Source organism: Pelophylax lessonae, assembly GCF_965119305.1.
Source record: "Pelophylax lessonae genome assembly, chromosome: 6".
Lineage (NCBI taxonomy): Eukaryota > Metazoa > Chordata > Amphibia > Anura > Ranidae > Pelophylax > Pelophylax lessonae.
Window position 1 is genome coordinate 11,832,227 of NC_138773.1, and position 72,089 is coordinate 11,904,315.

Below are 72,089 nucleotides of genomic sequence, written 5' to 3' on the forward strand. Positions count from 1 at the left end.
TTACTAATTCAAGGCTCTTCAAATACATTCTACTTAGTGATCATAGAATAAAGTTATCCTTGGCTTTTATATACCCAGTTTTGCAAAAACAACTGCTAACAGATCTCTAGCAAGGTGATAAAACTCAGGATGTCCTGTTTTTGGAAACTCATGCGTCTGACCTAAGGCTAACCTTGTTTTTAAGGCCCCATATTCATATGAAATTTATGAAACTACTGTATATCTATATATAACTATAACTATATCTATTTCTTCATAATAGTTCTGACAGTTTGTACTTTTCTATTTTTTATCCAGATAATTGTGTTTGGTAGAAGATCTATTGATGGCACAAACCGTTGGAATATTCTCCAGGTCTGGTGAATCTGACTATGGCTGGTTAAGGGACCGGCTACAAGAATACTGTGAGGTCCTTCCATTCTGCATCACTAATAACAATCGTAATGACCAGATACATCACATTAGCCAATGCCAACGTGGCATATTGTATCACACCAAAAATCGAGGCCGAATTAATATCACCGATGTTACTGATTCACTCTATGATAGTGAAATATGTCTGTTGTCTGACGGACTTGGTAAGTAAAAAAGCCATTTTCAACCTCAACTGTCCAGGCACATTTGTGATCCCTTAAACCCAAACACTAATATCCATAGTTGCCAACATTTGAAAAACATTTCCAGGGACACTTTGCAGCACAGCTATCAATTACTTACCACACCCACTTCCATGAAGCTCCACCCACTCCGCATAATCTCCACCTACTTATCATCAGATTATAGGGTCTACTCAAAGAGAGAATTACAGGAATTTGAAAAGGTAATATTTAAACCTAAGGCCAAAGTAGCAGAGTTGGAATAATTCTCCCATTCAGCTGCACTGCAAAGTTTAAAATTCTCATCACAATTCCCTGCAATTCTAAAGTGTCAAATGTGCTCAGGTGTGACCATACAAAAAATGTAATATGTAACTATAAATAAGGTGCAAGGTGTAAATAAGTGCGATAAAACCTAATTATTCTATATGGTATAATTAGGTTTTAATGGCGCCAGGCGTCACCATTGCGTAATTGTGCATGCGCTCACACGGCCAAGCTTGTACGAGCTTTCACAAGCCCAGCAGGCGTCAGAACGGTGCAGGCTCAGTTACGATGTCGGCCCGAAAACCATTTCTTTTACGGGCACCGCTTGCAGGGACAATGTAAATTACCCGGGACAGGCTCCTATTTGCCAGGACTGTCCCTGCAAAAATGGGACAGTTGGCAAGTATGAATATCTCATACAAGGTTTACAATGTTGGGGCGACTGTGGCATTTTGGGGGAATTTTTCTTATCAACTCTGCCCAAAAAAAATGCTTTGTACAACCAAAGCCTTGCAATTGTTAGATACAGTACCCACGGAAGCTGCAGTATTGCGGCATACATGGTGTGCAGCAGCAACTTCCAACTTCCCAACCCAAGGGCAGTCACACACTTTTAAAAACCACTTGCAGCAATCTCAAAATACAAAACGTACCCCTTTGATATTGAGTGCCCCTTTGATATTGAGTACCCCTTTGATATTAATATTACCATTTTCTTCATGTCCTTTTCTTTTATATTTGTCTTGTATGGCGTTTCTTATGGCAATTACCACCTGTTTTTTGGCCATTCACTGGCCATTTTTGATTATCATATGCAAATGTTTATAACTTGCTCAACAAAACAGAGTTCCTGCACTAAGGCCCCGTTCACACTGGGGCGATCCGACTTGGGGGGGGGGGGGCGACCTCCGAGGTCGCGGTGCGAGCAGCGCGCCGCGACCTCGGAGCGGCCGGCATGGACTTCATAACATTGAAGTCTATAATGGTCGCTCCGGGTCGCCCCAAAGAAGCTCCGGACCCTTTTTCTAAGTCGGAGCGACTTGTGTCGCTCCTATTAGAACGGGTCCGCAGCTTCCCTATGGAAGGCGACCTACGGCGACCTGTGAGGCGACCAGGTCGCCTCACAGGTCGCACCAGTGTGAACGGGGACTCAGGTGTAATAAATAACCCAAGAGCTGCAACTATGAATCACCCGAATACCAAAAGTGCTATAAAAACATATGCATACAACAAATAGTGCAAAATATAATAAAGCAAAAGTATATAAATAGTACTGTGAGTGTACACAATATGCAAAAAAACACTGAATAAATAGTTCATAAATGTAATTAGTTCAATATAAATCTAACTAGTCCATGTGCCAAAGGCCAGAGACGTAACTAGAACCTTCAGGGCCCTGGTGCAAGAAACCATGAAGGGCCCCCTTAACCCCTGGCCGGGGCCCTTCCCTTCAAGCCTGGGGCTCTTCCCACATACAGAGGAACCAATCTCCTCTATTTTCCTCCTGCAGCTATAGAAGGAAAAAGTAGGACTGTAATTTCTCTACATGCTGCCCCCGCCCCTTCTCCTATACAGGTGTACAGGGGAGCCACACAGGCCCCTTAGAGCACGGGGCCCAGTTGCAATTGCAACCCCTGCAACCTCTTATGTTACACCCCTGCCAAAGGCAAATATAACCTAAAATATGGTGAAGGTAATAATGGTTCTTCTTGAAGGAGAAATGTATTCCACCGGATATTAAGCCACGTGAGGATATTAGGAAGTGCACCATACACACATGCCCACCACCGCAGTAAAGCCTCTTACCCGATGGACATGATCCCCAATTACAGAGATCAAATGCACATAAGAAGCCTCAGACCTCTCCTGAAATATCCATATCGGGTAAGTATGATCCACTGAGTCCAGACATGTAATGTTCTCCAATGTAATCACCACAACTCCATAGAAAATTCAGACAGCCATCATAAAGGCAAAGGAATATAGGACGCATATCGGGTAAATACCGCTAGTTTATTAGTAAAACCACAAAAAGGTACTCGCATAGCTTAGCATAATGATAGTCAGGCAGTCAGGTGATGTGTAGCCTCACCGAGAGCCGCCATCGGTGGGCATGATGACGTCACAAGTTTGTGACCCCGCCCAACACATTTCCTGTCACCGCGTGTCGTCAGGGGAACAGGAGCATATGTTTTTGTCTTCTTTATCTTTTTGTATGATTTGTACTGTGATAAACCCTTCAATAAATATTATTAAGAAAGAAAAAAAAAAAAAACACTTTGCAAATGGTTAGAAAATGTGGGGTACATTTTTAAAGTGTTTGAGAGCATTGAATATGTAACTTCAGTGGAGAAAAACCCTAATTGAAAAAGTAGTTTTCAATATTTTTAAGTCTAAATATTTTAAAAATAATACCTGGCAATACTGCCATAAACGTCTTTTGGCAGTCACTTCCTGTTATGGGGTAACAATTGTCTTCCAAATCTGTTTTTGCATTGTTATTCTGCCACATGCTTTTCTGGTGGAGATCATTAATGGCTGTGCCAACATACATTGCCCAGACATGGCCCAAAATGTATCCAGTTAGGAAGCGGGCCCAGAGAAATGATGTGTTAGAGTTTATGTGGACATGAAGTGGCTGAAAGAGGATGGAGAAGATCAAAAGATGAAAAAAGAGGAAAGAAAGGTGAAAGCAGTATTAAATTAAAAAAAATAAATAAATAAATACATACATTATATATATATGTATACAGTGAGAACTAGCTTAACCACTTGCCTACTGTGCACTTAAACACCCTTCCCATCCAGGCCAATTTTCAGCTTTCAGCGCTGTCACACTTTCACTGACAATTGCGCGGTCATGCTGCACTGTACCCATATGAAATTTTTATCATTTTTTTCACACAAATAGAGCTTTCTTTTGGTGGTATTTAATCATCTCTGGGTTTTTTATTTTTTACAAAAAAAAAGAATAAAGACAGAAAATTTTGAAAAAAAAAAAAAAAGTTTTTCTTATTTTCTGCGAGTAAATTTTGAAAATAAATTTTTCTCCTTCACTGATGTGCGCTGATGAGGCGGCACTGATGGGCACTGATAGGCTGCACTGATGGGCACTGATGAGGTGGCACTTATGGGCACTGAATGAGGTGGCACTTATGGGCACTGATGAGGAGGTACTAATATGCCGCAATGATGAGCACTGATGGCGGGCACTGTGGGCACTGTTGGGGGCAATTTGTGTATGTTTTTTACCTTTAGTAATCAGGGCACTGGTGATCAGTGCCCTGATTACATGTCTCTGTGTCCCCAGCGCTGTGAGGCTCCCCCTCCTTCCTCACACTGCAGGCTCTGTGTGAGGAAGGAGCGCCGGCGATGCGAGATGATCTCATATGTTTACATATGAGATCATCTCTCATTGGATGGTCCGATCACGTGGTGAATGGCCGCTGTGATTGGCCATTCACCACGATCTGTGATCGGCTGTGTCCAAGGGACACGGCCGACACAGATTCTCCCCGATGCGAGCTCGCGGGAGCGCGCGGGGGGCGTGTCACTGGGAGGCCGTTTAAAAACGGCCTCCCGAAAATTCGAGTCCGCGCTGCAGCCGTATATAGGCTGTAGCGCGGATGGGAACAAGTTAAAATGTAGAGCGTTTAAGGACAACGCCACTCGCTTGCCTTCTTTTTAAGGGCTTTTCTTGCCCATTTTTAATAAAAGAAAGTTCAGCAATTACAAACATAGGCTTCCCTCACAGGGGTTTACAGCATTTCTTCTCCTTCAACATAAACAATATTCATCCCTCTTGGCTTGTACTTGCAGCACTGCTGCTCTGGCCTTACACTCCAGGCCTGTGTCTGTCTCCTACAGACTGTTCACCGACCATCTTGGTGCACACAGATAACAGCCACTTGCTGCACTGGCTTCACCCCGGCAGACAGGAGGTCTGGCCCAGAAGCCCTCCTGACTCCTGGGCCAGACCTCCTGTCTGCCAGGGTGGAGCCCAGAACCATGGTCAGGACACTACTAAAAGCTCAGCACACACCTGACCAATTCGTATGCTAGCTGTTCTGAATACTTGGACCCAGGATTGGAAATTTCATCCCACCCGGATCACTTTGAATTCTCCAGGCTCCAGATCCCAAAACGAACCTTAGAAAACCATAAGTAAACTGAAAAGACGGTTTCCTTTGCATGTCACAAGCTCCCTGGAGCCCCTCATCCCACCTGGTTGAGAATTCCAGGTCAACATAGCTTTCTAGACCCTGGCAGGGCAATGCTCTGCCACTATATATATATATATATATATATATATATATTGTATATAAATACACAAATACAATACAAATATACAAAAATGTAAGGGGTGTACTCACTTTTGTGAGATACTGTATATATATATATATATATATATATATATATATATACAGTAAAACCTTGCTTTGAGAGCGCTTTGCAAGACAAGCAAATTTTTTAAATTAATTTTGACTTGATATACAAGCGATGTCTTTATATACAAGTAGCATCATGTCACAACTGGGTAGAAAAGAGAAGAGAGGCGCCTCTAAGTGTAGCAATATTGTTACATTTAATGAAGATTCAATATTTAGCAACTCACATGGTTGATGATTAAAACAGTCACATCTAAGTATGCCGGCATCCGGGGTAAAGCTGTCCACATAGACCATCCTCCGCACCGACATCTTCATCACACCCTTCCAAGCTGCGCTCCACGAGCGATTCAAAGCCTCGCTTTCAGATCACTCTACTGCAGAGTAGTCTTCCCAATCACAATTGCAGACTGACATCAGTGAGAGCCGGTGGTTCAGAAGATGGTCTATGAGGACACCTTTACCCCGGATGCCTGCATACTTAGATGTGCCTCTTAATCATCAACCATGTGAGTTGCAAAATGTTGTACCTTTATTAAATGTCCCCATACTGCTACACTTAGAGGCACCTCTCTTCTCTTTTATACTCTGTAGCTCCTGATGGATTTTGCTTCTAATCCCCTTTTGGAGGCTGCCATTTGTGGATGGACATTTTATGATGACACATATCACAGTGATGGCGAACCTTGGCACCCCAGATGTTTTGGAACTACATTTCCCTTGATGATCATGCACTCTGCAGTGCAGCAGAGCATCATGGGAAATATAGTTCCAAAACATCTGGGGTGCCAAGGTTCGCCATCACTGACCTATCACATTGCTTTAATCTTTGTAAATAGACTATAAACTGAAAGACTTATGAATAAATGGTTGTGGAACAGATCATCCAAGTTTCCATTATTCCTTATGGGGAAATTCGCTTTGATATACGAGTGCTTTGGATTACAAGCATGTTTCCGGAAAGAATTATGCTCGCAATCCAAGGTTTTACTGTATATATGCACAATATAAAGCATTTTTTGTTATGATACACCATGGCACACTTTAATTACCTCTTAAAATAGTTTCTTTACCATGACCACAACCACCTGGTTGAGTTTGCCCCTCAGGCAAAAGGTTCTCCTACTTCTGGCTACCACAATGGTCACATGGCCCAGGAAATATACTGATTGGGTCTGGCCACACGGACCAACCGCTCTCCATTGTGATCATAAGCCACAAATGCATATGCCACCTACATCATGGCAGAAACATCAAGGCCCTTTCATGCTGTATATGTATTGTGGGTATTATGGAAGTAGATAAATTATGGATCTGATCCCTTTCCTTTGTATCACAGGGCAAAGTCACGTCCTAGTAGTCATTGATGATCTGGACGACAGCAGTGAGGAGGTTAAGCAAAGAATCCTGAGCAGTCAGCCCACCCTTCGGACCAAGGCTCACGACATTTTCCTGTTCACCAAACATGAGAAGTTAAACCAGCAAATACTAAGAGAAAAAACACAGCGTATAATTGATGTGATCCAAAGGGGTACGTGCAAGGCTCCAAAACACACTGAAAAGTCTAACATCAACCATGAAACTAAACAAGGTACCCCTAATTCACAAACATACTAGTTTATGCAGAGTATGGCCACATTTGCAAAAGTTACACTTCAATAAATATTAGCAGGTCTTAACCACTTAAGCCCCGGAAGATTTTACCCCCTTCCTGACCAGGGGGTATTTTGCGATTCGGCACTGCGTGAATTTAACAGACAATTGCGCGGTCGTGCGATGCTGTACCTAAACGAATTTGACGTCCTTTTTTTCCCACAAACAGAGCTTTCTTTTGGTGGTATTTAATCACCTGTGCGATTTTTTGATCATACGCTATAAACAAAAAAAGAGTGTAAATTGTGCAAAAATAACAATATTTTTCACATTTTTTTATATGAAATTCCCCCCCAAAAAAATGTAAAAATCTAAATTTTTTAACATTTTTGGCCAATTTGTTTCATGCTACACATGTTTGGTAAAAAAAAATCGCAAAAAGCGTATTTTGATTGTTTTGCGCAAAAGTTATTGCGTTTACTAACAAAGGGAAAGTTTTTTGTCATTTTTGTTGTTTTTTTTTTAACGCGTAATGGCGGAGATCTGCAATTTTTTTTGCGGTACTGCGACATTGCGGCGGACAGATCGGACCCTTGACTGACATTTTTGACACTTTTGGGGTTACCAGTGACATTTCTACAGTAATCAGTGCTATACATATGCACTGTTACTGTAAAATTACATTGGCAGTGAAGGGGTTAACTTTTTTTGAGAGGGAGGGGCTATGTGTGTCTCTAGGGGCATGATTCTAACTGTGATTGGCTGTTGCTTGAGATGTATGAACAATGATCAACGGTTCTACATAGTAGAACCGTATGATCATCATTCATACACCGGGGAGAATGACAAGCCGCTTGTTTACATTAGCCGCCTGCCTTTCTCCCTCTCCACGGACGATCGCGAGTGACCGGCGGACGATCGGGTCCGCCGGTCACACACGCGGGGGGTCCGTGACCACTCGGGAGCGGGAGTGTGCCTCTGGGGGCGCGCACTCGCTCCCTAGACCCTCACAGGCTAGCGATGTAGTACTACGTCACTCTGCCTGTGAGGGGCTGACCGCCGCAGTAAATAGTCGGCAAGTGGTTAAGGAAGATGTAAAGGCAGACAGTGCATTCTATGCATTAGGATAAAAAACGTTCTGTGTGTAGCAGCCTCCCTAGCACTCCTAATACTTACCTGAGCCCAATTTCTGTCCAGCTATGTCCACAAGTTCCTCAGCCATCTGGGACTCTCCCTCCAGATTGGCTGAAACACAGCAGTGGCGCCATTGGCTTCTGTGGCTGTCAATCAAATCAGTTAGCCAATCAGGGGAGAGAGGGGATGAGGCTAAATGGCAGCTCTCTGTCTGAATGGACACACAAAGCTGCAGCTCGGCTTCAGTGCCCCCATAGCAAGCTGCTTGCCGTGGGGGCACTCGACAGGAGGGAGGGGCTAGGAGCAGAGTAGAGGGACCTGAGAAGAGGAATATCTGGGCTGCTCTGTGATAAACCCTTGCACAGAACAGGTAAGTATTTTGGTATTTTTTTTTTACGAGACTTTACAGCCACTTTAACCAGTTCCTACCTGGCCTATAGTCAAATGACGGCCAGGTGGGACCTTTGTGGTTCTGGGTGGACGTCATATGATGTCCTCCCAGCACGTACCACGCTGCTTGGCGATCTGTCATCGGTTATGTCCGCCAATGACTGACCAATATACCGGCCCTCTGCCAGTACTATGTGATCACTGTGACCAATCACATTACTAAAGGCTTTACAGTTACTGCCAGTTGTGTTGCCGCCATTGTCTTTTGATTCCCCTAATTGATTATCTCATTCCTATATTGATTAACAAAAGAAAGATTTAATCTTGAGTTCATTCATGTTCCTGTTTGTATCTCTGATAAAAGAGTGTAGTTTTGACCCGAAATGGGTTGGTTGTTTTTTCTATCTGTGAACCATTGCAGTGATTTTTACCATTTTGTCAGTTTGATGTTTGTGTTGGATGATTTGTTGGGCACTCACTGGGGGGTTAGCCTTGTTGTGGTATGAGCTTCATAATCAAAATTGTTGGAGTGATATGCCCTTTGGTTGGGTACTCCTTCTGTTTGCGATGGCTTTAGTAAAAATTATTTGGCAGGGGTTTAACCCTTCCCTACACTCTCCAAAACTGGAAAAAATATCTTCACTTTGAATACATAATTAAGTGCTATTACAGCTCTTTGAATCAGGACCTCCCTCTCTTGGTTTATATTGTTCCACTGTGGTCAAATTTCACAGCAAACCTTGTGGTATCATTTCTGGTAGGTGTATGTTAATGCTGCTCTGATAAGAAATATACATACAGTATATATAGAGAGAAAGATGAGAGATGTGAGGGGGGGCGAGAGAGAGGAGGGGGAGGGGATAAGAGGGAAAGAGGGGAGAGAGATTGAGAGGGGGAGAGAGAAAGAGGGGGAGAGAGAGGGTGGGAGGGGGAGAGAGATAGAGAGGGGGGAGTGGGGGGAGAGAGAGAAGGGGGAGAGAGAGAAGGGGGGAGATAGAGAGAAAGATGGGGGGGAGAGATAGCGAGGGGGAGGGGGGAGAGAGTGAGGGGGTGGAAGAGGGGGGAGAGAGAGAGGGGGAGGGGAGAGATAGAGAGGGGGATAAGGGGGAGAGATAGAGAGGAGAAAGAGAGAGGGGGGGAGAGAAAGAGGGGGAGATAGAGAGAGGGTGGGAGGGGGGAAGAGATAGAGAGGGGGAGAGGGGGGAGATAGAGAGAGAGAGATGGGGGAAAGAGAGAGGGGGTGGAAGAGAGGGGGGAGAGAGAGAGGGGTGGGGAGATATAGCGAGGGGGAGAGATAAAGAGGAGAAAGAGAGAGGTGGAGAGAAAAAGAGGGGGAGAAGGGGGAGATATAGACAGGGGGAGAAGGGGGAGAGATGTAGAGGAGAAAGAGAGGGGGGGGAGAGAAAGGGGGAGAAAGAGAGATGGTGGGAGGGGAAGAGGGGGAGGGAGATAGAGAGGGGGAGAGGGAGAGAAGGGGAAAGAGAGGGGGCAGAGGAGAGGGGGAAGAGAGAGCAGGGGAAAGAGAGGGGGGAGAGAGAGAAGGGGGAGAGGGGGATATAGAGTTAGAGATGGGGGAGAGAGATAGAGGGGGGTGAGCGGGGAGAGAGAGGGGGGGTAGAAGAGAGGGGGGAGAGAGAGATGGGGGGAGAGAGGGGGTAGGGGAGAGATAGAGAGGGGGATAAGGGGGAGAGATAGAGAGGAGAAAGAGAGAGGGGGAGAGAGAGAGAGAGAGAGAGAGAGAGAGAGAGGGGGAAGGGAGAGAGATAGACGGGGAGAGAGGGGGAGGAAGAGAGGGTGGGAGGGGGAAAGAGATAGAGAGGGGGGAGAGGGGGAAAGAGAGAGAAGGGGAGAGATAGAGTGAGAGATGGGGGAGAGAGAGAGGGGGTGGAAGAGAGGGGGGAGAGAGAGATGGAGGAGAGAGAGAGGGGAGGGGAGAGATAGCGAGGGTGGAGAGATAAAGAGGAGAAAGAGAGAGGGGGGAGAGGGGGAGAGAGGGAGAGAGCGAGAAAGAGGGGGATAGAAAGGGGGTGAAAGAGAGATGGTGGGAGGGGAAGAGGGGGAGAGAGATATAGAGGGGGGCGAGGGAGAGAGGGGGGAGAGAGAGGGGGCGGAGGAGAGGGGGAAGAGCGAGGGGGGAGAGAGAGCAGGGGAAAGAGATGGGGGAGAGGGGAAGAAAGAGAGAGAGAGAATTATAATTGTAACCTGTAGTAAAGGCACAGTGACCTAGTTATGGTCTTAGGCTGGTTCCTCTTTGATCGCAATAAATAAATTGTTCAGCAGGTAATCTGTGTTTGGGTATACAATTTATGAGTTTTAAATACAAATCATATGCTTAAGCCCTGAAAAAAAGAGAAGCTTTTTTCCCCAAAATGTGTTGCCTGTATTTGATATACTTAATCAATAGCCAATTTTGCTAGGCAATCCTAACTCCATACCCAAGATGCAATGCCAGTGACACCATTCCTAAAAAATGCTTTGTGTGGCACAACCTTATAAACACAAAATCAGTCATCTAATAGTTGCCCACTCGGTATCAGTGTGCACTTCACTACGGTATAGGACTGAAGATCCTTAGAACTGAACATTATTTCAGGACAAGTTGTGTATATCACATATCAAACATAAATCTTTAATGATTCTGTGTTTTGTCTTTACAGATAAAGAAGAGTCCAGGGAAATTGTGAGTATTTGTGCCTGGTTTTTACTGCTGGGCACAGTAGACTTTTGCCTAGGGGCTGCTCAGGCTTGCAGTATCCACCCAAAAGGGGAAGTTCTGCCCCCTCCCCCCTCCTCTGCTACATTTGATGCCTTTGGAGGGGCGGTGGGTGCCTGGTTTTGACAGATACCCGCTCCCACTTCCGGCTCAGTTCACCTTGGCAAAATTACCCAGAAGTTTCTCCTCCCCTCCTTTCCCCTACAGCCAGCCCATTGACAAGTGCAGTACGATTTTCCCATGCACAGTAGGAAACCGCTGTGAAGTTTCCTTTGACCAAGATGGTGGCGCCAGCACCCGAGAGCCGGTTCAAGAATCGGCTCGGGAGAGGACACTGCTGGATGCCTGGATAGCTAAGTGCCCTAATAGTAAAAGTCAGCAGCTACAGTATTTGTGGCTGCTGACTTTTTATTTGGGGGGAGGGGGTGGCGAAACTCCTTTTTAACTAGTGAGAATAGGTTTTGCCTAAATTGCACTTGGATAACACTTGGATTGGAGTGGATCTAGCCATTTTATTATGCATATAGTTGGGAAATCAAAGAATCTCTGTTGAGTATCTTTATGGGGCTTTTATCCCCATGAAATTTACCCTCACCTTTACCTGCCATGAAGGTGGGTGATGGGGTCGGGTTTACAACTTAAATCATCTGCAGTTGTTTTCAGTTGACTATGACCACAAACTTCCAAATTGTTACTTGCAGCAAGATACCTTTATCAATGCAATGAACATGCACTTTGAAAACCATGCCAAACCATTATGACCCAAAGTTTGCAGCAATCAGATGTGAACAAGACTTAAGGATCTATTCCTAAACCACTGAACTTGATATCCAGGCAACTAGTCCCCAGAGCCCCCCTTACATCCTAGTTTTCCCAATAAATCAGGGTTCCAAGAATCCCTCCTTACATTAGAGAACACAGCGTCCCCCATTACATCAATGTCCCCAGAGTCCCACTTACATCAGAGTCCCCATCGTCCCCCCTTACATCAGAATATCTAGTGTTCCCTCGTTCCCTCATCAGTTTTCCCCTTTACATTCCCCTTTACATCAGAGTCAACAGAGTTCTCCCTTAAAGGGTAACTCCACTTTTATGGGGAAAAAAATCAGCAAATAAAGAAAAAACAATATAGCGTAAACAATTGCGACACAAATCATATTGTTGTAGCAGAATTTCCAGCCGTTTTGCTGGATATGGGTCCCCCTGGGTCACCGGGTGCAACAAAAGTACCTTTATGCATGTTTCTCCAAGTGTGAGCACTGAGACAATGACCAGTCCAGTATCTTTGGGTTTTTGTATTTATTTGATAACTTGGATGGGAGAAGAGATGAGTGGGATACTCCTTTGGCTCAACTATGCACAAATTGCTAGGGACAACTGATAAATGCCGCTAGGCGCTGACTTGATGCTGACTGGATGCCGGTCAACGCCGATTAACGCTGGTTAACGCTGGCCTGCTGCCTGTTAACACTGAACTGACTTCTGACTGCTTTCCTGAGTGAAGAAGTCCTCTTTAAGCTCCCTTAAGCACTCCTTGCTGAGGCAACTACATGTTGCTGCTGCACTGCTGAACACTTCAGGGCCCACACACCGGCACCCCCTTTCACTCTTATCTTCAGGGCTTAGACACTGGCACCCCCTTTCTAAGCCTTCTCTACTGGTTAGCTGGTTCCCGGATCCCTTTGACCTTCTGGAGTGGTCCCCTCTCCTAGGCAGACCCCTGGGCGGTTTCAAGTACTCACAACACTGTTTTTCCCCAAAACTCCTGCCCAGCAGCTCCACTCAGTCCACAGCACTCTCAGACTTATAACTCATCCCAGGGTGCATTGCGGCAAACTCTGCCCACTGAGATAGCCATAAGCCCTGGTGTGCTATTGGCTAGGTTTCCTCCACTGTCAAATAAAAGCCCTTATTGGAAACAGTGGGGAGACTCCCCAGGCTCAACAGACAACACCTGGAAACATGTGACAGCCTAACTAAATGATCAGGCCCCCTCATATGCAGGCAGGGCCACCCATATGCTCTTTCCTAGCACCTACCTAGGAGGGTGCTACACCGTAATGTAATTAGAAATTACCTTTCCTTTCCAATCTGCAGCTGTTGTAAGTTTCTGAAAATGCAATGCAATATGGCCGCCTGGAGGAGTTCTGCACACAGAATGTATGCTGACCACACCCCCAGAAACATCATTTCCTGCTTGTGTGATTGGCTCACCAATTTTCCCAGAAGTCTGCATAAGATACAAGTCAGATTTCTGGCATCCCCTGCAACAAAAGTGTCATTTTTGGTGAGATACTCCCAATAGGAACACGTCTATAGGGATTCAGGCCAGTAACTTTCCTCATTAGAGCCCTGCAGATGCCACAGCTGATTGATAATTATGAAACCACTCCCATTAGACCCACTCAGCAGAGAGGCACAGAGGACAAAACTGTGATTTCTTCAGAATAACAAAAGGAAGGAATCTGCAACAAATTTTGTAAAATCCTTGCAATATACAGAGATCACCCAGAGGGGAAAGTTTTATTCTCAACAAAAGTGGAATTATGCTTTAAATCAAAGTCCTCAGCATCCCCCCTATTTAGTATCCCCACCCCCCTTTGAATCAGTTTCCCCACTCCCTCTTACCTCAGTGTCTCTATTTCTCACTCTCAGTCCCATTCTCAGCAAGGTAGGAGCTGGGAGGGGAGCACTAGGAGGCCAGCACTAAGAGGCCATGCAGGTCTGGTCTCTGGAGGAGGAAGCTGCATCCTCTCCCTCTGAGTGTTGGGGCAAGCAAGCCATAGGTTTCTATAAAGCCAGGCAGTCCTAGCAACCAATAACCTTTGCAATGGCAGGCAACGGTGGACGGCTATGGGGTTGTAACTGCACTAGAGACTACAGGGAGGAGCCAGCTTACAGCCAAGATATTTTTTACAGTTTCTCCTGTCCCTGGACATTTATGGATGTATGAAATCTAGGTTTTTTTTACAAACTGTCTGTGAAAATATGGATGGTTGGTAAAGCTTTGAAATTTGATGTACAGTAAAAGGGATGTGAAAGCTTCCTTTCTCTCCTGAGATCACGGGTTTGCCTATAATGATGTCCTAAACGTTGTATCCATTATGAGGTATACTGGATCCCAGCAAACTATTGGCGCTTTTCCACTGCATGGGACCAAACAGTTCGGCTCGCTTTTGTGCTTTTCCACTGCATGGTACCGCATGGTACGGTGTTGGAACGGTTCGGTACGGTACAGTACGGCGGTGCTTTTCCACTACATGGAACCGAGCTGTACAGCTCGCTTAAACAGTACCACCTCGGTTGTGGTTCCAAGAGGGCCGTACCGGTACCATATCCCACAATCCTTTGCATGCAGCCTTGACTGTTTGTCACTACTAGCCACTGATTGGTCAGAGAATCATTGTTATCCCACCCACTTACTACTTTAGTGGAAAAGCAAACCGTACCAAACCGTACCGAACCGTTCCAACACCGTACCATGTGGTACCATGCAGTGGAAAACCAAATAGAGCCAAGCAGGGCCGTGTGGAGCCGAGCCGGTACTTGCAGTGGAAAGTGCCAAAAATGTACTCTGGGATGTAAAGACTGTATATATTATATTTCCTAGTTTCACTGTGTGTACATTCAGGTGGCTTTGTTGTGTTGGACCAACAGGTAGAAATTCTGGTGGTTACGACTCTATCAGCAACTGTAATCCGAGAAACGTTTCGCTCACCAGATGGAAGAAATGTAAGTAGAACATAGTATGTGTTTTCTATGGTAGCCATGAATCAAATTTCAGAATTCAGGTTAATTACCTGCATCGAAAAGAGAGAAAAAGAAAATCATGCATCACATCAGTTATATAATTTCTTCTTTTGTAACACTTAGGCCTATTTTGGCCCTAAAATCAATTTTTTTTTTCCCCAGTAAAAAAAAGCTTGAATATAAAAGTCTCATAAACAAAGTACAGAATAAAAAATGAGCTAATAAAAAGTAAATGCACTATACTGTCTAAAGTGTTGGGACGCCTGCCTTTACACGCACATGAACTTTAATGGCATCCCAGTCTTAGTCTGTAGGGTTTAATCTTGAGTTGGCCTACCCTAGAGCTAGATCAGCTCAAAATCTTCTGGGAGGGCTTTTCACAAGGTTTAGGAGTGTGTCTATGGAAATATTCGACTATTCTTTCAGAAGTGCATTTGTGAGGTCAGGCACTGACGTGAAGGCCTGGCTCACAGTCTCCACTCAAATTCAAAAAAGGGTGTTCTATCGGGTTAAGGTCAGGACTCTGTGCAGGCCAGTCAAGTTCCTCCACTCCAAACTCGCTCATCCATGTCTTTATGGACCTTGCTTTGTGCACTGTTCAATATTATTTGGTGGAGGGGGGAGTATGGTTTTGGGTTGTTTTGCAGGGGTTGAGCTTGGCCCCTTATTTCCAGCTTTTCTCTCTCTGATGTTCCCCAATCATCTCCTGCTCTCACTACCGAAGCCATTTCCAATGGTCCTGACTTACTCTGCCATTTATAAATGTAGATAGGTAGGGAAAAACAATGGAAGGGCTCCCCTAGTGTAAAACCTCCTTTTATTGACACAAATAAAAAGGATAATATTGGATGCACTCACATGGTGCCAGTAAGCAGCACGCTTGTCTCAGTGTAAATTAGGCCAGAGTGATACCATCCATCTATCAAGCCGAGCGGCAACTCCATGATGTGCTTTAGCTTGCTGCCTGGGGCTCTGAACCAGGGACTGCTGTGAGGATCTGGAGGGAGACACCCAGTCACTGGTGTCTATGGCGGTGAGGAACCCGGGGCAGCTATGAACACTGGACCAATGTCCCGAGAAGGTCACGGAACACAAGTCTGTGTACTCCTTCATCAGGCATTCAGGTATGTAGGCATTCATCATTTACACAATTAAAAAGGATACTATTGGATGCACTCACAGGCTTCCATTAAACAACATGCTTGCCTCATTTTAAATGAATGCCTAAACACCTGAATGTCTGATGAAGGAGGACACCCCCTCGGAAACGCGTTGCAGTATCCATAGCAATTTGCAGTACATGGACTTGTGTTCCATGACCCTCTCGGGACATTGGTCCAGTGTTCAAAGCTGCCCCGGGTTCCTCACCGCCATAGACACCAGTGACTGGGTGTCTCCGTCCAGATCCTCACAGCAGTCCCTGGCTCAGAGCCCCAGGGAGCAGGCTGGAGCACATCATGGAGCAGCTGCTCGGTTTGATAGATGGATGGTATCACTGTGGCTTCATTTACACTGAGACAAGCGTGCTGTTTAATGGAACCCTGAGAGTGCATTCAATATTATCCTTTTTAATTGTGTCAATAAAAGGAGGTTTTACACTAGGGTAGCTCTTCCCTTGTTTTTTTCCCTACCTATCTTCTATTACAGATTGCAGCCCAGACCTTGTTGGTAATCATTTGGGAGAGCAGTTGTACCTAGTTCAGGGCCGCTGATAGGGGGGGGGGACCACCAGCCCTCTTGTAGGGGGCCCGAGCACACAGGGGGGCCCACAGAGAGAGAGGGATTAGTGATGGACAACAATTACAGAATTCTTCCTCCAGCACCTGAATCTGATCTGTCCCTCTCCCTGCTATCAGCTTTTATCTGTTGAGAAAGAGACAGTTGTCCCTCACGAATCCCCCTCCCTGTGTGGGCCTCCCAGCACTTATCTCTGCTCAGGAGTTTATTTGTAACTTTGTTTCTCTCTCTCTGTCTCTCTGATCACTGAGCTCCAACTGCCCAGCCTGTATATTTTTCTCATCTTTTTTATTTAACATAGTTTTTTTTTTAGATTTAGCAGGAATTATGCGAGTTATGTTATATTTGTGTCTGATAATATTGATTTTATTGTAATTTTAGCTAAATATATCTTTAATATTTTCTTGGGGAGGCCCTGCCAGGTAGTCTGTACGGGGCCCTGCGATTTATAAGAGCAGCCCTGACCTAGTTAACCGCAAACTTTGAATAGCACAGGATTAGAATCCTTTTTCTGCCTTTATAAATGTATGTTAGCTCATTTACGTCAGGAGGCAATTGCAAGATGATTTTGCATTTAGGTCCCGGACCTAAGACCCTTCAGTTCTAACTCCCCCGTGTAGTGAATTTTCCTTCTGCTGGCCAGGAGATGTAAAACATACAGCACTTAAGCTTAATGCGGATACATCTGATTTATTTCATTTCGGCTCACATATTTATGGGACATTTGAGAGGGAAAAACCAGTTCAAACTAGTGTACAATCCATGGGTCAGTTTAACAATAGAATATATCTACTAAAACAATACATGAAAAGGCTTCTGTTTTCCCTAACATATTGCTGTAAATGTGGGGTGTCGTGTGTCTGAAATTGCGTTTGTGGAAAGGGCCGTTCCGTCTCTGCTCAGCTGTCTGATGTGTTAATATGTAAGTAATTTTCAATGTGTTCAGGTGTAGTCTGTAATCCATATGCAAAAGTTAAGTGTCCAGGATGAATGACTGAGATGTGTTTAATATGTAAACACTTATCAATGTGTCTGTAATCTGTATGCGAAACCTAACTATTAAGTGTCCAGGATGAATGACTGAGATGTGTTTAATATGTAATTGCAAGGGACCACATTCCATTGGAAAGTGGGCACTAGCTGAAATGTATCATGAAATTTAATATTTCATTAAGGCACATTGATACACTCTTTCAATGTACCATGGTAGAAAATGTGTCACCAGATCTGTGCACAAGCCAATAACCTACTGAGAATGTATATTGTGCAGGGGCGGACTGACCATTCAGGGATTAGGGCACTGCCCGAGGGCCCAGGGTCAGTAGGGGGCCCCATGAGAGGCTACACACTGCAGAAAGAAGCCAGGAACTTCCATGCAGGCTATGCTGTGGTAGATATTTAAATGCCCACTATATGTGGCTGAGCTGCAATTTGTAGGTGGGGCTTTGTGTGGCTTAAGTGTGGACACAGGGGGCCCCATGATCTCTGATTGCCCTGGGGCCCCATGAGTTGTCAGTCCACCCCTGATATTGTGTCTGTAGCTCCTCCTTTGTGTTCCTGTCCATCTACCATCTTATCTTCTCTATGGTGTCCGCTTTTCCCCCACTAATATCTATTGCCTAATTTCATGACCTCTGAAGAAGACTTGGAGGTTTTGAAAAGTCTTTATTCTTTCTGTAAAAGAGACAAGTGGGCCAGTTCTACCACCTCCCCCCCCCCCCCCATCACCGCCACCCCATATCATAGGGTTCCCCTGTACACCTTGTATCGTGGTCTCAATAGGCCTTTACCTTGTAGCCCCTGTGCACTGATAATTGGGTCACCTCTAAAGAGTTCTAATTTACGTACGTTATTTTCTTCACACAGCTGCTCCTTGCCAGTCTTTGGTCAGCCGGGACCATCAGGGCTTTCTACAAGAAGCCATCAAAACCCTTTTGGTTTGTAAGTATACAATGACTGGCTTGGTAAAGTGCAACTAAAGGTTTCTGTATGACAGTTTAAATCGGCTCTAAAGGCCAAATGTTTTCTTTTCCAATGACTTTTATTAGAAAAACGTTTTAAGCAAGCAACGTGGTACAAAATAGTACAAGTATATGTTAACCACTTCAGCTCCAGAAGGTTTTACCCCCCCCCCCCCCCCTCTCCACCACCTACTACTTTACCACCACCTCCTGAACAGGTCATTTTTTGGGATACAGCACTGCATTGCTTTAACTGACGCTGTACCAAAATAAAATTGATGTCAATTTTTTCCCACAGATAGAGCTTTTTTTTGGTGGTCTTTGACCAATAAGTGTATATTGATTGGTTTGTGCAAAAGTTGTAGCATCTACAAACTATGAGATAGATTTATGGACTTTTTAATTTTTTTAATTCTTTTTACTAGTAATGGTGGTGATCAGCGATTTTTAACGGGACTGCGACATTGTGGCAGTCAAATCTGACTTTAAGTGACACTTTTTTGGGACCAGTGACACCAATACAGGGATCAGTGCTACAAAAATGCACTGTCATTGTATAAATGACACTGGCAGGGAAGGGATTAACACTAGGGGCAATCAAGGGGTTACGTGTGCTCCTAGGGAGTGCTTTATAACTGTGGGGGAGTGAAAGCACTGGATGAAAAGAGAGATCTGTGTTTCTGCTTATCTGAAACACAAGAACTCTCTTTTCCTCCCTGCCAGAACAGCGGCCTGCTTTGTTTACATTGGCAGACCGCCGTTCTGCCTTTCCTCCAAATGATCGGCGGGAACGCCGGACCCGCTGATTGGCTCCCGCTGTGATTGGACACTCCAGCGGTGTGCCTGCGCGTCCTTGATCGTGTGCACAAAATCACGTACACGTGATAAGTCTCAACATATATGGCACTTCAGAAGCATTATTCTTATCTGATCCATTAACAGGAAAGGGGGAAAAAAAGGGCGGTGGGGTGGGGGAGTGGGGGTCCTGCAAAGTAAATTCTGCACGGATGGACCAAATTTGCCTATGTCAATCCAAAGAACACCACATTTCCAAGTAGGGGCCAGGTTAAAGGCAACCTCGAAGCCCATTCTTAAACATACAGAAAAAAAGAAAAGAGTCCAGGTCAAAACAAAATTGGAAATTATAGAAGTGAAATAAAAGAAAAGGATAAGAAAGAGAGCAGGAAAGAAGATTTACCACCGATCCCCATGCTCCAGACCACCGGATGGCTAAATGTTTTATCCCTAATGAATTCCCTGCAGTTAGGTAAAAAACACACCACTAACTGTCCCCCCTCCTTAAACATCTAACTGCCTCCTCTCACCAATCCAACACTGTCCCACCTACAGCGCCACCCTTCTCTCTCTTCGTGGTCTCACAGGCTAAGAGCAGTGAGAGCCATAAACTCCTGTTTCTGTCAGTCAAACTCTTGTGGGGAGAGAGCAGAGGCGTGGCTTACCGGCACTGTGTTCATCTATTGTTGTACACAGCCTGGCTCCGGAGTGCACCTGCTAAGGGGTCACTTGGAGGAAGAAGGAGAAGAAAGGAGATTGTCAAAGAGGTGGTAAGAGGCCATAATACCATTGCACAGAGCAGGTAAGTATAGCCTTTTTATTATCTTCACTAAAAAAAACCTAGCCTTTAATATCACTTTAATTGAGTCCAAAATCCCCCCCCCCCCTTCCAGGCACTACAGCACACAGTGCGAGTGTTCCATCAACAGAAGCAGTGCTGCCAATCCAAAAAGCAGTGGGCAGGATTAGGTGTGGAGAAGCTACAAGCTTGTGATTAAGCACTAACAATACTAATAGCCACACCTCCTGCAATAGGTTCCCAGAGACACAGGAGTACTGGGTTCACTTGAGACACAGGGGTCACTGGAGGCACAGAGGTTACTGGAGACACAAGAGTAATGGGTTCACTTGAGACACAGGGGTCACTGGAGGCACAGAGGCTACTGGAGACACAGGAGTAATGGGTTCACTTGAGACACAGGGGTTGCTGGAGGCACAGAGGCTACTGGAGACACAGGAGCACTGGGTTCACTTGAGACACAGGGGTCTCTGGAGGCACAAAGGTTTCTGGAAACAAAGGAGGACTGGCTTTCCTTGAGACACAGGGGTCAATGGAGGCACAGAGGTTACTGGAGACACAACAACACTGGGTTCACTTGAGGCACAGGGGTCACTGGAAGCACAGATGCTACTGAAGACACAGGAGCACTGGGTTTACTTGAGACACAGGGGTTACTGGAGGCACAAAGGTTGCTGGAAACACAGGAGGACTGGGTTTGCTTGAGTCATAGAAGTTGCTGGAGCCATGGAGGTTACTGAAGACACCGCAGCACTGAGTTCACTTGAGACACCGGGGTCACTGGAGGCACAGATGTTGCTGGAGACACAGGAGCTCTGGTTTCACTTTAGACACAGGGGTCGCTGGAGGAACAGGGGTTACAGGAAGCACAGGATCACTGGGTTTGCTTGAGACACAGGAGTCACTGGACGCACAGAGGCTACTGGAGACACAGGAGCACTGGGTTCTGTGGAGGCACAGGGGGTCACTGGAAGCACAGAGGTCACTGGAGACACAGGAGCACTGGTTTCACTTGAGACACAGGGGTCGCTGGAGGCACAGGGGTTATAGGAAGCACAGGAGCACTGGGTTTGCTTGAGACACAGGAATCACTGGAGGCACAGAGGCTACTGGAGACACAGGAGCACTGGGTGCTGTGGAGACACAGGAGTCACTGGAGGCACAGAGGCTACTGGAGGCACAGGAGCACTGGGTTCTCTGGAGACACAGAGGGTCACTGGAAGCACAGAGGTCACTGGAGACACAGGAGCACTGGTTTCACTGGAGACATAGGTTTCGGAAGCACTGGGGTCACTGGAGACATTGAGGTCACCAGAGTGCTAGGGGCACTAGAAACACTTGCAAAACTGGAGTCCAGGGGTCCCTGGAAGCACAGGAGGGTAGGGGTCCCTGAAGGCACAGGCACACTGAGGTTACTGGAGACACTGGGGTCATCTCTAAAAGCACAGTTGTGCAGGGGGTCACTGTAGTGCACAGGAAACTGTAGTCGGTGGAAACACAGGGAATGCTGGGAACACAAGGGGGGGCTCAGCTTATGAGTAGCAATGCGTTGCTTGAAGGTGCAGCAATGAAATGCTTTACTGCTTAGCCTTTAAAGATGGCGCCTGGTAACCCAGATGTGACAATGACTGAATTAACCACTTAAGCCCCGGAAGATTTTACCCCCTTCCTGACCAGGGGGTATTTTGCGATTCGGCACTGCGTGACTTTAACGGACAATTGCGCGGTCGTGCGACGCTGTACCTAAACGAATTTGGCGTCCTTTTTTTCCCACAAACAGAGCTTTCTTTTGGTGGTATTTGATCACCTGTGCGATTTTTTGATCACGCGCTATAAACAAAAAAAGAGCGTCAATTTTGCAAAAATAGCAATATTTTTTACATTTTTTTATATGAAATTCCCCCCAAAAAAAATGTAAAAATCAAAATTTTTTAACATTTTTGGCCAATTTGTTTTATGCTACCTATGTTTGGTAAAAAAAATCGCAAAAAGCGTATTTTGATTGGTTTGCGTAAAAGTTATCGCGTTTACTAACAAAGGGAAAGATTTTTGTCATTTTTGTTGTTTTTTTTTTTAACGCGTAATGGCGGCGATCTGCGATTTTTTTTGCGGTACTGCGACATTGGGGCGGACAGATCGGACCCTTGACTGACATTTGTGACACTTTTGGGGGTCCCAGTGACATTTCTACAGTAATCAGTGCTATACATATGCACTGTTACTGTAAAAATACACTGGTAGTGAAGGGGTTAACTTTATTTGGGAGGGAGGGGCTGTGTGTGTCCCTAGGGGCGTGCTTTCTACTGTGATTGGCTGTGGCTTCAGCTGTAAGGACACTGATCAACGGATCTACATACTAGATCCATGTGATCAGTGTCTTTACAGCGAGGAGAATGACAGGTGGCTTGTTTACACAAGCTGCCTGACATTCTCCCTCTCCCCCGCCGATCGCCGAGTGACCGGCGGACATCGGGTCCGCTGGTCACACGCGCGGGGGGGTCCGTGACCACGCGGGAGCGCGCCTCCGGCGGCGCGCGCTCGCTCCCTAGACCCTCACAGGCAAGCGACGTAGACCTACGTTAGTTTGCCTGTGAGGGGCTGACCGCCGACGTAGATAGTCGTGCGGCGGTCGGCAAGTGGTTAAAGAAGATCCAGTGCTGGATCGAGAATGAGTTGAGTGTGACAGACCTAAGATACCTCCATCCTTTTATCCTTTACACTGTTTTTGATATGTCTGTTGTTTTCTAGTCAAAATACTGATACAAATGTAATTCTGTACTAGACTCCCCGGATTACCTCCATGTTGTCCTGGACGGTGACCCTGGCCAGTTTTTACAACACCTACTACAGACCCAGCGTTTCTAATGTAAGTTTAAATTGAATATTTCCTGTTTGTCCTTCTCAGATACTGATCTCTGTGATACCCAAGATAATACGATCGTTGATCAGTCCTTCGTTCAAAAAAGTCTCTTATACTGAACACTTTCACCCTCTTCCTGCCCAGACCAGTTTTCAGCTTTCAGCACTGTCACACTTTGAATGACATTTGCACGGTCACTGTTGCCAAACTAAATTTTTGATATTTTTTTTCACACAAACAAAGCTTTCTTTCAGTCGTATTTAATCTCCACTGGGTTTTTATTTGATAAATAAAATTAAAAAAAAAAAAAAAAACTGAATTTTCTTTGTTTCTGTTATACAATTTTGCAAATAAGTAATCTTTCTTTATAACTTTAGGCCAAAATGTATTTTGCTACATTTGTTTGGTAAAAATAACTAAATGAAAATCGATCAATCCTGATGTACTGATCTCATTTCTTGAGGCCCAAAAATGCCAGGACAGTAAAAATATCCCCCCAAATAACCACTTTTTGGAAAGTGGATTGTCCAAGGTATTTAATAAGAGGCATGGTGAATTTTTTTTGAAGTTGTAATTTTTTTGTCAAATTTTTTTTTGGAAAATAGAGAAGTTTAAAACTATATATTTTTTTAACATTTTTCCTTACATACTGTCACTATGTCAGTACAGTGTCATCATATAACTGGTGTGGTGATGATCAGGGACACTGATTTGTGACAGTATATAATAAAAAAAAAAGAGTATTTTTCTTTTTTTATATATTTTTTTTTTGTCTTTTTTTTTTTACATACTGTGGACCAGAGCAATACAGGGGAGGTGATCAGGATTTTTTTTTTTTTTTTTTTTTTACACACTATGATTGTTTATAACTTCTATGAATCTACAGATTCATCAGCCCTTTCTCTGCAGCACAGAATTCTTTCCCAGAATGAATGAAGAGGAATAGCTCTGTATAGAGCTTCACGTTCATTCATAAACTGAGGCATAGTGAGGCTGAGGCTCCCATTCTATGCATTAGGATAAAAAGCCTTCTGTGTGCAGCAGCCCCCCTCAGCCCCCCTAATACATACCTGCAGGGCTTTTTTTCTCAGAGAATAGGTGCAGGAACTCCTCCCTTCTGAGTCACCCCTTAACTCCGTCCCCTACCCTCCCCCGAGCACCATTCCTTGGTTTCACCTCCTACTCACCTCCCAGTACCACCCCTTTTAGAGAATTAACGATAACAAGAAAGGCAATATAATAGATCTAGAAACAATGGACACCCCAGCGACAATAGATCCACCCCAGCAAAAATGGACTTCCAACATCCAGCATCAATAGACTCTCCAGCAGCCAGCAACATTAGACCCCTCCCTCAACAGTAGATCCCTCCCAGCAATGATTTATTCCCTGCAACATGATACCCCACCAGCAACAACAGACTTCCCCAGCAACAATAGACCCTCTGCGCAAATAGATCCCCTCCAGCAGCAAATAGATCCCTTCCAGCAACACTAGATTCCCCAGTAGCCAGCATCAATAGACCCTCCAGCAGCCAGCAACAAAGACCCCTCCCTCAACAATAAATCCCTCCCAGAAACAACTGACCCACCAGCAGCAAAAGACCCACCCCAGCAACAATAAATCCCTATGAGCAACAGAAGACCTCCCCAGCAACAATAGACCCCCATCCTCTGCAGCAATAGATTCCCTATTAGCCAGCATCAATAGACCCTCCAGCACACCCCAGCACCCCTTGCCATTACATACATTCATTTCTGGAGGTGCCGGAACTGCGTTCCCCCGCGTTCCCGCTGAAAAAAAGCCCTGCATACCTGTGTCCCCTCTCTATCCAGTGATGTCCACGATTCCTTCAGCTCTCCGGGACTCTCTCTCCTTATTGGCTAAGATACAGCCGCAGCGCCATTGGCTCCCGCGGCTGTCAATCAAACTCAGTGAGCCAATCAGGAGAGAGAGAGGGGGGGCGAGGCTGAATGGCAGCTCCATATCTGAATGGACACTTGGAGCTGCAACTCGGCTCGGGTGCCCCTATAGCAAGCTGCTTGCTGAGGGGGCAGTCGAAAGAAGGGAGGGGCCAGGAGCAGGAACAAGGGACCCGAGAAGAGGCGGAATCTGCGCCACTCTGTGCAAAACAAACTGCACAGAGCAGGTAAGTATAACATGTTTGTTATTTATTTATTTTAAAAAAATTTTAAAGAAGACTTTACAATTACTTTAATGTACTCCAAGCAGCCTTTTTTTTTTTTTTATTTAAAATTTTATAACATGACAGGAGAATTTCCATTAATTAACTCCTTATTTTCCTTCTTCATTTAATTATTATTTTTCTGATGATTTTTTTTTTTTTTTTGTTTGTTTGCTTTGTTCATTAGTATTTTTACACTTTGACATATATTTTACACATTGAAAAAAGTAAAAAATTAAAGAAAAAAAAAACAATTTCCTTTGTAAATAACTTTGTAAACGAAACAGTTGCGGTAGATATCGATAATTGGTATCGATGAGTACAAAAAAAATAAAAAATGTATTGCTGCACCCCTATCCTGATATGTATAGTGTGTACTTTTCTCACTCTTAAAAGAGTTTCCCTGTATATTTTATGTTAGTGAAAAATTAAATACTAGACCATAAACCAATTAGCAAAATAAATAAATGAATGAAATTGATAACTTTCATTTAAATTTTATTTCAGTAATTATACGTGTTAAATTAATTTGGATGATTTGTATTACAAATTGTTGTCCTTGATCTTTGTTTCCATAGGCCGGCCTCTCTGCCATTTGGCTTATAGCCAGTTTCATCGGCCCTCGTAACCAATTCAATTTGGTAAGTAAATTCCTAATCAATCGTGTCTGTTGCCATTTGTGTAAAGCCATAATATTATTCACCTTTGTTCTATATGTTATTAAAATAACTGTATTTTATTCCATTTAGAATCGGAAGGTCTTGAAGACGATGGGTTATAGTTTGATGCTTTGCACTTTTTGGAAAGGCTGGCAAATGCGTAATACCACCAAAGTGAGTCAGCTAAGCTTCACAAGCTTCTTATAAATGTATTATAAAGTGAAAGGGTTGGCATCCTGATTTGACAACAGCTGATGGGAGATGGTAGTTACATAGTTAGTCAGCATTGGAGGGCCATCCATTGGCGCCGCCCCCCCCCCCCCCCTATCCATGTGTCCGGCCCCCTAATCTACATGCAGGGCGCCGAACGCATGGATTCCAATAGGGTTTTTTTTTTTTTTAAGCACTTGATTAGAACCAGAGGCAAAAAAGGGTGGGCTCGGGGTGCAGAGCAACAATTTTTTAAACTCAAGAGAGCAATTATATAAAATATCTCAGCGTTTTTTATACAAAATGTAACATTTCACATATTATATGCATGTGTGTACATCACAATGTGTTCCTTTTAGACAAAAAAAATAAAACTTACCACATACAGGGCCGGGACAAGGGGTGGGTAGGAGGGGAGGCTGCCCTGGGAACTGTGGTATCATTTTTTTTTTTTGTTTGTTTTTTTTTGTTTGGTTTTTATTGGTTGAGCCAGATCTACTTGTGTCTTTTTTCAACCTGACTTACCATGTAACTATGTGAGATGGGGATGGGGGAATTTGTGTTGGGAGGAGGACTTTGGAGGGTGGCAGGGAACAATGTTCCAGGAGGGTAAATTAGGGATATGTGCTAGGAATGGTGATTTAGGGAAATTTGTGTTGGGAGAGGGGATGGGAGAAGAGGATTTGTACTAGGAGGGGGGATTTGTGCTTTAAAAGGTTATATGGTAGAGAGGGAATGAGCCAGGAGGGGGAATTTGGGGGGAGGATTCGTGCTAGGAAGATAAATATTGGGGGGGGGATTTTTGCTAGAAGAGGGGGTTTGGGGAAGAATTTGTTTTGGGAGGGGGGGATTTGTGCTATAAAAGGTTATATGGTAGAGATGGAACAAGCCAGGAGGGGAAATTTGGGGGGAGGATTTGTGCTAGGAAGGGAAATATTGGTGGTGGGGGGGGGGATTTTTGCTAGGAGAGGGGGGTTTGGGGGAGAATTTGTGCTGGGAGGGGGGATTTGGAGTGGGGGGAGAGAATTTGTGCCTGAAAGGGAAATTTGATGGGTTGAGGATTTGTGCTAGGAGGGGTGATTTTTGTTTTGTTGGGGGGGGGATTTGTGCTGGGGGGATTTGAGAAGAGAGAGGATTTTAGCTGAATAGTGCTGGCAAGGGGGATTTCAGCATGGGGGCAGATTTGTACTGGAAGGGGAGGGGGCATTTATGCTTAGAGGGTAAATTCAGATTAGTGCTCATTTCTTTTTTTCGGGGGGGGGGGGAGGGTGGTTTCTGACACATAGTGATCATACATCTTGGGGGGGGGCAATTTGGTATGTTTGCCCTGGGCTCTAGATAACCTTGGCACTGATCACATTCATACTGCAGTCATAGCTGTGATCCACTGACTCATGTGCCAAGTGGCTGCAATTCTGCACAGTAACCACAGGGGGTATTTTTTTTTTCATTGAATTCAAGGCGTTCTGTGATTGGACGAGATGGAGAGCAGGGACTATGACATCACAATCTCCACCTCGCCCAATTAGAGAATGCCTTATAGTCATTGAAAGAATACAAGAATTTCTCTGAATGGTGGCAGTGCCAATCGAGTGACCCCTTGTGGTTACTTTGCAGAACTGCAAGAGGAATTACTCTCTGGGCACTCTGGATAGTAGGAGACTTAACTTCACTATGATGTGTTTCTGCATCAATATGTACTGAACTAAAAATAAAAAATTCTGTGCAGCTTTAAGAGATTTGTTTTGAGCATTTTTGTTGGTTTATGGTTTACTTATTCTATTTTTTTTCCTTCTGTAACATTTATATTTTTGGGGATGCAACTGGTACAAAATATACAAAGTATTGTATAAATGTGACGCGACCCAATGAGTTATTGTCTGACGCTGAGCTTTGTGTTATTTTTTTTCTCTTGGAGTCAGCAATAAAAATATAATAAACCCACATCTCTTTTTCTAGACATTGGAGTTGATAGTTCAGATAGTCCTGCGTTCTCCATTCACCCTGGCACTTCTATAACTTCACCACCAATGGACAGATCACGAGAGAAGCCATGATATACTGGGAAATATAAAAAAAAGAAACATTCTCCTTCTATGTTCTCTACAACAACCTTCTCTTCCACTATTGTAACCAAATACTTACTAATAAAGTTTATTGACAAAGTAGTTCTGTTTTAATGCTCTGCAGCACATGTGTCAAACACAAGGCCTGGGGCCGAATCCGGTCCTCCAGGTCATTTCATGTGACCCTTGCAACCAGGGCTTTTTTTCAGCTAGAACGTGGTGGACTCCATTCCCCCACCTCTGGCTCTCACCCTCTGCTTCCCGCTCACCACTATCACTTGTAAACACAAAAGCCTTCTGTCTTTATAAGGACAGCTTTCCTCTTGGCAGCTCTTGGCTCTCACATATACCTGCCGGCCCTACATGCACTCCTTAACTGCACTCTGTACACAGTACACTCCTGAACTCTGCACTCTGTACACAGTACACTCCTTAACTCTGCACTCTGTATAGAGTACACTCCTTAACTCTGCACTCTGTATAGAGTACACTCCTTAACTCTGCACTCTGTACAGAGTACACTCCTTAACTCTGCACTCTGTATAGAGTACACTCCTTAACTCTGCACTCTGTATACAGTACACTCCTTAACTCTGCACTCTGTACAGAGTACACTCCTTAACTCTGCACTCTGTATACAGTACACTCCTTAACTCTGCACTCTGTATAGAGTACACTCCTTAACTCTGCACTCTGTACAGAGTACACTCCTTAACTCTGCACTCTGTATACAGTACACTCCTTAACTCTGCACGCTGTATAGAGTACACTCCTTAACTCTGCACTCTGTATACAGTACACTCCTTAACTCTGCACTCTGTATGTAGCGCACTTCTTAACTCTGCACTCTGTACACAGTACAGGTCTTAACTCTGCACTCTGTATGTAGCACACTCCTGAACCCTGCACTCTGTACAGAGCATACTCATGAACCCTGCACTCTTTATGTAGCATACTCATGAACTCAGATACAACCGGCCCTTTGAGGGCAACCATAATGCCGAAGTTGCCCTCGTTGAAATTGAGTTTGACACCCCTGTTCTACAGTATCTTTATAAACTGACATTTGTCTTTGACATTTACTTTTAGTAGAATTTGCTTTGGATTATCATAGAAGGAAACATTTTAACTTTCCTTTTTATGATAGATGTGTATTTGATGACTTTTTGTTTAATTATGAAATCTATTGTATTTATTTTATAAAATGAATCATTAAAATAGAAAGTATACAATAAATGAGTAGACAATTCAAAATGTTTGTTGCTAAATCTTTTGAGGCGCTTTTGATACACTTTTTGTTTTTATAAATGTGCTACTTCAATAAATATTAAATCAAATAGTAACTCCAGTAAATAATGCAGCAAAGTTGTCTGCTGGTCATTCTTCAGCACTCCAGCAAGGTCATGCTGCACACTCACCTCTACCATCCGCTGGTCATTCTGCAGCACTCCAGCAAGGTCATGCTGCACACTCACCTCTGCCATCTGCTGGTCATTCCTCAGCACTGCAGCAAGGTCATGTTGCACACTCACCTCTGCCATCCGCTGGTCATTCCTCAGCACTGCAGCAAGGTCATGTTGCACACTCACCTCTGCCATCCGCTGGTCATTCCTCAGTACTGCAGCAAGGTCATGCTGCACACTCACCTCTGCCATCTGCTGGTCATTCCTCAGCACTGCAGCAAGGTCATGTTGCACACTCACCTCTGCCATCCGCTGGTCATTCCTCAGCACTGCAGCAAGGTCATGTTGCACACTCACCTCTGCCATCCGCTGGTCATTCCTCAGTACTGCAGCAAGGTCATGCTGCACACTCACCTCTGCCATCCGCTGGTCATTCCTCAGCACTGCAGCAAGGTCATGCTGCACACTCACCTCTGCCATCCGCTGGTCATTCCTCAGCACTGCAGCAAGGTCATGTTGCACACTCACCTCTGCCATCCGCTGGTCATTCCTCAGTACTGCAGCAAGGTCATGCTGCACACTCACCTCTGCCATCCGCTGGTCATTCTTCAGCACTCCAGCAAGGTCATGCTGCACACTCACCTCTACCATCCGCTGGTCATTCTGCAGCACTCCAGCAATGTCATGCTGCACACTCACCTCTACCATCCACTGGTCATTCTGCAGCACTGCAGCAAGGTCATGCTGCACACTCACCTCTGCCATCTGCTGGTCATTCCTCAGCACTGCAGCAAGGTCATGTTGCACACTCACCTCTGCCATCCGCTGGTCATTCCTCAGCACTGCAGCAAGGTCATGTTGCACACTCACCTCTGCCATCCGCTGGTCATTCCTCAGTACTGCAGCAAGGTCATGCTGCACACTCACCTCTGCCATCCGCTGGTCATTCCTCAGCACTGCAGCAAGGTCATGCTGCACACTCACCTCTGCCATCCACTGATCATTCCTCACCACTGCAGCAAGGTCATCCTGCACTCTCACCTCTGCCATCTGCTGGTCATTACTCAGCACTGCAGCAAGGTCATGCTGCACACTCATCTCTGCCATCTGCTGGTCATTACTCAGCACTGCAGCAAGGTCATGTTGCACACTCACCTCTGCCATCCGCTGGTCATTCCTCAGCACTGCAGCAAGGTCATGTTGCACACTCACCTCTACCATCCACTGGTCATTCTGCAGCACTGCAGCAAGGTCATGCTGCACACTCACCTCTGCCATCCGCTGGTCAATCCTCAGTACTGCAGCAAGGTCATGCTGCACACTCACCTCTGCCATCCGCTGGTCATTCCTCAGCACTGCAGCAAGGTCATGCTGCACACTCATCTCTGTCATCCGCTGGTCATTCCTCACCACCGCAGCAAGGTCATGTTGCACACTCACCTCTGCCAACTGCTGGACAATCTTCAGCATTATGGCTTTAGTTACTCTGTAGATTCAGACGGAACCCTGTATATATTACTAGCAAAATTGTGCATAAATACAGGAATGCATGATTTGTGTATATAGCAAGAAAAAATAAAGCTGATCAGCTATACCAAAGTGATACCTCTCTTGTCAGGCAATACTTTATAAAATGCCAATGCTCATAACATACTTTTATGGATATACAGTGTACAGTACCAATATATAGTAGGCCAAGTAGACACAGATGGAGGGGGTTGCAACAGACCCAGGTCTGGTCACTGATCTGCATTATGCAATAGAACTAGTAAAATGCCTTTGCTCAAATCCAAACTCATGATAAGGTGGGGTGAGGCACTGAATATGGATCCTCTGCCAATAGAAATTAAGTCCTTAATAGAGCCAAAAGGCTTGGGCTCAGGAGATCTCCACAAAGTAGGGGCCTCTCAAAAACGGGGGTTATCAAAACTGAGTTGTCTATAGACAAATGCATCAAAAAGAGTGCCAAGTTACAAAAATTAATTATTGGTTCAGTAAATGACCATGGAAAAGTCAAAGAAGATTTTTTTTTTTTTTTTTTTGGGGGGGGGGGGGGGGGGTCCAGGAGGAAGGGGAGATACATTGATCAATTTGAAATTGTGAATGAAAACCAAACAAATGATCCAAGAGTACAAAAATTACAAATATATATATATACTGTATATACAGGTGCATCTCATAAAATTAGAATATCATCAAAAAATTAATTTATTTCAGTAATTCAATTCAAAAAGTAAAATTTTAATTTTGATGATTATGGCTTACAGCTAGTGAAAACCCAAAATTCAGTATCTCAGAAAATCAGAATATTACAGACCAATAACAAAAATGATTTTTATAACAGAAATGTTGCCTTTTTGAAAAGTCTGTCCATGTACAGTATAGTATGCACTCGGGGCTCCTTTTGTATGAATTACTGCATCAATGGGGCGTGGCATGGTGACGATCAGCCTGTGGCATTGCTGAGGTGTTATGGAAGCCCAGGTTGCTTTGATAGCAGCCTTCAGCTCATCTGCATTGTTGGGTCTGGTGTCTCTCATCTTCCTCTTGACAATAAACCACAGATTCTCTATGTGGTTTAGGTCAGGTGAGTTTGCTGGCCAATCAAGCACAGTGATACCATGATCATGTGACCAGGTATTGGTAGTTTTGGCAGTGTGGGCGGTGCCAAGTCCTACTGGAAAATGAAATCAGCATCTCCATAAAGCTGGTCAGCAGAGGAAAGTATGAAGTGTTCCAGAATTTCCTGCTAGAGGGCTGCGCTGACTTGATAAAACACAGTGGACCAACACCAGCAGATGACACAGCTCCCCAAATCATCACTGACTGTGGAAACTTGCCCTCATGCAACTTGGATTCTGTTTCTCTCCACTCCTCCTCCAGGCTCTGGGGCGTTGATTTCCAAATGAAATGCAACATTTTCCACAGTCAGTGAGCATTTGGGGAGCCATGTCATCTGCTGGTGTTGGCCCACTGGGTTTTAACTAAATGTAACTTTTTGATGATATTCTAATTTTATGAGATGCACCTGTATGTATATGTATATGTGTATATATATATATATATATATATATATATATATATATATACACACACACACAGTTTTCCCCTTTGAAAAAGTCGGAAATGTCAAAACGCGTTAGGGCGTGACTATACGGCAACCGGAAGTACAGTGTGGAGACGAACGGACATCCCTGCGGATTACTCCTTCAGCCTGGAGAGGTCGTGAGTACCTGGAATGGTTGCAGGAGTCCTCCAGCCTGATGTGATTGATGTACTTGATTTGATGGGCTTGAATTAAGCATATGCCCATGAGGATAATGGTGTGGTACTGAGGAGAAGGAGGACGTGTATCCTGTTGGGAAAGATGGAATTTGAATGCAGAGGATTTGTCTGACCCGAAATACAGAGCCATTGTAATAAGTGAGCAAGCCCTGTCCATGAGAGTGTGGGGGGGCAGATATCACTGGTGAGTGTCCAATTCCCTTGGGGTGACCACCAGCACTCTGGTGGAGGCTTAGAAGGTGTTCCCTTTCTATAGAACTGCACAAGCGTGACTTTTAGACTTTTTCTCCCTCACCTTGAATTCGTAGTTGATCCGGATATGGACTCTGCTCTGTGATGGCACTTTTGTGATAGACCGTTTCCTCCACATTACACTCTCCTGTGTGCAATTACTTGCTTATGGGCCATTGTATTTTATATTAACTATTCTATAGTTATATTATATGTTTATATGACCATAATGTGATTACGCTACTGATGCCAGTTTCTCTATTATGATTAGTTGGTGTTGCAATATTATTCGTTTTACTTTAAGTAGCAGCAATCCGCCTTAAATTGGGAATTCAAGGGTGGACATCCCAGATAGGTGGTCCGCTTTATCTTTTGAGCGCAGGGGAGTCGAGGGGACCATTACAATTTATTTTTTGTCAGGTATTATATATATATATACATATATATACATATATACACACATATATATACACACATATATATACATATATACACACATATATATACATATATATACACACATATATATATATATATATATATATATATATATATACACACATATATATATATATATATATATATATATATATATATATATATATATATATATATATATATATATATATATACATATATATTGTATATGTAAAGTGTTGCATAAATTGTCAGCATTATTTAAGTACCTGTAATACATAAATAAATAAATAAATAATAATCTGGAAAGTTCTGGATAATTATTCCAGATCAGTCACTCAGGTCATTCACTCAGTATTAAAGTTGGTGGAACAATGTGACAGCTATGGCTATTTATTTAATTACTTTTTTCTTCTATCCTGTTTGAAGATTTATAATTAGGGAGAAGTGTGAAGTGTTATATCCAAAATGCCATAAAAAAAAAAAAAAAAAACATTGTTAATTACAAACCTGTCCCATGAATACCCTTTAGTGTTTAAATAATCATTGAGAAGTCTTGGGTAGGTGTTTAAATGTATTTATTAAATTCTCAGACAGAAAGAAAAAAAAAGATGATTGGATACAAGTTATTTTACATGTTTTCATTTTTATTCACTTTTTATGGTCAGAATTAAAAAAAAAATAAAAATATTCAAAATATATTTTTACATTTAGTTAAATAATCAGTATTGAATATTAATATTTTATATTCTTCTATCCAGCCAGCAGGGGGATCTCTCCTTGGCTCCAGTGTTCCAGTTTCTCTTTGCCGTTTATAAACAGAGTTCAACTGCCTAGTTTTAAATTTGCATACACAAGAGAAAGTGCAATGACTCCTCCCCCTCCCTCTTCTTCTCCATACAAGGTTTCAATAAGACAAATGTAGCCTGGAAGCAGGCAGCATCCTCTTTGCTGTCTCCCTATCTCCCCCATAGTGATTGTATACATATAAGTAAGAAAAATGTAAAAGTTTAAAATGTTAACAAAAATTTTTTATCAAAAGAATATATTAAATTAAAATTGACCCAAAACTCGTATTGCATAACTTGATGTTGTGACTTACTATTAATACTGGTGCTGTCATAGATGACCACCTTCGTAAAAAAATCGTATATGTGCTGGCTGTCATGCTGGTTCTCCAACCTTAGAGGTTTTTTGACCAGAAACAAGTATGCAGCCAGTGAAGGCATGGATTGCATACTTGTTCAGGGTTAGTATTTCCTAAAAGTGATCAGCATTGGCTACCATATATTTCTCTGTCACAAGTTTCCTTTAGGAAGATACGTGATTTCAAAAGTCTAAACCCACCCTCTTTTGTTTTGGATGAAGTAAGCAAGGATTAGAGCCTCTGCTTTTATTTACATCTGTGTTCTGTTGGGAGATTTTTGCTCACTTCCTGTCCTGACAGGGTGTTTCAAGGACAGGAAGTCTGTATCTTTTCCCCAATTTGTCGAAAATGGAAAAATGGCTGGAGTTAGGCACTTAACCAGTGGCGGCTGGTGCTCCATGGGCCGAGGGGGCACCATACCCCCCCGGACCACACCAGGCTGCACACCATACCCCCCCCCCCAGGACAACAGCAGGACCCCGACACGCCCCCCCCCCCCGGCTCACTCACCCTGCCTGGACATCTGGACATGTGCAGCAGCGGCGGCGGCTTCAGCTTCTTCCACCTCAGTCTTCTGCATCTCCTCCCTCCTCCTCCATGCCCAATGGCATGGCTTCTCCTTTTGACCAATCAGGAAACTGGTCTCAGGACCCGCTTCCTGATTGGCTAGGAGGACCAATTAATTTGCTATTGTCACACAACTGGGTGGGCTCAGGGCGCAGTGCTCTGCACCCCAAGCCCACCTTTTTTTGCCTATTAGAGCCTCTGGCTCTAATCACATGGTTAAAAAAAAAAATAAAACCCATTGAACTCCATGCGCCTGGTGCTCCGCATGTGGATTAGGGGGCCGGACGCATGGATGGGGAGGGGGGGTGGGGGCGGCGCACCTGCGCCCCCAATGCACCAACTGCCACTGCACTTAACAAATTTGTGTAATGTTCCTTTAACCAGGTTTCAAAAGAATAGATGGTGGGGCTAACTGGGGTGATACATAGGGTGGAATGGGAATCCTAATTTAGGGGATATAATCCACTGATCTCTATTCATCACAATGTTACTGTGGCAAACACATTTTTTTTCAAGAACCTGGGCTGTTTCTCCTCTGTTTTCCGGCTTATGTTGTCCTTCACTATTTTTTCTTTTGTCCTATTTAGAGGGTAACTCCACTTTCGAGGGGGGGAAGAAAATTGCAAATAAGGAATAAACAATATAGCGTATACAATTGTGACACAAATCATATTGTAATTAAATGTTATTAAAAATTCCCTTTCATTTTAAATCTGCAGCTGTTGTAATTTTCTTCAAATGCAATAAAATATGGCCGCCTGGAGGTGTTCTGTACACAGAATGTATACTGACCACACCCCCAGAAACATCATTTCCTGCACGTGTGATTGGTTCACCAATTTTCCCAGAAGTCTGCACTAAGATACAAGTCAGATTTCTGGCATCCCCTGCAACACAGATTTCATTTTTGGTGAGATACTCCCAATAGGAACACGTCTAAAGGGATGAAGGCCCAGCAGATTTCCTCATTAGAGCCCTGCAGCTGCCACAGCTGATAGATAATTATGAAACCACTCCCATTAGACCCACTCAGCACAGAGGAACAAACAATGATTTCTCCAGAATACCAAAAGGTAGGAATCTGCAACAAAGTTTGTTAAAATCCCTGCAATGTACAGAGATCACCCAGAGGGGAATGTTTTTTTCTCAAAAAAAAAAGTGGAGTTAGGCTTTAAGCTCTGCCTGGTGGATGTGGTTAAACAGGAATTGTTTTCTCTCTATCCGGTCTCTATTCGGGTCTCTTGGCAGGCTCAGACGAAATCTGACGTTTTCTAGGGCCATGTGTATGATCCTCAGGATGTCGGTGGTTCTCCCGAGAGTTTTCACATCGCTGTCCTTCCTGTAATTCTCAATGGCGATCACGGTCTCCGCTCCCATAAGTCGGAATTTTTTCTCTACCTCAGTGAAATCTCCTCGGGTTTTATTGGTAAGAACAACGATGGGGACAACTCCTGAAAACGAAACTTCAATTTGAAATCGAGTCACACACGTAGCACCCTCCTAGAGAGGTTCAGGCAAATTTCGTTGTTGGATCCCCTGTAAACATTGGAGCAGTGTTTGATTTGTTTTGTCTGTTCTGGGTCTTACAGACTCAATAACTTCTCCCTGCATTCCAGAGGTCAACTAGAACCTTCAGCACCTAAGTGCAAGAAATTACGAGGGTCTCCCCTAGACCCTTCCCTCTGATCCTGTGGCCCTTCACTTCCATCGTGGGACCCCTCATTACGCTCTCACAAAGGGACCCTTTCACGTGTTCTGCAGCGGACCCTTTCCTGCCATCTTGCCACTCCCCCCGAAAGTGGCAGAATACCAGGGCCTGGTCACAAGTGCGACCTTTGAGACCCTGGTAGTCCCACCACTGGTGTCAGTCATTTTTTTTTTTATTTCGTTATTTTTTAACATTTTATTCATTTTATTTTCCTTTTTGTTTTTAATTTTTTTTTACAATTTTTTTTTTTACAATTTTTTTTTTTTTATTTTTTTTTATTATTTTTTTTTACAATTTTTAGGGGGATTTGATAAGATATTAGGGGTCTAAACAAACCTCTGATGTTCCACTTTTGAGACAGAAAAAGGAGATTGAGGACACAGCCCATAATCTCCATTTCTGCAGCCTCAGCTGTACGAAATGAATGGGCAGGAATAGCTCCCCCTTCATTCACAAACAGAAGCATTGTAATCACAGATTACTATGCTTCAGTTATGAATGAACATCGTTAGTAATTGTTTTCAATTACTGACTCTGTCCATTCAGGAAAGGAAGGAGAGGAAGGAAAAACCATATTTACTGACCCCTTCCCCGCTCTCCATCCTGGCACTTCCCCCTTAGCAGCCAGTGGGAGAGGGGAGGGGGGGGACCCGGAAGTGCTGCAGGGGGGCCAGGAGAGCACACAGGGGCCCAGGGTCAGAAGGATCTGGATAGGAGGGGTGGCAGGCTGGCATATAGAAGAACCAATCCACTCCATTTTCCTCCTGTTGGCGCTGAATGCCTGCGAGAGGGAGAGGAGAAGTTGGCATTCAGCGGCTGCAGGAGGAAAGTGGAAGGATCGGTTCCTTTATATGCCGTCGCTCCCCCACCACCCCCTTCTATTCAGGGGCACAGGGAGCCGCAGGGGCCCCCTGGAGTATGGGGTCAAACCCCTGTAGGCACGCCTCTGCTGCCTTCTAGTAGGTTCTAGAATGTAATGGTCTGGAGGACTCTTTATTAATATTTATTAATATTTATAAAGTCTTAGCCAATCCCTTGGAGGAATTGCCCAGTAGGTGGCTGAGGAGGAGATAAATAGTCTGAGGCATAGAGCAGCTTGTCCTAGAGTAGGAGATCCCAGCCTGGAAAGGCTCCTGCCCCTTTAGGCAAGTCATCTGAAGCCTGCGGAAAGCTCACCGTGGTCCAAGCTAGGCTAGAGCTGGGGGGCCTATTTTCCTGGAAGCACCCCCTAGGGGTGAACTGTCAGTGCCACAACAGCTGCTGTCTCTAGTTTGCGTCTCCTTACAGGATACACAACCTTCAGCATATCTTATTCAGTGGTTATATTTGAGACTGACCAGACATCTTTATGCAATTTGAATGATCGTGTGAATGCAGAGGGCAATGCATGTGTGCTTTTCCAATCCTGGTCCTTTTATTCATAACAACGTTGTTTATTTTTAATCTGTGAGGTGGTGGTCATATTTTCTTGTATTATTGGTGTTATTTAAAATGTTTTTTCAATAAAGCCTTTCTATCATTACCTGTGTGTCCCCTTGTGACAGTCTTAGAGTTCTGGTCTCCCCCCTCTCTTTGTATTTCATCTTCTCCTCCTGCCCACCCCTTGTCCTGCCCCTGCTTATCACCACAAAACGATACTTGGTTCTGTATTCTCTAAAAGGGGTGGTACTGAGGGGTGGTTAAGGGGAGGAACCAAGGAACGGTGCTCTGAGGTGGGTAGGGGCGGAGTCAGGGGGTGACTCAGAAGGCAGGGGTTTCTGCACCTATTCTCTGCCTGCTACCATTACTCCATTTAGTTGCCACAATGTGGTATTTTCTCATTAAGGTATTTCAGAAAGCTATACTGCAATTTGTCCACTAGATGGACCTAGCGATCATAGGAATTATTCTATTAGAAAAATGATGGCCAGAATTCATGCAGGATTTACAAACGTGTGTGGAATTCGTTGAACAAATGTTTTATAAATAGACCCATTAGTGTAATGGAGGTTAACAAGGAAAAAAAAAATACTGCAGGATAATGAGGCACAATAGACTGAAAATTCTTAACCACTTCTGGACAGGAAAAATTTCCCCCCTTAATGACCAGACCATTTTTTGGGATCTGGCACTGCATTATTTTAACGGACAATTGCGCAGTCGTGCCATGTTGTACCCAAATAAAATTGATGTCCTTTTTTTCTCACAAATAGAGATTTCTTTTGGTGGCATTTAATCACCTGTGCGATTTTAAATTTTTGCACTATAATGAAAAAAAGAGCGACAATTCTGAAAAAAAAAATGTAATTTTCTGCTATATAACATTCCCAATAAAAAAAATAAAAAATTAAAAACCAAATGTTTTCATCCTTTTAGGCCAATTTATATTCTGCTACATATTTTTGGTAAAAAAAAAATCCCAATAAGTGTATTTTGATTGGTTTGTGCAAAAGTTATTGCATCTACAAACTAGGGGAAAGATTTATGTAACTTTTATTTATTTATTTATTTATTTTACTAGTAATGGCGGCGATCAGTGATTTTTAGCGGGACTGCGACATTGCGGCGGACAGATTGGACCCCTAACTGACATTTTTAACACTTTTGGCGGGACCAGTGACATTACTACAGTAATCAGTGGTAAAAATATGCACTGTCACTGTACTAATGACACTAGCAGGGAAGGGGTTAACCCAGGGGTGATCAAAGGTTTAAATGTATGCCTAGGGGGTGCTATCTAACTGTGTGGGGGATGGACTTATGGAATCAACACAGGGACCTGTGTTCCTAAATAGGAGGATCACAGGAGCTCTGTTTTGATTGCTGACAGAACAGTGGTCTGCTGTATTTACAACAGCAGACCACCGTTCTGTCTCCACATGGAGCAATTGCGGGTGTCCAGCGGGAATCACGGCCGCTGGCCCTGCAGATCAGCTTCCCCACTGGTGAAAGGGTGAGCTTGCGCCCCCACGATCGCTTTAGTGAAGCGCAGTACAGGTATGGTGTATCATGGGAACCTGCCAACCTGCCGCCGTATATATGCGGCAGGTGGCCGGCAAGTGGCTTAAGGACCCCTAGGATTTTCACGTACATTATTTAAAAGGCTATTTACCTGTCATCTTGTCACAGTTCTGAAGAAAAGCTCTCACATCCTCTTTTTCTTGTGGAAGAATGTATGCAGCACTAAAAAAGGCAAAAAGAAAAAAAAAAAGGAAAAGAAAACATTGACTATACAGAGGTGAGATGGTTGGGGGTGTATGGAAACATTGGAGTGTAAGAAAGTTACTTTTCATTGTACATCAATGGGATTAAAAACTACAATATAGGTTAACACACATCAGCATATATTTTTGTTTAATTTATTGTCAATTGATTTTTTATTTTTTTTTCACAGAAAGAAAAAAATAGATAAAAAAGAGTAATAAAAAAAGTAAGGTGACAGTACAGTATTTTGTGCTTTTCCTTACTTTTGGGCATTTTTTTTTATCATATATTAACTGTTCCCCCCCTTAGGGCGCACCCATACATCCTTGGGTTTCAATGATCATACCGGTGCCAGCCAGCTGCTGGATTACTTATACATGAGGCAGAAGGGGGATCCCGCTCCTGCTGCCTTCTGCCACCTCCCCACTCTCTCCCGTTTCACTGGGGAGCCCTGAACTGAAACCGCGCTGGCTGACCATAGAGATGAGGGAGGAATAGAGGTCCTTGCAGCACTACTGCCAGTAACACACTGCCAGCTTTAGACTATAGCAGGCATCTGCTGCACTGAAAAAAATACAGTCACTGTCACCCACATGCCCAGTATCTAAATTCAAGCTTGTCAAAGCTGCTGGCTTTACAACTCCTGCCTTTCCGTCTGTTGGATTTTGCCCCCTCTGTGAATTTGCAGAATGTGCTGTACCACAATGGCAGGTTCCCAGTCATTATTTCTTTTCACTTAAGGCTATTCCAGCTCTCTATCATCACGTTGAAGATAATGTTGTGGCATCATCAGGCAAGGCAGTCAGCCGCAAGATTTACGTTACTGCTGATAGGTGGTCCAGCAAGCATGGTCAAGGATGATATATTTAGTTCACAATACACTGGGTAACTCTGCTTGCAACTTGGAAAGATGCAGGACAGGTCTCAGTGCTGCAGCTTGTTGTGCCACCACGTCTCCATACAGCTAGTAAGATTTGTCAGCTCCAACCCCTCCTCCTCCTCCATGCCCTCCTCTGCTGAAATGTTCCATGAACCACAAGTACACACTAAGCTTTCAAGGGGCTATTCAATGAGTCAGGCTGAAAGGTGCCATGCAGTGCTTCAGCTGGTCTGTCTTGGGGATAGGAGCCACACCAGAGCAGAGATTCTGGCCTCTCTGCAGGGACAGGCACAGAGGTGGTTCATGCCACGCCAGCTGAAACCAGCAATGGTGGTGTGCAATAATGGCACCACCTCAATTTGGTGGTGCAGCATTTTTTAAATAGGTACCCAGGGTTGGAAGATCTACTAACGCAGGCCAGAAGAGTCTGTAGCCATTGCAGGTGTTCATACACAGACAGTGCTTGGTTGGCTGAAATTCAGCGGGAATTCCACCTGCTCGTAAACCACCTGATTTGTGACATGCCCACCAGATGGAACTGTTGGCAATGCTGCAGCGGCTGCACGTGCAGCAGAGGGCCGTCAATGAGTACCTGTATGAGTATTGCATGATAGCCTCAGGCCAGCTTGGCTTTTTTCCCCACACCAATGGCTGTTGATAAAGTATGCATGTACTGTACTGTCACCATTTGAGGAGGCCACAAGGATGGTGAGCCATGATAATGCATGCATTAGTGATACAATCCCTGTTGTGTTCCTTCTGGAGCAGACTCTGCATGGCATTATGGACAGGGCACTTGAGGCAGAGCAGCGGGAGGAATGGAAGGACTTCCTTTCCTCTCAAGGCCTGCTTTATACAGACACCATTCTTCCTAAGTCACAGAACACATAAGAGGAGAGGGAGGAGGAGGATTCTGGCCTTTGGAGGCATTGAAGCAGAGTAAGACACACTTCAACCCTTAACAGATGTTTTTCTGTCCCCAGAACCCTTGGGAGTAGTATGTGACTGGGAGGAGACAGTTCCACATACTGGAATCCTCAGTGACCCCGAGGAGTCTGCTTCTCATGCCTCCACAAACTTGCGGTCCTTAGGCTCTCTCATTCTTTAAAGTCTGCAAAAGGACCCGAGAATATGTAGCATCAAGGAGAAGGATCACTATTGGTTGCCAGCCCTCCATGACCACCATTATAAGGGGAAAGCCTCGAAACTCATTCCCTCCCCACAGAGGGAGCAGATGATGAAATCTCTTGAGGACACCTTAAAAAGGAGTTTATGTAACTCCTTTACCGACTCTTGTAGGTTACAGTCTCGTGGAAAACATAATTTAGAGGCTTCTGTTGGTCAAGAGAGGAGCGGTATAGAAGGCGGCCGCCTCAGTGATGCATTTCAAAAATATGTTAGCCCTCTGCACCCAGGGCTGTCAGCTTCCACATCCCATCGGCAGCATCTTAATTATAAAGTGGGAGATTATCTACGGGCAAGAACAGATATGGAGAGCTTTCCAGTTGACGATCCACTGGGTTACTGCGTCACGAGAATAGACCACTGGCCAGAACTTTCCCAGTATGCAATAGAGCTGCTGGGCTGCCCTGCATCCAGTGTGCTTTCTGAACGGCATTCAGTTCTGCAGGAGGTTTTGTGACAGATAAGAGAGCGCATCTGTCCACAGACGCCGTGGACCGACTGAAATGTATCAAAAGGAATCAGTCCTGGATTAGCAGCAGCTATCAAGCCGCTGATGCCAATGTCCCTGATTAAGTGTTTTCTGGATCTCAAATCTCTGAAAGACTGTCTACGCTGCCTAGCTTTGTGTGTGTTGATTTCATCTGGAAGAAGTTTAGGTAGATTTGTAGATTTCATGGGCACAATTAACAACACACCCAAGGACCAATTTTTCCACACCTGTTTGACAGGTGTATATCATTGCAGTTTTTGACAGCAGGGCCAATTCTTGCTTTTATCAAGAGTACCTCTATAGGATTACGGTGTGAAGGCAACACCGACACCCAAAGACCAATACTTCTGCACCTGTTTGACGGGTGAATGTCATTGCAATTTTTGACAGCAAGGCCAAATCTTGCTTTCATCAAAATTATCTCTATAGGGTTATGGTGTGATGGCACCACCGACACCTAAAGACCAATTTTTCCGCAACTGTTTGAGCGGGGCATCAAATTAAAATTTTTGACAGCGAGGGCAATACTTAATTTCATCAAGTGTATCTCTATAGGGTTACGGTGTGAAGGCACCACCAACACCTAAAGCCCAATTTTTCCGCACCTGTTACTTATAGCTAAAGATACCAAATTGTTATCCAAAAAAATCTCTAATCCTTTCCTGAGTGCACTAAATTTTGGCCTCATCATACAGACTGGTTTCCCAAGCCATTATTTATAAAATAAAGAAAGCTTCAATATAAAATGTCATTTTTTTGGCTTTATAAATGTCATTATTGCTGCAGCATGTTCTATACATGGTACAGATGCGCCACTTTACAGGCAGACTAGGGGGACCCCCAGGCACTATATGTAAATGAATTCTTCATTTTTATTGTTATTTCTTATTTTGATGGTTTCCCTATAAGCATCAGTAAATCACTGCTCATTTAAAAATTATGTTTTTTACAAACTTTTTTTTTATTGATACATGTCCCCCCAGGGCAGTACACAGATCCCCAAATGACTTGCATATAGGCCTTCAAAATGGGCACTTTTGATTTTTCCAGTTTGGGCCCCATAGACTTTTGTGGGGTTCGTCATTCGGTTCTGAATGTTTGTGATGTTCGAAAAACCAAACAGGGGGTCGTTTGGCCCATCTCTAGTTATGACCACAGCTTGTTACCCTAAGAGGCCTTAGAATGGTTATCTCAAAGAGCCAACATTCATTCTGTCTTCTGTCATACATTCTCTTCTGTTTGGTCAAACAGAGCTGATAACACGTCTCACCTGTAGATAAATATGGGGACAAGGAAGTCAGTAGCATTTCTGTTCAAGTCATTCTCTCCCAAGGCTGACATTGCATCTTTCATGTTCTCTTTCCACTCCACAGGCTGATCCAGTGGGTAAAAGTTTCCTGTGAAATAATTTATGATGTGAGACAACAATCAAAGGAAGAGCTTGCAATCAATTGACTCACTTTAACAAAGTTACTGAAGAATATACAGAAAACAGACTCATAACAGCAGCTGCGAAGCAATTCAATACCATTTAATATCCTCCATAATACTCTGTGACCTGGAGAACCTTAGAATTTATAGTAAAAAATATGTGAATCTAGCTCCAAATGGTGTTCAGATATTGTTGGTGGGTCATTTTATTACTACATCATACAAAGATAGAAATAAAAAAAGGTACCGTGTACTGGGGCCCATACCCCTGAATTGTAGACAAAAAACAAAAGATAGAAAAAAGTGGGGCTTTACGGGCTGGTGGGAGGAGAAGGATCACATCAAAACCAACATTTTCAAAAAATATACATTTTATTAATTTAAATTAAAAACATGAGCTATGATGCACATGTAAATACAATATATATATATATATATATATATATATATATATATATATATATATATATATCAAAAATTAAAATCAGTTCATCAGAGTCATTGGTTAGAAATACAACCCATAAGGGATAACCAAAACCGATATGGGAGAGATGGTAGGTCTCAGGTGGAAGGCGGTCAATGTAGGTCCCCAGCAAGCCCACGCGTTTCGCTCATGGCTTCCTCAGGGCCAGAGAGACCATGACAGACCGGTATTTCCTTTGTGCAATGACTCAGAGGATGATATGACTACGGCAGGACATATACTTCGAGGCACATCTGTGGTTCAGTGGTCATATAATGACACTTAAGTTTCTTATTTATTCGTCTATATGTGTACACCTGGATATACGTATATATCTCATCTTCAGTAGGTTATTAGGAGGTCACGTTTTATATTATGCAGGGTTGCAACCCATTGAGGCTAGATAACAAGGCGGAACGCCGCCTATATCCCAGCTGTCCAGGCAACTGCTGGCAATAGTTAGGTCCCAACTTTCTCCTCCCCTGGGATACTTCTAAGGGGACAATCAATTATGAAAATGTATTTCAGACCCGGATTACACAGGTAGTGACCTGTTAGTAATGAGGCCTCAGCTCAGGGCAGGTTATAGCACACCAACGAGATGTCCCATCTCACGGGGACAAAGGCCCTCCAATGCACCCGGCCTTTAATAGACCTTTCTGATGCCTTCCATAGACAAGCCTGCCAGCATACAAAGATATTGTAGACAACTGCGCAGGTCTTACTTTGTGACAACAGTTTGCAGAAGACCCTTTTCAGGTAAAAGAGGAGTATGACCAAAGGTTTTTTGCTCTACTTGTCCCTGTGTGTTGATGGAGTGCACTTAGTTTGGCTGTGACCCAAAGTCAACTGTTAGAGGGTTATAGCCCCCCGTCAGCTGACATCATCGAGTGGCTCCAGGGTTTGGAAAGATCTCAACCAAATTGTTGTGATCCACCCAGCTGCTTTATTAACAGCAAGTGGCTGAGAGCTGAAGCCAGCTGAACCTGCCCCTTCTCCTGCATGGTGCTCTCGTGAGCCCTGGAGGGACAAAGCAGAGATAGGTGACTGACGATTAATGCTCACCACTCCTAGAGCTGAGTTATCTGAGGTCATGTGATCACTCAGTTCTTGAACTTAGAATTAGCAGGGAACAGCTGCAATATCAGACCGGAGCCGCAGAATAGAAGTGAGTATAAAGGGTTTTTTATAAATTGGCAAATCCACTTTTACTCCCCCTTCCCTTGTCTGCAAGAACATCATTAGATATCTTTTATACACAAATTATTTTAGAAATGTGTCTAAATTCCTAATTTAGGGCAAACACAATCAAGCCTCAGTGCTCACGCTGATGGTTAAGGTATTCTTAGCTCTGCTGCTTTCAAAAACACTACAAGGAACAAAAGGAGGGCACAAACGCCTAGTGCATTGCTATGCACTAGGCGTTCACCCTCCTTTTGGTCCTTGTCCTAATTTAGGGCACCTGGGCCCATGCAACATAAATTCCATAAATTTAATTTGTTAATTAACCTGAAGGATTTGGTGGTTAAACTTTCAGATTATCTATTTTACTCTCCCCACGTAAAGATCCATTTACATCCAGTACAACTGGATTTTCTTCTTTAGAAAACATTTGATGCAAAGCATCATTGCTCCCAAGTACAATATTACCTTTTTTCTTGCCGGAGTGGGTTCTCAGTGCATGGAACTCATACATGAAGTTTATTAGATCGTGGACCCGCTATATTGACGATGTTCTAGTCCTCTGGTGTGCAATTTGAAGATTTGAAATTTGCAATTTGAAGAGTTCCTACTAATACTGTTAATGTTATTTTTACACAGGAGTGGGGTGTCTTCCTTAGACTTGAAATTTAAAATACTGTATAAAAAGTAAAATGATAATACGCATCTATTAATCAGCTTCTCATGAGCGTTCCTGCTGGACAATTTCGGTTTGTTCAGCAATGTGGCCAATAGACTGCATGGGGCTGATCTGTGTATTCTGACAGTGGGGAGGCGGGGAAGTCTCCTTACTGTCACAATACAATGAAACAGTGGGGAGGATTCCCCCATTCACAGCAAATGTGTGAATTGGTGAATCAGATCTGTTTATTTTTCATTCAGCTGGCTGAAAAAAAAAACAGAACCATGTTTGGCCTGCCTTAAAAGCCTATTACATATAGGCCGAATGTCGGGTGGTATCGGCTGGTTCAATCGAAACTGTCAGACATTTGGCCCGTGTGTACGTAGGCGGTCCAACAGAAGCCAGCTGTTCTTCCAGTTTCTGTAAAAAGGGGCAGGACAAAAACAGGTCTTCTGATCGGCATCCATCCGATGGCTGAGAGCGCTGACCGATGTGTTCTGGCCGGGGGGGGGGGGGGGCATCCCTCTGTAAGAACACAATAGCTCAGTGGGGGGAGATCAATGTAATAACATTGGATTGTTAGTACAGTGGCTCCTTCTGAGCACTTCAGTGGCCAATGACTGAGAGCGCTGATTGGAGTGTTCTGTTGGGACGGCCGCCCCCCTGTCAGAACAGAATAGCTCAGTAGGGTAGATCGATGTACTAACATCAGAGTGTTAGTACAGCAGCTCCTCCTGAATGCTTAAGTTTTTTTTTTCCTTCACCCCTCTGGGTTGAATAAAAAAGAACTAGTAGTGTGTACCAGGCTTTAGACTCAGTGGTTCAGGTCTGACATGAGGGAATTCAGTAGAAAATATATGTACACTAAGTAATCTGGGGGGAAAATTCACACAGCTAATTTTGTTTAACTTTTAATTGCTCTTACATTATCTAGGGGAAGTCAAGGGGACTCTTGTAGTGGATAGTTGGCTTAAAGTGATTGAAAAGTCTCATTTTGGAGACTCTGGAGCTGGAGCTCTGTCAGAGTGACCATCAGGTTCTTGGTCACCTCCCTGACTAAGGCCCTTCTACCCCTATCCCGATCGCTCAGTTTGGCCGGGCGGCCCATTCTTGGAAGAGTCTTGGTGGTTCCAAACTTCTTCCATTTATGGATGATGGCGGCCACTGTGCTTATTGGGACCTTCAATTCTGCTGCAATGTTTTTGTACCCTTCCCCAGATCTGTGTCTCCATACAATCCTGTCTCAGAGGTCAACAGACAATTCCTTGTACTTCATGGCTTGGTTTTTGCTCTGACATGCACTGTTAACTGTGGGACCTTATATAGATAGGTGTGTGCCTTTCCAAATCATGTTCAATCAACTGAATTTACCACAGGTAGACTCAAATCAAGTTGTAGAAATATCTCAAGGATAATCAGTGGAAACAGGATGCACCTGAGCTCAGTTTTGAGTGTCATGGCAAAGGCTGTAAATACTTATGTACATGGGATTTTTTAAATTTTGTATTTTTAGTAAATTTACAAAAAATTCAATTAAACTTCTTTCACATTGTCATTATGGGGGATTGTTTGTAGAATTTTGAGGAAAAATATGATTTTTTTAAGAAAAATTATTTTTATTTAACCGCTTGCCGACCGCCCACACTATATTTACTGCGGCAGTCAGCCCCTCCTGGGCAAACCAACGTAGTACTACATCGCTCGCCCAGGAGCCTGCAGGGGGCGAGCACACGCCACCAGAGGCGCGCTCCTGCCCCCGCTCATTCACGGGCATCCCCGCACGAGTGACCGGCGGCTCCGATGTCCGCCAGCCACTCGCGATCTCCCGCTGGAGAGGGAGAAAAGCAGGCGGCTGATGTAAACAAAGCCGCCTGTCATTCTTCCTTGTGTAACTGCAGAGATCATACGATCCTGCTATGTAGGATCGCATGTCTCTGTGGTTACATCACAAGCCACGCCCCTTTTGCAGTTAGAATCACGCCCCTAGGGACACACTTAACCCCTTGATCACCAATAGAGTTAACCCCTTCCCTGCCCGTGTCATTTTTACAGTAACAGTGCATATATATAGCACTGATTACTGCAGTAATGTCACTGGTACCCCTAAAAGTGTCAAAAATGTCAGTCAGGGGTCCGATCTGTCCGCCACAATGTCGCAGTCCCGCAAAAAAAAATTGCAGATCGCTGCCATTACTAGAAAAAAAAAACAATAAAAATGACATAAATCTTTCCCTTAGTTAGTAAACGCAATAACTTGTGCGCAAACCAATCAAAATACGCTTATAGCGATTTTTTTTACCAAAAATATGTAGCAGAAAACAAATTGGCCTAAAATGTTAAAAAATTTAGATTTTTACATTTTTTTTGGGGAATTTCATATAAAAAATGTGAAAAATATTGTTATTTTTTCAGAATTGTCGCTCTTTTTTTGTTTATAGCGCAAAAAATAAAAATCGCACAGGTGATCAAATACCACCAAAAGAAAGTTCTGTTTGTGGGAAAAAAGGACGTCAATTTCATTTGGATACAGTGTCGCACGACCGGGCAATGGTCCGTTAAATTCACGCAGTGCCAAATCGCAAAATAGGCCCTGGTCTTCGAGCAGCCAAATCCTCCAGGGCTTAAGTGGTTAAAGAGAGTTCCGCCCTCAAGGAAAAAAAAATAAAAGTCAGCAGCTACAAATACTGTAGCTGCTGACTTTTAAATATTAGAACTTACCTGTCCAGGGTTCCCGCGATGTTGGCACCCAAAGCATATTTTCCTATCGGCTCTCGGCTGCTGCCGCCGCCATTCAGGGTGTCTCCCCAAAGTGGAGAAGGGTACCTGTCAAAAACAGGTACATGTTCCCCCCTCTGGTGCCAAATGTGCCAGCAGAGGGGGGGAGGAAGCATATAAGTAGAAGTTCCACTTTTGGGTGGAACTCCGCTTTGAGTTTTCATAACAATAGAAAGAAAAACACATACCACATCTGAAATCAGCCCAATTTCAGGCAATACACGGCACACCTAACATACAACAATTCAGCACTAGACCAATAGTATAACTCCTGGCTATTATACATCAAGAATAACAACTTCTGAAACATATTTATCCCAAACATAGATTCCTATAAAATGACTTCAATTGGCTCCCAGATCTAACTAAGATTTTGATCAACACACCCCAAATTATGTGTACAGGTAACCAACTTACAACTAAGGTAATCTCAAAACTGAACCCCACAAAATCAGTATTAACTTTATGCATGAAAAATTTACTACCACCAGAAGACATATATTATACCAATTTATTCAGACACTGTGGATTAGGGATCGACCAATATATTTTTTTTGTTGCCGATACCGATACTATGGCCATCGCATATCGGTATCGGCCGATATGGGCTTGATATTTTGTACATTTAAAGTTTTGAAAAATAAATACAATTTTTGACACAAATCTGGTACTGAACATGTTAATTTTTGTTTAATGTTTAATGGCTGGCTTGCTGGCACCCTGTGGTGGGTGGGTGGCTGGTACAGGGCCTGTGGGTGGCTGACTGGTACAGTGCCTATGGCTCGCTGGTACAGGGCCTGTGGGTGGCTGGCTGTCTGGCACCCTGTGGTGGGTGGCTGTCTGGCACCCTGTGAGAAGAGGGGAGAAGCGCTCTAAGTGCAGACAATTTATTGCAGATAACAAGGCAGGTGATATACACTCACTAGACATGAAGACTGAAAAGCTGTATGTGTCAAAGCAATCCTGCAGCCATCCTCTGGAGGGTGTCCTCTGGTCACAGGAAGCCGTATGCAGTACTGTCACTGGCGGTGGGAGGGAAGAAAGCCGGCTGTCTCCCACAACATCAGCGGTGAGCGGTCAAGCGGCTCGGATCTGCGGTTCCGTGTTGCGAGTGATGGATGGAGGCACTCTCACCCACAGGGATGGTGGGATCTGTCCGATGTGTTACGGCATGCACGACGCGTTTCTGAGCATGCGCGGGGTCCTCTGCACCCGGCGCGCTCTTTCATCAGGTGCTAGAGTGCCGTAGTCTCTGTGGGGCTTTATGTAGTGCTGAACAAGAGGATAATTAGGCACAGCTGAAGTAAGGGGATGGCAACCGCCCACAGCACTGAGCAATAACCTAACCAATCAAACATTTTTGTAGCAATGGGAGAGATTAAAAACAACTTAGAAGTGGAGTGTGATCGGTCGGCTGCCCTTAAATACACATGTATGTGGGCTAGACAACCGCTTATCACAGTGATAGCAAACAATTAGGCAATACAAAACATATAATAAATGTAAAATAGGGGTAAGCCTGGGTTCATCAAGGCTTATGAAGAACATGTAAAAACGTTCCAGGTTTAAAATGATACAATTATAAAAATAAAAAAGTTGATAAAAAGCATCTTTAAAAGGTATATTATAAGAGCTAATGCATAATACCTATACAGGCTGTGGTATGGAGAAACATATAAGCAAATGAAACAATAAAAGGAGGAAGGGGAAGGGGGGGGGGAGTAAAAAAGCCTTATATATTGGATAAGAAAATGGAGGATGGATATAACCCATATATAGGTGTACATATGTATATCCTAATAATTATATTTTCTGTATAAAGGATTTTTATATGGATTACCAACTACGGTACCACATGTATGATATATAGGGGAATAAGCCTTCTGATTGCTCAGTAGGTAAACCTTATAAAGTTTGTATAAAAGATTTATATACCAGAACCAGGGCCAAAGTGTATATATTAAAAAATCATCTGATATGATGTGGTGAAAAAATAATAAATAAAGACCAACAGAAAACCCTGATAATAATTATAAGATAGTGTGCACGTCTAATTCTTCATTTAACCCTCGAGGAGCGAGAACATCTAACGTATAGATCCAGAAAGTCTCTCGCATACATAATTTGGAAAATCGTTCTCCCTCCGGCAAGTCTTTGGGAATCGATTCGATAACCCAAATTTTTAGTCCCTCGGTGGATTTTCCGTGGACTTCTGAAAAATGTCGAGGGACACTATGAAGGTCACATCCACCTTCAATAAGACGGCGATGTTTGCCGAATCGTTGTCTGACTGGTCTGATGGTTCGACCTACATAGAGCAACTGGCAGGGGCATATCAGACAATACACCACATAGTCTGTGGAACAGTTGAAAAAATTGTCCAAGACATAGGTTTTGTCATTATGTGTAAAGTTCTTTTGGCCATGTTGCACAAAACTACACATTTTGCATAACTTTTTACGGCAGGCATACATGCCTTTCAGGGGGATCATCCATGACGGATGATTAGTGGCCTTGATGTTCTTTAATTTGCTGGGTGCTATTTTGTTTTTCAAGGTGGTAGCCCTCCTATAAGTCACTTTTGGCTTGTCCAAAATGACCGAGTTCAAGTGGGGGTCTTGTTTTAGGATATCCCAGTGTTTTGATAGAATTTTTTCCATTTTTCTATACTGACAATGGAACTTAGTGACAAAACGAACAGGATGATATTCGCTCTTGGCCCTAGAACTAGGATGTTTCCCTGGAAGATAGGCCTCATAGGCTGAGTTTACCAAATCATCAGGGTAGCCCTTCTCTGAGAATTTTTTCTTTAAGTGTTTACTTTGAGTTAGATAATCTCCATCTCTGGTACAGTTCTGTCGAAGTCGACAGAACTGGCCTTTTGGTATATTTTTCGTCCATTGGGGGTGATGGCAACTCTTATAATGGAGATATGAATTACCTCCCGTGGGTTTGATATAATTTTTGGCATGTATCTGATGTAGCTCATGTCCCAATTCCAGATCTAAAAAAGGCATAGAATCTGGATGTGAGACTGACGTGAACGATAGACCCAAAGAGTTGTTATTGCAGTGGCTGACAAAACCGTCAATCTGGGATGCGGAACCATCCCAGATGACGATAATGTCGTCAATATACCGCCCAAAAAAAACGATGTGTTGGGCAAATGGATTATTCTGCCAAATGTATCTAAGTTCCCAATAGCCCATGGTCAGATTCGCATATGAAGGAGCAAAGTTAGCTCCCATGGCTGTGCCATTTATCTGCAGATAAAACGTGTCCTCAAACTGAAAATAGTTGTGGGTTAGGCAGAAATGTGTCGCTTCCAAAATAAAGGAAACTTGGTCATGATGTAGGGAAGAATCTAGTAGGAGAAAATGTTGTAATGCTTGTAAGCCTATACTATGGGGGATAGATGTATACAAGGAGCTAACATCTAAAGATAGCCACGAGTAACTATCTTCCCATCTATATGGCGTAATCTGCTCCAATAGGTGGCCCGAGTCTCGTATGTACGATTGCAGACTTTGGGCCAAGGGCTGTAAAAAGACATCAATAAACTGTGAGAGGCCACTAGTGACGCTATTCATTGCTGCAACGATAGGTCTCCCTGGGGGATGAAGGGGGTCTTTATGGACCTTTGGCAGGTGGTAGAAATATGGAGTATTATAATACTCCTTTTTCAAAAAGGCCGCCTCATCCTTATTAATCACTTTTTTGGATAGTGCAGAACCTACCAGTTGTTCGACCTCAATTTTATATATGGGCAATGGGTCTTTTGAGAGCCTCAAGTATGTTTTTTGGTCACTTAATAGTCGAAGGGCTTCGTTCACATAATCAGTTTTATTCTGTAGGACAATGCCCCCACCTTTGTCTGCAGATTTAATAATAAGATCAGGGTTATCAGAGAATCTCTTAAGGGCCTGGAATTCGCCATGATGGAGATTAAGGTGGGAGTATTTGCTCTGTTTTGATGTATCTGAACACATGGCTTGCAGGTCAGCAAAGACTGTCCTATAATAAGTTTCTAGGTACGGGCCTTTTGAGCGTGTGGGGTAAAACACGGATTTAGGCCGTAAGTCCGTATGGGTATAGTGTGGCGACTCCGGGAGATGCTGAGTATATAACAGTATATCAGGGTCCAGATCGTCATCCTCACAGGGATCATAAGTGCTAAAGGGACTGCCAGGAAAAATCTCATCAGTTGGGGTAGGGGCATTGGTGTCTACATTGTCAGCGAGGGAGCTGGTATCAGCCTGTTTGGCCTTTATATTGAAATAACGCTTCAATGTAAGGTTGCGTATAAACTTATTTAAATCACGAAATAGTAAAAAGGAGTTAGGGAAGGAGGTAGGGGCAAAACTTAGGCCTTTATGTAATAAGGACATATCATCCTGATTTAACTGGACGGAGGAAAGATTAAAAATCTTTATAGTCTCCGTTGTTTGGAGTTTATTTTTGGTAATTCGTTTACCTCCTCTACATCCTCGTCTATAATTTTTCTTTTTTTCTTTCTGGTATTGGTCAGTGGGCCCTCCTCTAAAAAAGACACCGGAGGAGGGACCATTGTAGAGGGAACCGTGTCAAGTTCATTGATCATGACAGGAAAAGATATATTTTGGCTCAAGCCAAGTGACTTTGGTGTTACTGGTATCTGACTGGCTATAGGGGGACTAATGTACTCTTCCCGGTTGGCGGGTAAGTTTGGGAGGGTCTGAACCGACGTGGGGACAGATGACTTACCAGCGGTAACTCGGGCGTTGGTGGTACTGGAAAGTCTATTTTTAGTAATATTATTATAGGTGGCAGAAATGCTCTCAATCTTACTAACTTTACCTATATCTGTCTTGGTTTTGAGACAGCCGGCTTTCTTCCCTCCCACCGCCAGTGACAGTACTGCATACGGCTTCCTGTGACCAGAGGACACCCTCCAGAGGATGGCTGCAGGATTGCTTTGACACATACAGCTTTTCAGTCTTCATGTCTAGTGAGTGTATATCACCTGCCTTGTTATCTGCAATAAATTGTCTGCACTTAGAGCGCTTCTCCCCTCTTCTTTTTGTCTATACAGATTCTTCCTCCTCATCTGTGGAAGAGCAGCTCAGTGCCCACGGACTTTATCCCCTTTAGGATCATCAACCTATTTATGCTAGCCCATTGTCCCCTATTGTATTGTACCATTTTATGCCTATGTCTATTTGCAACTACAACCTTTTTTATTGCCTGTGTTTTTTTTTTTTTTTTTTTTTCTTTTCCCTTCCCTCCCCTCCCCCCCCCCCCCCCTCCCTGGATTCAGCTGCTTATTAGTTCTGTTCATCCACCCTTCATATGCTGGAGGTCTTCGTAGCGCTCTGTGTTTTGTTTTTTTTGTTGTCTGGCACCCTGTGGTGGGTGGCTGACTGGCACCCTGTGGTGGGTGGCTGGCACAGGGGCTGTGGGTGGCTGACTGCCTGGTACAGTGCCTGTGGCTGGCTAGTACAGGGCCTGTGGGTAGCTGGCTGGCTGGCTGGTACAGGGCCTGTGGGTGGCTGGCTGACTCGCTTGTAAAGTGCCTGTGGTTGGCTGGCTGGTACAGGGCCTGTGGATGTGGTTGGCTGGCTGGCACCGGGCTGCTGTGGGTGGGTGTATGGCTGTGATACACTCCCGCGAGACTTGTCACGACTCCAGACCAGGCTGTCCAAGGCGAGGGAGGCGGCCTAAGAAGGCAGAATGACGTCACGAAAATATTGGCAATATAAGCCAGTTCCAGAGCTGATACCGATATATCGGGGAAAGTGCATATTGGCTCTCGATATATCGGCCTTCCCGATAATCGGTCGATCCCTACTGTGGATACACTGTTCGTCCACCCTCCCTACATTTTCTCACATTTATGGGGTATTCCCCTACTAGTATACATGGCTCTATAAAAAGGTAGGGCTTTATTGATAAGTACCTTCCAGGCCTGAGCACCAGGAGGAGAAGGTTTTTTCCAAGAGAGAACTATCATCTTTCTAGCGAAATAAAGTAATAACGTCAAAAGGGTACGTGCTACTCTCTTAGAGGCCAGGGTATCAACTAATCCCAGGAACACACTTCAACAGTTGGTCTAACACAGAGTGTAGTAACTTCATCTATACATTCAGTTACCTCCATCCAAAATTTCTGAATGGTCGCACATTATCAGAAAACATGCATATAATCTGCCCTGGGTGAGGTACACCGCCAACAACAGGGCAACTGAGAGGGAAATATCCTAGCCAGTCTGGCCAGAGTAAGGTATATGCGATGTAGGAATTTGTATTGAATAAGATGGCCCCTAGCGAAAATAATGAATTTAATCAGTTTTGGAATAAGGCTGCAAAATAACAAAATGTGGAAAAAATTAATTTCCACATGCACTGTACATATAATCTTATAGAAAGATTTCTATGGAAATAAATGGTCTTGTGACAGGGTCTCTTTAACCCTCGAAATGAACATGGTGTTGTATCTGAGAACATATACTGTATCTTCCAATTGTGGTCTTCTAGTTGTTAATTGGCATAATTACATTTGTATTTATAGAAGTATTATAATGATCATTCCTACTCACCGAGCTGGGCGTAGACTTCTGCCTGTTCAAAGTTGTTCATCTTAGCACATCCTCGGTTGTCCACGATGGTGATTTTGGAGGTGAGCTCATACGATTTTCTTATCATAGTCATGCTGCCTCCATCTGGCCTATGTCCAGCCTGAGCGTATTCTATAAATGGTCCTCCATGGTTCAGGACATACTTACAGGAGTTAATGAAGGAGGATTTACCATGACCAGTGTAGCCAAACATCTGAAGAAGGACCCTCTCATATCCCTGACTGCCCCGATCTCCAACATCCAGGCTGAAGTTCTCAATCTTCTTCCTCAGCTCCCTAAAGTCCATTTGTTAATATTCTATTCTCAGCTCTCTGTTCTTTGCTGTCTCCTTCACTCTTACAAATTCAACTTCTGCTCTCTTAATTTCCGTTTCATTTGCTTTAAGTATGCTGTAGTTTTTTTTTTCTTTTGGCACACATATGACTGAGTTAAAGGAAAAATATCATCATTTTGAATAAAATTTTTTCTAAAGATGTTTCATTGGGTTTTACAAGTTAAACCTGTAAAACATAGGTAGTGATGAGCCCAACAGCCCCCCAGCCCCCCCCCCCCCCCAGTTTGGTTCGCACCAGAACACCGCGAACAGGGGAAAACTTTGTTAGAACATGCAAACTCCATTAAAGTCTATGGGACTCAAACATGAAAAATCAAAAGTCCTCATTTTAAAGGCTTAAATGCTAGTTATTTCCCAAAAAAAAGTGTATGGGGACCTGGGTACTGCCCTGGGAGACAAGTACCAATGCAAAAATTTTTTTAAAAAACAATTGTTTTTACAGGAGCAGTGATTTTAATTATGCAATAAAAATGAAAAATTCCTTTAAATAATGTGCTTAATTTGCCTGTAAAGTGGCACATCTGTACGATGTATGGAGCCTGCTGCAGCAATACTGACATTTCTAAAGGAAAAAATTTAATTTAAACTTGCTCACTGCTGTAATGTATTGTCAGCTCCTGGCAATACAGATAAAAAAACATGAAAAAAAAAGTGTGGGGGTCCCCCCCCCCCAGTCCATACCAGGCCCTTCGGGTCTCGTATGGATTTTAAGGGGAACCCCATGCCAAAATTGAAAAAAAAATGGGGTACCAGACCCTTTCCTAAACAAGCAGCCTGGCTGGACAGGATAAGGGGGTGGACAAGTGAGCGCCCCCCTTCCTGAACCATACCAAGCCATTTACCCTCAACATGGGAAGGGTGCTTTGTGGTGCCCCCAAAGCACCTTGTCCCCATGTTGATGGGGACAAGGCCTCTTCCTGTACAACCCTGGGCTGTGGTTGTGGGGGTCTGCGGGTGGGGGGGCTTATCGAAATCTGGAAGCCCCCTTTAACAAGGGGGCCCCCAGATCCCAGCCCCTCTATGTGAATGGATATCGGGTATATCGTACCCCAACCCATTCACCAAAAAAGTGTACAAAAAATAAAAATAAAGACAAAAGACAGTTTTTGACAAGTCCTTTATTAAAAAAAAAAAAAAAAATAGTGTCCCTGTAAATCCATCGTCAATCACGTCGCCCGCCGCACCCGAAAAATAGAAAAAAAAAAAAAAGCTCTTGCCTCTTCAGACGTTTCCCGCGTAATGAGCTGTTTGAGTTTGACAGCTCGTTTTATAGGAATCTGACGTCACGAGCGGCCCATAATGCACTGTTCAGGTGCAGTGAATAAATTGCTGACGTCACGTCAGAAGGGGCGGTGCCACCGGGTGGTATCCCCGCCCCTTTCCTATAAAAGAGCAGTTACAGCTCCAGCAGCTCATTACGCCAGTGGCGTCTGAAATGGTGGGAGCGTTTTTTTTTTTTCTATTTTTCGGGTGTGGCGGCGAGGCGAATTTACCGCTAACGGTCCCATTTGTTTGTGTGTTCAACGAACACACAAATGTCCGATGTTCTTGAAGCTCATCCCTAAACATAGGATTAGCATTTTGAAGTTGTGGCTTCTTTGCAGTTGTGCTACATTTGCCTCATTGCGGAGATACTGTGTTACGTAGAATGAATTCAGAATCAGCAGTAATAGTTAGCCAGTTCACAACCCCCATACGGCAGATATACTGCTACACGGGGGCCGTTCATTGCAGAGACACATATATGTACAATGCATGCAGAAAGTATTCACAGCCCTTCACCTTTTCCACATTTTGTTATGTTACAGCCTTATTCCCAAATGAATTAAATTCATTATTTTACTCAAAATCCTACAAACAATCCTCCATATGATAACGTAAAACATGCTTGTTTTAATTCTTTGTAAATGTGTTTAAAATAAAAACGAGAAAAAAATCACATGTACATAAGCTTAGGTGCATTCTGTTTCCACTGATCATCCTTGAGATGTTTCTACAACGTGATTAGAGTCCAGCCCAAACCAACTGTATACATGATATATATATATATATACATATACAGTATATGTATATATATATATATATATACGTATATATATATATATACACATATATATATATATATATATATATATATATATATATATATACACACACGTATATATATACATATATACATATATATATATATATATGTATATATATATATATATAAAGTACAGTAAAACTGCAGGAAAGGGCACTGGGGGGCAAACTAATGTGATTTTATTTTTATTTTGCATTGTATCAGTGTGTTTGGTGTGTTTTTATATTTGAATTTGCCGCTGGTTCCACCCCCCTGAGAGCGTCCCGTCGCGGGACGGAAGCCGGGGCACGGAGAGGATCGGGAGGAAGATCCGCCACGATACACCGCCGGGACACATCGCTGGATCCCGGTGACAAGGTAAGTAACCCTGCTTACAGGATCCAGCGATGCTTCTGGCGGTACCCCGAGTGTGGCTCGGGGTTACCGCTTTTGGCTCTGAAATTTAACCCCGAGCCACGCTCGGGAATACCGCTAAGGAGGTTAAGCTGATTGGACTTGATTTGGAAAAGCACACACCTGTCTATATAAGATCCCACAGTTAACAGTTCATGTCAGAGCACAAACCAAGCCATGAAGTTCAAGGAGTTGTCTGTAGACCTCCGAGACAAAATTGTATGGAGGCACAGATCTGGGGAAGGGTACAGAAAAAATGTCTGCAGCATTGAAGGTCCCAGTGAGCACAGTGGCCTCCATCATCTGTAAATGGAAGAAGTTTGGAATCCCCAGGACTCTTCCTAGAGCACCCCCCAGCCAAAGTGAGCGATTGGGATTGGGAGGTGACCAAGAACCCGATGGTCACTCTGACAAAGCTCCAGTGTTCCTCTGTGGAGAGAGGAGAACCTTCCAGAACAATTTTCTCTGTAGCACTCCAATAATCAGGCCTGTATGGTAGAGTAGTATCATTGAGTGCTGAGTACCTGAGTGTCAGTGAGTACTGAATGTCAGTGAGTACAGGAGAGAAATGAGATACACCGCTCCAAAGGCTGTCTGCAATGAGAAATCCCAGGGATAGCTGTAGTAATCCTAAAACGCTGGGCGCTCGCCGAGGTCCGCAGCCTGGAAAGCCCATACGATAAGTAAGAAAAAGCAGCACCTCCAGCAATAGGAAAACAAAAGATTTATTAAAGATTATAGATCCAAAATCCGACATACAGGACAACACAGGTCAGCAGACGCGTTTCACACGAAGTGCTTAATCATTGCTGATGGAAACGTGTGAAACGCGTCTGCTGACCTGTGTTGTCCTGTATGTCGGATGTTGGAGCTATAATCTTCAATAAATATTTTGTTTTCCTATTGCTGGAGGTGCCGCTTTTTCTTACTTATCATAGTGAGTACTGAGTACCTGAGTGTCAGTGAATGCCTAAGTGTCAGTGAGTGCCTGAGTGCCTTGGGTGTCACCAAGTGCCTGAGTGTCGCGGAGTACCAGAGTGTGAGAAAGTAGAGTTAGGAAGCTAGAAAACAGCCACACAGGACAGACTTGAATTTCTAAATCCCCATTAGAGTAGATAGTAGGTACAATGCCCGGCGGGTGTGGAGATGCGACTCGGTGCACATCTTGTGGCATGTATACATTCCTTGATCATGCTATCGAGGGCGATTACAGATGCACAAAATGTAAGCACGTTTCTTCCCTGGAAGCTCAGGTCCTGAACCTAGGGAAGCAGCTGGCGACACTGAGAAGAATCTCCATACTGAAGGAGAGCTGGGAATGTACCCATCAGGTGCAGGCAGGGGCGTGCACAGAGGAGGGTGGAGATACAAGGGTGCAGGCATCAGAGCAGAGTAGTTGGGTGACAGTTAGGAAGGGTAGAAGGGAACAAGGCAAGGAGGCTGGTTCTGGGATGGAGCACCCAAATAAATGCGCCCTGTTGTGTGATGTTGAGGAAACCAGTCAGGGACCAGCATTGCTGGAGCAGAGTGACGCCCCTAGCTACCAGGGGAAGAACTCATCCAGTGAGGGCGGGAGCAAGGCAAAGGAAAGACAGGTTCTGGTGGTAGGGGACTCAATTATTAGAAGGACAGAGAGGGCAATATGTCAAAAAGACCTTAGGTGCCGAACGGTCTGTTGTTTACCGGGTGCTCGGGTTCGGCACATCACGGATCTGGTGGACAGATTATTGGGTGGGGTTGGGGAAGACCCTGCTGTCATGGTACACATGGGTACAAATGACAAAGTCAGAGGGAGGTGGAGAATCCTAAAAAACGATTTCAGGGACTTAGGAGCTAGGTTGAGGAGTAGGATCTCCAAGTTAGTATTTTCAGAAATACTACCTGTACCTCGAGCCACACCAGAGAGGCAGTGGGAGATTAGGGAAGTTAACAAGTGTCTGAGGAGCTGGTGTGGTAAGGAGGGTTTTCGGGTTCCTGGAGAACTGGGCCGACTTCTCAGTCAGCTACCGGCTCTTTAGTAGGGACGGTTTGCACCTAAATGGGGAGGGTGCAGCCGTACTGGGTGAGAAGATGGAAAAACAAGTTAGAGGGGCTTTTAAACTAGGTGATGGGGGGGGGTACAAATGTAGAATTAGCCAGCGGGGAGCAAGGTTCAGCAGGCACAAATGGAGACATTAGCGGTAGGGTGTTCAGAGTTCCTAAATCCAAGGTGGGTATGGGGAAAAATCGCAAGAACAGCCTAAAAACAACATCAAAAGAGGATATAGGCAACCGGTCAAAATTACGAGGTTTGTATACCAATGCTAGAAGCCTGGCCAACAAGATGGGAGAGCTGGAGCTGCTGATGTATGAGAAGGACTTAGATTTTGTGGGGATTTCAGAGACTTGGTTTAACAGCTCTCATGATTGGCTGGCGACCATTCAGGGGTATTCCCTTTATCGCAGAGATAGAGAAGGTAATAAAGGGGGATGGGTATGTCTGTATATTAAGAACAGTGTACAGGTAAATATGAGGGAAGATATCAATAATGCAGCTAAGGAGGAGGTAGAATCCCTATGGGTAGAACTTCAAAGGGAAGGTACTATGGGGAAAGTAATATTGGGCATATGCTATAGGCCCCCCAACCAGAGGGAGGAGGGGGAGGCAGGCCTCCTATCACAGCTTGGAATGGCAGCAAGGATGGGAAATGTAATTATAATGGGGGACTTTAATTATCCAGATATAGACTGGGCAGAAGGAACCGCGCATTCATCCAAGTCTCGCCATTTTCTAAGTGTTTTGCAGGACAATTTCATGGGTCAGATGGTGAACGCACCGACAAGAAACAATGCCATACTATACCTACTGATTACCAACAATACGGACCTGATCATGGATATAGAAATACAGGGCAACTTAGGAAACAGTGACCATAGGTCAGTTAGTTTCAGTATTAATTATAGTAATAGGAAACACAAGGGTAATATAAGGACACTGAATTTCAAAAGAGCCAATATCAAATGGGATAGAACCCTGGGAACAAAGAACACAGAGGAAAAATGGGAGTGCTTCAAGAGCATACTAAACAAAGGGATTGGCCAGTGCATTCCAAAGGGGAATAAATGTAAAAAAAAGCAAAAATAAACCCTTGGTGGCTAAACTCCAACATAAAAATGCATATTAATACTAAAGAAAAGGCCTTCAAAAAATACAAGGCTGAGGGGTTATTGGCAGAATTGGCCAATTGGGCGGGGATTGGGCGGGTGTGGAAAGTGGGGTGCCCCAAGGATCTGTCCTGGGACCTATCCTGTTTAATTTATTCATAAATGATCTAGAGGAGGGGATATCTAGCATAATCTCGGTATTTGCGGATGATACTTAACTAAGCATGCCAATATCTTCTATGCAGGATGTGGAAACCTTACAAACAGTCCTGAATGAAATAAAGGGGTGGGCAACTACATGGCAGATGAGGTTTAATGTTGAAAAATGTAAGGTAATGCACTTGGGCGTCAGAAACACGAAAGCAAGCTACTCACTAGGGGGGAATCTCTGGGTGAATCTAAGATGGAAAAGTACCTGGGGGTCTTAGTGGACAACAGGCTTGGCAGTGGCATGCAATGCCAAGCCACTGCAAGCAAAGCCAACAGAATACTGGGATGTATAAAAAAGGGGATTCACTCCAGAAATAAAGAGATTATTCTCCCTCTCTACAAGACTCTGGTCCGGCCACATCTGGAGAATGCTGTCCAGTTCTAGGCACCGGTCCTCAGGAAGGATGTGCTGGAACTGGAGAGAGTCCAGACTCCAGAGAAGGGCAACAAAAATAATTAGGGGAATGGAGAACATCAGCTATGAGGAAAGACTACAAGCACTGAACTTATTCTCTCTGGAGAAGAGACGATTGAGGGGGGATATGATATAGGACAAAAAACAAGGGGTAGTAGGGGCCAAGAGAGGACCCAAGAAAGCGGGACTATACCGGCATAGCTGGTGGTTGCAGGAATACAAATACAACACTCATGTATGTATAAAAAATATATTCATTTTATTACAAAAGAATAAAAACATGACAACAAGACATACAGTACATAAAATACATTAATATTTTATATTTATATTTATATTATAATTATTTATATTTTATGTACTGTATGTCTTGTTGTCATGTTTTTATTCTTTTGTAATAAAATGAATATATTTTTTATACATACATGAGTGTTGTATTTGTATTCCTGCAACCACCAGTTATGCCGGTTTAGTCCCGCTTTCTTGGGTCCTCTCTTGGCCCCTACTACCCCTTGTTTTTTGTCCTAGTTTCTTGGGGATGATGGCATACATTTCACAGTATCCATTTTTTTGGGGGGGATATGATAACAATGTACAAATACTGTACTGGTGATGACCCTAGCATAAGGAACAAACTTTTCATAGAAAGGGAATACAATAAGACACGTGTCCACTCACTAAAACTAGAGGAAAGACTGTTTAACCTTAAAATACGTGGGGGGTTCTTTACTGTCAGAGCGGTAAGGATGTGGAATTCTCTTCCATAAGCAGTGGTATCAGCAGGGAGCATCGATAGTTTAAAAAAAATATAAGATGGGCACCTTAAAGACCACAACATAAAGAGGTATACAATGTACAACATACAGGGGTATACAATGTACTGTTAACAGCAAACACACACACACATCATAGGTTGAACTGGATGGACTGATGTCTTTTTTTCAACCTCACAAACGATGTAACTACTATGTAAGTAGTCAGACGGAAGCCTCCCCTAAAAAGCACATGACAGCCCACCTGGAGTTTGCCAAAAGGCACCTGAAGGACTCTCAGACCATGAGAAACAAAATCCACTACTCTTGGGTTGGATATCTACCGATTGTGATTGTGAAGTATTGTTACCTCTGGATTATCCACCATACCTCCGTTGGCACCATGGATACGATCCACTTTGTTCATATACCCCTACTGACCTCTCTATAACTTGAGGGTCCGTATGATCTGGTAAGCAGGATTGCCTGTCTCATCACCTTGGTGACGTGTGTTTCTAGATCACTGGAGTCGATGAGGCGACCGGTTCTACTGTCTCTTGATTCATTTTCATAAACTTTGTTGTACCTTATTGTTTTATTATTTATATTGTTTATTTCTGGGTGTATGATCAGACCCGCTGCTGCTGGCTGCCTACATCATCATTATTTACTGTACTCATTTTTATTCACCAAGCACAGATAGTATTTTGTTTTTATTAAAGGCAGGAATTTGTCAGAACTGTAGCAGACAGAATCTGGAACAGCTGTGCATAGCGACCAATTAGCTTCTAGCTTCAGCTTGTTTATTGAAACTTTGAAAACAAAAGATAGAAGCCGATTGGCTGACATGCACAACTGCTCTATATTTTGGCTGCTCCAGTTTAGAAAAATCCCTATAATCTTAATATCAGTTTCTGTATAAAAATAAATAACAGTTAAATTAAAAGAATGACATTAAGCCCGCATTTACACTACCGCGGCACGACTCTGTACTACTTCGGGGGCGACCTGTGAAGTCCCGTGCACCACGACTTCGGCACGACTTGCACGGACTTCATATAATGAATGTCTATGCAAGTTGCTCCAGGTCGCCCCGAAGTAGTACAGGACCCTTTTTCTAAGTCGGAGCGACTTGTGTCACTCCTATTAGAACGGGTCCTGTAGCAGTCAATGGGCCGCGAGGGACCGTGACTTGTCAGGCTGACAAGTCGCATTAGTGTGAATGGACTCTTAGATTTGTGTGGGGTAGCACTGGCTACCAAAACTTATAAAACAAAAATGCAGCTTGGAGCACAATTCAGAGCAATGCCACTCCAGTCACTGTATATAAATTGCCTTCAGACTTAAAGGGGTTGTAAAGGTTAAATTTTTTTTAAAATAAAAATAACAAATATCTTATATTTATCCTGCTCTGTGTAAGGGTTTTGCACAGAGCAGCCCCGATCCTCCTCTTCTGGGGTGCCCTAGCCGGTGCTCCTGACCCCTCCTCTTCATCGGGTGCCCCCACAGAGAGCCGCTTCCATGGGGGCACCCGTGTAGGCGCTCTCCTGAGTACCACTGCTGCGTCCATTGACACAGACAGCAGGACTCGGCCCCGCCCCCCGCTCACTGTATTCAAATGCTATCAATCTATCCAATGAGGACAAAGACAGCGGCTGGAGCCATTGGGCTCATGAACATCACTGGAACTGATGGGTAGAAAAAAGGGGAAAACTCTGGGGGTAGCTGCAGCAAAGAAGGTTTTTCACCTTAATGCATAGATTGCAAACCTTCAGACCAGGGCTGGCCCTACCATGGGTCCCGCTGGGTCCATTGGACCCAGGCAGAACTTTGAGAGGGGCAGGAAACTGATGCCCAATATTTTTTTCCAGCAGTTTTGTGTGTGACAGCTGCCCCCCCCAGGCCGCTCCACTGCCCTGTAAAAAGGCCACCCTGCTGCCCTCAACACACATACTCATAGTTGCTGGGTGCGAGGGTGCTCTTACACAATCTTACACCGGCTGTTAAACACCCGAGCACACATGAAGAGCTCAGGTGTGTGTACTGCCGGGGCGGGGTATCCATGGTAGACAGAGAGCAAAGATCCCTCTCCCACTGGCTTCGCCAGCAGCCTGTTGTTCGGGCGAAGCTTGCATTTCTATTGGATGGAACTGGAGGAGTAGATGTGGCTGGCCTCGTGCCCGGCCCACCTTGTTCTGCTCTTCTGCTCACGCCCTTTGTTGGGCGTGACTTTTTTTTGAATGGGGGCAGCATTTTCTTCTTGGACCCAGGAAGCACAATGTCTTGGGCGAGCCCTGCTTGAGATTTCATTCTTGGACCCAGGCAGCACAATGTCTTGGGCCAGCCCTGCTTGAGATTTCATTCTTGGACCCAGGCAGCATAATGTCTTGGGCCAGCCCTGCTTGAGATTTCATTCTTGGACCCAGGCAGCACAATGTCTTGGGCCAGCCCTGCTTGAGATTTCATTCTTGGACCCAGGCAGCACAATGTCTTGGGCCAGCCCTGCTTGAGGCTTTACAATCCTTTTGTCTTGCTGCAACCCTTTCAGACACCAAAAATGCTAGTAAAGTTTTACAATGGCACACTTAGCGCTCTCAGTTTCTGTATATAATGGCTTTGTATGTGTTGAAAGGCGCAACATGGTTAATATCAGACATTTATGAATTTTGCTCTGCTGGAGGTCATCTTGGAGCACCAGGCGAACCGGTTTACACAGCAGGGTGTGGATAACAGGGGGTCGCAAGTGGGAATTAATCTCCGGAAGGATGTGATGAATGGGTGGTGGAGGAAGATCAGCTCGGACTTCCTGATGAGCTGCAAAATTAAATGACTGATTTCCTGACTTGCAACAACATCAAAGGAAACAGATGTGGACTGGAATGTTAACCTTGGGATTAAGGCAATTGTTCAGAGAATAATACTGTCCCCTTGTGGAAGACAGCAACATACTTCCTGGGTTGTGGGGTTGTGTCTGTAAAAGCTTTAAAATGTGAGGGCCAATGATGAAGGCCCCCTCTTTCCCCTGGAGCCCATCCAACATACAGAACACTGAGTAAGGACTTATGTAACATATTATCTCTGCTCTCTTGTTTTATATACACTGTATTACGATTCTTAGATTTTATGTTACTGTTCTATTTTCTTTGTAAATAAATAAGACTTTTGCTTCTTTGAACATTGTGTTTATTTTTATAGCTAACATTGTGTATATATCATCACCATTAATGTTATCAGAGCTTTGATGGACAAGCTAACTATAGGAACAGACAGGATAATACATATTTATAATTTAAAGGAATTGTAAAGTTTCGAGGTTTTTCACCTAAACCACTTGCCGACCGCCCGCTGCAGATATACAGCGGTAGGCTGGCTCGGCTGCGCAAACTGCCGTACCTGTATGGCAGTTCGCGGGAGAGCTCCTGAAGGTGCGCCCGCCCCCACTAGGCAGTGGGGAAGGCGATCCATGGGATTGCCGCAGGGCACCCGCGAACACTCCCCATGGAGAGAGAACGACGGTCTACTGTTGTAAACACAGCAGACCGTTATTCTCTCTGGAATGAACACAGAGCTCCTGTGATCCTCCTATTGAGGATCACAGGTTTCTATGTTGATTCCACAAGTCCCTCCCCCATACAGTTAGAAAACACTCCCCTAGGCTCACACTTTGATCTCCCCTGGGTTAACCCCTTCCCTGCCAGTGTCATTATTACAGTAACAGTGGATATTTTTAGCACTGATTACTGTAGTAAGGTCGCTGGTCCCCCCAAAAGTGTCAGTTAGGGTTCCGATCTGTCCGCTGCAATGTCGCAGTCCTGCTAAAAATCGCAGATCGCCGCCATTACTAGTAAAAATAAATAAATAAAAATGGCATAAACCTTTCCCTGAGTTTGTAGACGCAATAACTTTTGCGCAAGCCAATAAAAATACTCTTGTTGGGATTTTTTGTTACCAAAAATATGTAGCAGAATACAAATTGGCCTAAACGGATGAAAAAAAATTAGATTTTTACATTTTTTTTTTTATTGGGAATGTTATATAGCAGAAAGTGAAAGATATTGTTTTTTTTTTTTTTTTTTTTTTCAGAATTGTCGCTATTTTTTTGTTTATAGCGCAATAAATAAAAATCGCACAGGTGATCAAATACCACCAAAGGAAATCTCTATTTGTAGGAAAAAAAAGGCATACATTTTATTTGGGTACAGCGCCACACGACTGCGCAATTGTCTGTTAAAGTAACAATTGCAAAAAATGGCCTGGTCATTAAGGGGGCAAATCATTCTGGTTCAGAAGTGGTTAATGCATTCTATGCATTAAGGTGAAAAACCTTCAGCACTGCAGCTGCCCCCCCCCAACCCCCTCAGTGACGAGCGCGAGCACAGCGGCTCCAGATGCTGTCTCGGGTCCTCATTGAATAGATTGATAGCAGCAGAAGCCATTTGCTCCTGCTGCTGTCAATCAAATCCAGTGACACAGCTCCAGCCGCTGTCTCCTCATTGGATAGATTGATAGCAGTCAAATCCAGTGACGCGGGAGAAGGGGGCGGGGCCGAGTCCTGCTGCCTGTGTCAATGGACGCAGGAGCGGGACTCATGAGCGCTCCCGCACAGGTGCCCCCATGGAAGCGGCTCTCCATGGGGACACCCGATGAAGAGGAGGAGCCAGGAGTGCCATCGGGGCACCCCAGAAAAGGAGGATCGGGGCTTCTCTGTGCAAAACCCTTGCATAGAGCAGGTAAGTATAACATGTTTGTTATGTAAAAAAAAAAAAACAAATTAACCTTTACAATCACTTTAAGTAGGGGGAATCCAAAACCCACACCCCATTTATTTCAGTATGATTTACATTTAAACAAAAACATAAAAAAAATAAAAATTATTCAGCGCTTTGCCACATTTAAAATCATAAAGCAGCAATTAGTGCATCTATCTGACACCGTTGCATTTTACAAGTTACCGCAATGCATAGATGTGAAGTCAGCCTAAGAGCTTGTTCATGCTGAGGAATCATCTAGACTTGCTCTCCTCACCACCAAAAATTGATGGAAATCAATTGGTGTGTCATTCCTGCCATCAATGTATTATGTTTCATGCCAGGCTTCAGAAATACTTGAGGTTAAAGCCTAGCTCCCAGTTTATTGTCCCTTTAAATGCTTTGTTTATGCTAAGCTGTCCAAAATGAACTATTTACTACACTAACAAGGGCAGTTGCATGGTACGCTGTATGAACTGTATGTAACCTCAGCACTTCCATTCCTGAAACAAAATAGAGTTGGGCTGAGAGCTGTTCAACCATTCATGAGAATGAATACAAACCTCACCTTGTAGACAAGTGCCTACTTGGGGTTTATGCTACCTCATTTTATTAGGGGATCCTGGGTGTCTTTAACCCATGCAATGTTGCTCGTTTCTACTACTCCTTCTGTTGTGTCTATCAAGCTCATAGAGATAGAGACACAGGAAGACCTCTCATGGCGTAGTATTTAAAAATGTAATAGATAGAAAGACAGTATAGAGACTCACGTTTAAAACTTGAAAAATCTGCGCTGTATCAGTGTTTGCGGTCTGCACGTCACTTCCGGGTACGCTCCGTCTCAGCCCTACGCATTACGTCACATCATTCCCCGGAAAAAGTCACAAGGTACATGACGTAACGCGTAGGGCAGAGACGGAGCTCATAGAGATAAGGACACAGGAAGACCTCTCATGGTGTAGTATTTAAAAATGTAATAGATAGAAAGACAATATAGAGACTCAAGTTTAAAACTTTAAAAATCGGCGCTGTATCAGTGTTTGCAGTCTGCACGTCATTTCCGAGTATGCTCCGTCTCTGTCCTACGCGTTACGTCACATCATTCCCCGGAAGAAGTCACAAGGCACGTGACGTAACGCGTAGGACAGAGACGGAGCGTACCCGGAAGTGAAATGTAGACCGCAAACACTGATACAGCGCCGATTTTTAAAGTTTTAAATGTGAGTCTGTATATTGTATTTCTATCTATTACATTTTTAAATACTACACCATGAGAGCTCTTCCTGTGTTACTATCTCTATGAGCTTGATAGACACAACAGAAGGAGTTGTAGAAACGAGCAACATTGCATGGGTTAGAGACACCCAGGATCCCCTAATGATATCATCTCATTCATGAGGCTGGTTACAAGAAAGTGAGAGGTGAGAGGCTAGGCCCTCTGGCTTGATGGCACTACCCCAAAGATCACCTATCACTTTCTCCAAGACCTGTATAGGTGAAGGGATTCACCATTCAGCACCCTTATAGGACATTCAAAATTATACCATTATAGTTTTGCACAATCCTGGAAATATTGATTCACTTATTTGATGCACCACCACAATTTTGGAAATATTGTATCACTTTTTCGAAGCACTGGTATGATAACATTGATATATGTGGAGATATCAGCACTTTATATGAAATCTAGAAGCACCACTGTTTCACTTATTTATGAACATTTAGCACTTTATTGGTTATCAATATTAATACACTACTTTCCACATGTAGTGTCTTTCATGTTTTTTACATGTTATTTTAAGTAATCTCACCACACTAATACACTGAAATTGCAAGCCTTGTATTATTTTATATTATTTATCATCTATAAGGAGACACACTTGTTTTTATTTATTGCAATACATCACATACTTTGAGAGGCAGCGCAGCACTACCTTTTACAATTTTTATTCACCATAAGCTAAAGCTCATCAATACTATTTATATATCTACCTTTTCACATTTACTACATTTGAATACATGATAGCGTGAGAGACACTCTTATACACCTCATTTTGTTTTGTTTATTAGGGTTAATGGTAATATTGTGTCTATTGCCAGGCTGCCCAGGGGTTAGGTATGGGTATTCATAGCACTTTCCCCCTTGAGGCAGGCTGTAAATTCAAGGGGAGGCAACCCTGCAAGGTCCTTGAATTTAAAAAGTCTTGGGGAACTGCTGCACCATACAAGTTGTTCCTGTTATTTGCTTCCCACTTTGGCAAAGACCCAGTCAGGGTACCGTAGACAGACCTATCTGAAGGTGGACTTATCAAAAATGAACCTAAGATGAACTAATTAAATGGGCTTTGACATACTTTCTGGAAGTATGATACTGGACTGAAGCTAGATTATATGTGTGCAAAGTGGGAGATATTATGTATGAAGAATACTAGGATGAGAGACTTATAATGCTGAAGACTCTCCAGGAAAGTTTTGGAAGTTTCTGTTTACTGAAGTCATTTTAAAGGGGTGCATGTATGGCGTAGGTGCATTAGCAGCCAGCCAGGTGGGAAGCAGGGTGACATGGCATATGGCACAATCTAAAGGGACTTTAAAATTTAAGTTAGGTTTTAACCTCAAGACCTCTGAAGCCTGGTATCAAACATAAGTAATTGATGCCAGGAATTGTGCAGCCATTGACTTCCTTTATTTCCTGGTAGTGAGCAGAGCAAGTCTGAGTGATGCCTAAATATTTTATTATACCTTTTCATGTGACAACACTGAAGAAATTACACTTTGCTACAATGTAAAGTAGTTGCTCCACATAAAGATGGCAAGGGCTATAAGAAGATTGCCAAGACCCTGAAACTGAGCTGCAGCACGGTGGCCAAGACCATACAGCGGTTTAACAGGACAGGTTCCACTCAGAACAGGCCTTGCCATAGTCAACCAAAAAAGTTGAGTGCACGTGCTCAGCGTCATATCCAGAGGTTGTCTTTGGGAAATAGACGTATGAGTGCTGCCAGCATTGCTGCAGAGGTTGAAGGGGTGGGGGGGTCAGCCTGTCAGTGCTCAGACCATACGCCGCACACTGCATCAAATTGGTCTGCATGGCTGTCGTCCCAGAAAGAAGCCTCTTCTAAAGATGATGCACTAGAAAGCCCGCAAACAGTTTGCTGAAGACAAGCAGACTAAGGACATGGATTACTGGAACCGTCTCCTGTGGTCTGATGAGACCAAGATAAACTTATTTGGTTCAGATGATGTCAAGCGTTTGTGGCGGCAACCAGGTGAGGGGTACAAAGACAAGTGCGTCTTGCCTACAGTCAAACATGGTGGTGGGAGTGTCATGGTCTGGGGCTGCATGAGTGCTGCCAGCACTGGGGAGCTACAGTTCATTGAGGGAACCATGAATGCCAACATGTACTGTGACATACTGAAGCAGAGCATGATCCCCTCCATTCAGAGACTGGGCTGCAGGGCAGTATTCCAACATAACGACCCCAAACACACCTCCAAGATGACCACTGCCTTGCTAAAGAAGCTGAGGGTAAAGGTGATGGACTGGCCAAGCATGTCTCCAGACCTAAACCCTATTGAGCATCTGTGGGGCATCCTCAAATGGTTGGTGGAGGAGCGCAAGGTCTCTAACATCCACCAGCTCTGTGATGTCATCATGGAGGAGTGGAAGAGGACTCCAGTGGCAACCTGTGAATCTCTGGTGAACTCCATGCCCAAGAGGGTTAAGGCAGTGCTGGAAAATAATGGTGGCAAAATATTAAACACTTTGGGCCCAATTTGGACATTATCACTTAGGGGTGTACTAACTTTTGTTGCCAGTGGTTTAGACATTAATGACTGTGTGTTGAGTTATTTTGAAGGGACAGCAAATTTACACTGTTATACAAGCTGTACACTCACTACTTTACATTGTAGCAAAGTGTCATTTCTTCAGTGTTGTCACATGAAAAGATAGAATAAAATATTTACAAAAATGTGAGGGGTGTACTCACTTTTGTGAGATACTGAACATATATAAATAATGTTGCCCAAACAAAGACTGTAAATACCTGACTTTGGCTTGGTAAAAAAAGGTTTGGAGTTGGAGCGCTTTACACACCTTGACGTTTTCTCAAATGTTTCATTTTTCTTTATCTGAGGGACTATTTGCATGTCATGCTGACACAATTCTTAAAGCGGTTGTAAACCCGAAAATTAAAAAAAAAAAAACCCTGCAAAACAAAGGAATAATGAGCTAGTATGCATCGCATACTAGCTCATTATGTATTACTTACCTTAGAACG

The 72,089-nt window shown here is 43.8% G+C and overlaps 2 protein-coding genes across 2 annotated transcripts; one reads left to right on the forward strand and one right to left on the reverse strand.

Annotated features, from left to right (window-relative positions):
• Positions 1 to 301: 301 nt before the first annotated feature.
• Positions 302 to 29,192, forward strand: LOC309557622 (uncharacterized protein; the record flags this gene model as incomplete). The annotated part of the gene is made up of 9 exons (XM_082260413.1): positions 302 to 578; positions 6,591 to 6,782; positions 11,026 to 11,048; positions 14,739 to 14,813; positions 18,435 to 18,509; positions 22,906 to 22,989; positions 25,747 to 25,809; positions 25,918 to 26,001; positions 29,055 to 29,192. Exons 1-9 carry the CDS (start codon positions 326 to 328, stop codon positions 29,190 to 29,192), a joined length of 987 nt encoding a protein of 328 aa, XP_082116539.1. The 5' UTR covers positions 302 to 325.
• Positions 29,193 to 36,317: 7,125 nt separating this feature from the next.
• On the reverse strand, positions 36,318 to 56,017 carry LOC309557623 (uncharacterized protein; the record flags this gene model as incomplete). Its single annotated transcript, XM_082260414.1, has 4 exons — positions 55,686 to 56,017; positions 43,870 to 43,996; positions 39,953 to 40,023; positions 36,318 to 36,604 (listed from the first exon to the last, which is right to left on the reverse strand). The coding sequence occupies exons 1-4, from the start codon at positions 56,008 to 56,010 to the stop codon at positions 36,318 to 36,320; spliced, it is 810 nt and encodes a 269-aa protein (XP_082116540.1). The 5' UTR covers positions 56,011 to 56,017.
• Between the last annotated feature and the right edge of the window lie 16,072 nt (positions 56,018 to 72,089).